The sequence below is a fragment of the Protopterus annectens genome, chromosome 1.part2 (genome assembly GCF_019279795.1).
Source record: "Protopterus annectens isolate FY-2018-M chromosome 1.part2, PAN1.0, whole genome shotgun sequence".
Lineage (NCBI taxonomy): Eukaryota > Metazoa > Chordata > Ceratodontiformes > Protopteridae > Protopterus > Protopterus annectens.
The window spans coordinates 1,207,760,595-1,207,832,683 of NC_056727.1; positions in this window are offsets into that span (position 1 = coordinate 1,207,760,595).

Below are 72,089 nucleotides of genomic sequence, written 5' to 3' on the forward strand. Positions count from 1 at the left end.
TATGCAGAAGCAGAGGTCTCTTCTTGAGTGCTTGTCCATTTTTATATGGTAATACGCATCTTGAAGATCTACAGAGCATATCCAATCATTTTCTTCCAGAAGAGGAAGGCTAGACTGAACCGTGACCATCTGGAATTTCTCTGTTTTTACAAATTTGTTTAGTGTGCTGAGATCCAGAATCATTCTGCAGTCCTCTGTCTTTTTTGGCACTAAAAAGAACCTTGAGTAAAAACCAGATCCTATCTGGTCTGGGGGAAGTGACTCTTTTTTGTAGCAGCTTTCGGATTTCATGTGCTGCTGCTTCCCTTTGACTGGGTGGGACTTCAGGTAAGTCACTGGGTGAGGTGGGACAGAGATGGAAAGGAATGCATTAGCCTCTGGATATTATCCATTGTACCCAAGAATCAGTGGTTATGGTTCTACAGGCAGTGTGGTGCAAGGAAAAACAACTCCCGAATGCTTCTAGAGGTGAGCAGTCGGGCAACGCTTCAGGAGCGCTGGTAGGGTTGCCCAGAGAAAGAATCTGAGTTTTGTGGACCTTCCCTGCCCTGAAAGGGGCATCTTCCATTAGAGTTTCCCCCTCTGCCCTTAGGGGAGAACTCAGCACGTGAGTCACAGAAAGAGCCCTGTGATTTTTTTGTGCCGCATCTTCCCGCTCCTCTGATTTCTGGAGTAGAATCGTTGAAGGGTGGAGTGTCGGACACCAATGGCAGACAGGGTCTTGCCATCTTGTTTGCACCTTGCCAGCGTATCTTTAACCTTAGGGCCAAACAATGAAGCGGCCTCAATAGGGGAGTTTATGAAGGAAGCCTTAAAGGAGTCCACAAAGTCGCAAAGGTGCATCCAGGCATGATGTCTTGTGACTATAATTGCACCTGCTGCTCTAGCTGCTCCTTCCATTGCATGTGAAATGAGTCACATGGAAGAATTGGATATAGATTCTAGGGTCGCTATCTGAGAAGCTACATTGTCGTGCACCTCATCAGAAACAGCTCCTGACAAGGTTTCAAAGAGTTGGTTGATAAGGTCCCTCTGGAGCCTTTTAAAGTGTGCCAGGTAGTTCAAGGACCTTACAGAGAAGGTCGATGAAGCAAACACAGGCTTCCTGAGTCTGTCTATTGCCCAGGGCTCCTTGTTGGGGGGATGGACAGTCTGGCTCTCTTCTGCCAAGTCTTTTTTGGTTGCAGCCGCCACCACCATGGCATCTACTGGAAGACCTTTTGACCAATAGGGATGTTCAGCAGGGGGAGATAAAATCTTGTCAGGCCTTGAGGTATAGCTTCCAAGTTGTCAGGAGGACAAGCTCATCAGCCAGTGGGGTAACCCAGGAGGTAGGGGGCTGGGCACAAAAGGCCTGTAGGAAAACAGATTCCTCTGAGGTAGGGTTGGAGGACTTCCAGTTGCCCCTCTGTCTTAGGATCTTGAGGATGTCACTAAAGGACATCTTATCAGAGGGTGACCATGGGGACCCTTCCCCATCATCAAAGCCCGTATCGTCAGTCAAAGACTCCTCAGTGGAGTCCATGTGCTTCCTCTTGTACAAAGCCTTGCAGTGGACTTCCTCAGTGGGGAGCTCTGGAGAAGATTGCAAAGAGGGGATCTCCTTAGGGGGAGAAACATGAGGCCTTTGTGCCCAGGGTCCAGTGGTTGTGGCTTGCGATAGTTGCAGTACAGAGGGGGGTGGGGACTCTGACAGGGAGGTTTTGCCAGCAGAGGCAAGTGCCCTCTCCATGGCCTGGATGGCCAGACCACCCAATGAGGAATGGGAGCCCAGAACCGAGCACAACATCCTCAGAACTGGGGTCACACCTCACTCCGACAAGCCAACCCCCAGACCAGGAGTCTCAAGAGGACTGAGGAGCATGAGGGGTGGAGGATTTCTGGAGGGTGCCATAGAAAAAATTGGCGTGGAACCAAGAATGCCTACCCCCCCATGGCACAGCCACTAGCCTGAGAAGAGCCCAAGGATGACTCCAGCTCCAAAGTGAGGTCCACTGTTGGTATCGAAGGAAGGAAAGCTACTGTCGGAGGAAGGGACTTCGATGCTTCTCTTGAAGTCAAAGGAGAGCCTCTGCACCAAGGAGAATGGTGTTGAAGTTATCTGCACCAACAAAGGCAGCACCATAGGTGTTGAGGGTGTCTGCACCATGAAGGGTGGTGTGGCAAATGTGTGCACCGATGAATATGGTGCCATCGAGGAAGGTGTCTGCACCGGTAACTATGGTGCCAAAAAGGACTGCACCGAACAGCATGTCAGTGCCGAAGGTGTCTGCAGCATAGAGGGCAGTATCCCAGAGGTTGGCAGCATCTGCAAGGATGGAGCCAAAGGAGTCTGCACCAACGGTGCCAAAGGAGACTGTACCTGTAGAGACAGTGCCAATAAAGGCTGCGACGAAACCGTTGGAGCCATAAGTGTCTGCACCGGGAACTCTGGTGCCGGTGGCAATAAAGCAGACATAGCTGGTGTAAGAATCAACTGGGGTGGTGCTGAGGCTGGGGCTGAAAGGAACACAGATGGCAGTGCTAGGCTTGAAATTTTTATCTTTTTGTGAGTCAACTCCTTGCGATCTCCAGAGGGAGATGAAGTGATCGACCTCGAGGAGGAAGAACACTTTTTACGGGGTTTAGCAGGAGGGGGTGAGCCCTCTGACCCAGCGATAGACTCACAGAAAGGAGTTTTAAGGAGGCTTTTTAGAATTATTTTTTTCTTCCTTTCATTTTGAGTCCTGGTCGAAAAATTTCTACAAATCCCACACAGGGGGTCCACTGAAAGGTGGGAAACATTCAAGCAATAGACACATAAATCATGGCCATCAGAAAGTGGTAACTTATGGCCGCATTCCAAACATTGTTTGAAAACAACACTACTTTTCTTATCCGACATAATGATATGAAAGGAGAAGAACGACACTACCAAGAAGTCAAGAAAGCTACCCAGAAGGGTAAGAAAGAGAGAGAAAAAGGATTACCAATGATGGTAATGGAGAGTTACCTCAAAGGTAAGAAAAATGTAAGAAAAGGGGAAAAAACTATAAGGAGAGAGTCTTAAAGTTGTGATAGGGTAGGAGGATAGAGATAGTAACTGACTGAAAACTTTTTAAACACTAACAATAAAAAACAGAAAAACTTCAAAAAATTGTTCACTTAGCTGAGAGAGAGTGGCTTGACATGGCTGTACAGCAATGTGGCAAATGAGATGTGAGGTAACAGGGAGCAGAGCATTCTGGGTAGGATCTTGGCTCGAGAGTTTTTGGCTGACGCAAGCTTTTTATGAGGCCGGCTCAGTTCCGAGGACAGAACCAATAACCCATCAGTAAGGAATGAAGATTAACAACATCCGATTGGATTTTACTCCAGGATTTTTTCTAGTATCCAAGAAAGAAGGCAGCTGGAGACCAGTGTTACACCTTTCATTTCTAAACTTATTTCTAAAATTTCCAAAGTTCAAAATGCTTACCTTCCAGACTCTGTTTCTCTTCATTTCTTCCCACTGATTTTTACTGACACTAGATCTCAAGGATGCTTATTTGCACAGACTTCTTCGGGCCTGCCTTAAAGAGCAAGTAAAATGGTCCAACTTACCTCTTCAATTGAGTTAACTCCACACTGAGCTGCAGTCTACTTGGTCCCATTTATTAAAATTCTACTTGGATTAATTGAAACTGTAATAATTTACGAAAAAAAATCAAACATTAAAATTGCTTACAATCCCATTTAATAGATGCTAGTCACTTGGAGCAATGTCCTCATGTCACATTTTGATGATGTCATTCTGGGAGGAGGAGTTCCTTATTAGAGAGTACAAGTGCAACAGACAAGGAAAACAGGTAGAGTCTTATAAACAATGAAAAATAAAAGGCAGCTGTTGCAAGACAAAAGTGACGCTTGGTAGATGGTAAATCCTTTATAAGCAGAAAACTCCAAATCCAGAAAAAATACAGACAATGTTCATCCAAGATACAGCAGTGCAAGCAAACACAGCAGTATTAAGTGCTTTTGTCTGGTAGATGACTTCCTCAGAATACAAAAACACTGCAATTAGCACCTGTTTAAATACATTGCTTACCCAATCACAAATAACTGACATAATTCCCCCCATTAACAAGGCTGCATATACTTAATACAAGCCAAATATAAAACAATAATACATGTAAAAAGTTGCAACAGACAAAGAAGTGTATGGAATGCTTGTATGGTAGAAGCACTCATTCTCTTCCGGTGAAGTCTTTTTACCATGTTATCGCTGTGTATGACAACCTCAGACTTGAAATAATTGGAAATTATTCATGCCTCCCCACAGCACAAAGTAAGAAAATGCAGGAAAAACAATATGTGAGTCCATTTTTCTAACAAATGTTGAATGTATTCTCATACAAATTAGCTCTGTAAGTTTATCCTTATCAGAGGCCTTATCATTGTTTCTCAGTCTCCCATTATGAATGAGAATGATTGTCAAATAGCATTTTAAAGATGTTTGCTGGTAAAAGAAAGAGCACTGCCATCTTTCTGAAATATAAGATTGTGATATACAAAATGCTACCATTTTGCTGTATAAAAGAAGGATTTCTAGTTGTTTTTCATGCTACAACTCCAGCAACTAGTGCAGCAGATGCCTTCTTTACATATTGCCAAACTTGCTTACTGACAAGAACTACAAGAAACAGCTGTATTTTTTTGTGAAGCTGTTCAAAAACTGAAGAGAATATGCTCAGCATGATGGAGTTGGATGTGCATCCAGTTCTCCATCGGTATGTCATCTGTCATCAGGTCTGGTGGATTCAAACATGAGGCAAAGCAAATACACCTCAAGCTATGTAAGTTATTTCTGAAAATGTTTTTTAAGTCAATAACAAAAATATTAGCGGCATTACTTTGCTCCAGTTACATACAGCAGTCACATCAACACACAGAAAGACTGAAGCAGAAGTCATTTGTGAGACTATTTCGGACCTTTAGACGATCTTTCAGAATTTTGTATCATGATTATATGTTCATTTTACAAAATGCCTGGCTCCTGCCTTTTGCAGAATGTAGTGAGTCCATATTTAGCCCTATTTGGATGATTGCCTCATCTTAGTAGACTCAGTTCAAGATACCCAAACATCCCTAGCCATCACCATAAATATTTTTCAAAATCTATGCTTCAAATTCAGCCAGGAAAAATCTACCTTAACTCCTTCCCACTCATTGACATTTCTGGGATGTCTGTTAGGCATTTCTGTAATGATGGCCTATCTCCCAATATAAAACATTTCCTTTTACCATTTACAGTTTCAGTCTATACATCTCACAGTGTTATTTCCTGAGCCACAAAACAGGAAAGAAAGAATTTGACATGCTTTGGTTGTCCATAGACAACTCATATACTACCTGGACAGGACTAAATATTTCACAGCTTCTAACCATCTCTTTTAATATTTTTCATGGAAACAAAAAGGGACAACTTGTGTCAAAGCAAACCATTTCTAAATGATTGTCTCGCTCTGTTTCTGTTACTCTTACCCTGGAAAGACATTCCTCAGAAAATCAATGCTCAGTCTACTAGTGTTATGGCTCCTTCTGGTGCTTTTTGGATAAAGGAGAATGCTACAGCTAACCTAGAGGCAGCATATTGGTTATCTCTCCATACTTTTACTAAATACTACAAAAATGAATTGTTTTCCAGGGCCAGAGCAGAATTTGCTATGTATATTCTCCATGGGCTCTTGAATTCTGGTCCTTCTTTCTCCACCCTTTTTGACTAAGCTTTGGCAATTGCCCAAGCTAGGTTTTTGTTACTGCAGCTGTGATCGAATAATGAACTTAGTAGAGGTGTGTTATCAAGCGTATCTATCAGTAAATGTTCAAACAGATCACTGTTACAGTACGAACAGTCTCCCAACAACCTTTTCTGATTTAGCCTATTTTGTTTTCTGATGGATATTTTTTCCTCACCTTGGCTGGGGTGGGATTCCCTTTTCCTCTGTTTGCTTTAACATAGGTTTCAGATTTGGTCCTTTTAGTACAGACTTTTTTTTTTTGTTACAGACTCCTTTGGTTAGAGACAAGGAAACTCTGAATGTTGGCAGTTGCCCATCTCTTATTATACCAGCATGTCCTTGTCCTTCTTCAGATGCATGGTATACATGGAAGGAGCTCAAAAGCTTTAGTATACAGGTGTGAATCCAAGCTTGACAGGATTTATCCTATATAGCTTTTTGCTACTGCAACAGTGATCTATTTAAATATGTAATATCATGGAAAGTTCACTTGTGCATCTTTACTATATCCAGATATGATAATTATTGCTACAAGTAAAACTAAAATCTGAAATTTCATGGAACCAGTTAACATGACCAATGGTTTCCTGCACAGAATCAAGGAAAACCCAACTAAAACGTTATCAAGTATAAGAAAGAAATGGTTTGCATCTGTTTATGTCCTCAGTCTGTAATGGCATGCTATAGCTGTACTAATTCACAATGTAAGTCACATCAGATAAAACAAGCTAAGTCTCAGGTTACAAAATTTACCATCAGGTACAGCAACAACCAATCAAAAAACATTAAATGGGAGTAAGCTGGAAGAATTCTAAATTATTCCAAAACTATTCAAAAAATACTAGAACTTTCAGAGTTACAACCAGTCAAAAATGACCAAGTGGGAATTAACTGAAAAATGCCAAATGATTCCGGAAAGATTCTTAAAACACCAGAACAGAAATATAGAGTACAATTTAAACTTTGACCAATTTTTATCTACCAGTCATAAAAGTATATTTTGTAGGCCAGATAATGCTGAAGTCCATGTCTAGTCACTTGATAGAAATCATAGTACCACTTTACACCTCACTGACCCAAACCAATATTAAATATAATGTTGCATTCTGTAGGTTTCAAACAAGTCATCTGAAGCAACTTGAAAAGGTACTTCACTGATCCAAACCAATATTAAATATAATAAGAAGTTATGTACTCGCCATAACGTTCCATCTGAGTAGATAAACTTCATTTGTCAGCAACCTATGGGTTATCGGATCCATATCGGATCCGAGCCGGCAGCTTCCAACAGCTAAGATCCGAGCTCCAAGCTCCTCCCCTTACCCATAATCCCCTGCTATCCCTTCCTGACTTCAGATTGAGTTTGCTTATCCATAAACCATACGATACCAAGAACCACCTCCATACTCTAACCTAGAGACAATCCGCCATGAAAGCAGGAGTCCTTTGAACATCCATATAGGTTAGGGGGACGGAGGGAGGGACGGTTGCTGACAAATTAAGTTTATCTGCTCAGATGGAACATTATGGTGAGTACATAACTTCTTAATCTGAAGTAGTTAACTTCATTTGTCCATCAACCTATGGGACAGAGTCCCCAGCTACCTGATTCTTGGGAGGGCCTCATGGAAGGATGTTCCAGAGCACTGCAGAGCCAAAGGATGCTCTCCCTCTGGAAACAATATCCAACTTGTAATGGTGTATGAGATGAAGCCCAAGTGGCTGCTGAACAAATGTCATCCAATGACACCCTAGATCGAAAAGCAGCAGAGGTAGAAATTGACCGGGTAGAATGGGCATGGACTCCTTGAGGTGCAGGCCTGCCAGAACACTCATATGCCAAAAGAATACATTGGGAAATCCATCTGGACAATGTGACTTTTGATACAGGTTTTCCCAAAGAGGATTTAGCAAAGGATACAAAAAGCTGGTCTGATTTCCTGTGATCAGCTGTCCTGTGCAAATAGAATCTTAGTTGCCTATGTACGTCTAGAGAGTGCAACTTGTATTCACCTTTGTTCTGATCATTTGGAAAGAAGACTGGTAAATTAATAGATTGGTTGATATTAGACTCCGAAGCAATTTTGGGCAGAAAAGAGGGGTTGGTCCTGAGTGAGACTCTATCTTTGTGAAAAATCAAATACGGTGGCTTGGCGCAAAGGGCTTGAAGCTCCAAGACCCTTCTGACCGAAGTTATGGCAACAAGAAAAACTGTCTTCCAAGATAAGTATTTCAGATCCACTGAAGTTACAGGCTCAAAGGGAGGAGCTGTTAGAGACTGAAGTACAAGAGTTAAACCCCAAGGAGGGACTGCATCTTTAACCGGAGGTCTTAATAGGAAAGTGCCTTTTAGGAAGGTCTTACATAATTTGGATGAAGTCAAAGGGCCGAGATCACTGCCAACATGATAATGAGATATTGCAGCCAACTGGACTTTGACCGTAGAAGAGCTAGCACCTTGGTCGAATAATCCTGACAGAAAATCTAGTACTGCTGGCAACGGAGTTGTAAAGTGATCTAAGTTCTGAGGCTCTGCCCAAATAGAAAACTGCTTCCATTTGCTATTATAAATTCTTCTAGTAGATGGCTTGTGAGCGGCTACTAGAATAGCCTTGACAGGGGACGAGATACCGGGAGTCCTAGCTATCACTGGAACTGGATCAACCAAGCTGTGAGCTTGAGGTTGTCCAGATTCGGGGTTGACAGGCCTGATGGGTGAGAGATCAGATCTGGGATGGGATCTAGAATCCATGGGGGATTCACTAGATGAGACCATAGATATGGGAACCAAGCTTGACGAGGCCAGAATGGGGCAATGAGGATTATTCTGCTCCCCAACCGTCTGGCTTTCTGTAAAAAACTTTAGCATCAGGGGCAGAGGAGGGTAAGCATAAAGTAGACCAGGTGGCCAAACATGCACCAGAGCATCTCTGGGGGATTCCTCGGGTGGGGAAATTAGAGTGAAGTAGTTGCTGCACTTTGTGTTCGCAGGAGTGGCGAAAAGATCGCAACAAGGTTGACCCCATTTGGAGAAGATTTGCTTCGCTACTCTGGGGTTCAGAGACCACTCATACGGTGAGAGGATGGTTTGACTCAGTCTGTCTGCCAAGATGTTGGACCATCCTGGAATGTGCATCGCTATGAGAAAGCGGTTGGTGGACATCGCCCATTCCCACACTCTCATGGCCTCCTGACAAAGTGGATAGGACCTGGTTCCCCCTTGTTTGCTGATATACCAGATGACCAACATGTTGTCTGTCTGGATTGCAATTGTCCCCAAGGGAAGAAGGCTCTGAAGTGCTTGCAATGCCAAAAGCACCTCTCTCATCTCTAGGACATTGATATGCAATGAGGTCTCCGAATGGTTCCACGTGCCTTGGACGGTCCTGCCCATGCAGTGCCCCCCCCCACCCGAGGTGAGAGGCGTCCGTGGTCACCGTGGCTAGAAGAGGGGACACAGAGAAGGGGCGCCCCTTCTGGAGGTCTGGGGACTAGAGCCACCATAAGAGGGCTTTCCTGCACACCCTGCTGAGAGGAACGGGGAAGCTCAGGGGATGTCGCAGGAAGGACCACTGGACTTGCAAAGTCCATTGAAGAACTCTCATGTTTAAGCGCGCCATGGGTAGTAGGTTGATGGTTGCCGCCATTGAGCCTAGAACCCTCAGGACCAATTCCGCAGTGGGAGCTGGGGATTGTAGAAGGGCCAGTACATGGAGTTTCAGAGTTCGTAGCCAGTCCGGAGTCAAGAAGGCTAGAAGCTGGCTTGTGTTCAATCTGGCTCCGATGAAATCTAGGATTTGAGTTGGAAGAAGGGAAGATTTCCCGATGCTGATCATGATCCCTAGCCGGGGAGCTAGATGGAGAAAGTAATCCCTGGCAGTGCATAGTAGATGCCTGGTGGGGGGGCGGTCAGGAGCCAGTCATCCAGGTAGGGAAAGACCTGAATTCCCTGGAGTCTCAGGTGGGCCGCTACAACAGTTAACACTTTGGTGAACACCCTGGGGGCTGTGGTGAGACCAAAGGGAGGGACCCTGAATTGGTAATGGCTGGCTCCCAGCCAGAAGTGGAGAAACCTCCTGGATCGTCTGTCCATCAAAATGTGGTAGTACGCATCCTTGAGGTCTATGGAGCACATCCAGTCATTCTTCTGCAGAAGGGGAAGAATGGATTGAAGGGTGGCCATCCGGAACTTTTCTTTGGCTACTGACAGGTTTAGGAAGGACAGGTTGAGGATTGGTCTTAGGTCCCCCGTCTTTTTTGGCACCAATAAGAACCTGGAGTAAAAGCCTGATCCGGACTGGTCTGGGGGGACGTGCTGGACTGCTCTTTTTTCTAGCAGCCGGAGTATTTCCTCGGCTGCTGCCTCCCTTTGATTGGGTGGGACATCGGGGAGGCTTCGGGAACTGAAAGGGGGATTGAGAAAGGGGATCTTGTAGCCTCTGTATATGATCTGAAGCACACAGCGATCTGTTGTAATGGACTCCCAAGCTGCCAGGTGCCTCGAGAAATGCCACCCGACTGGCTCCAGAGTGGAGCAGTCGGGGTAACCCTTCAGGGTTGCTGCGTGGGCCGATCAGAGAAAGGTTCTCTGGACCAAAGTTCTTCAGGCCCCCTCTGCCTCTAGGGTGGAATCCACCCTGTCCTCCTCTGCCTCTGAAGGACGAGGGGTCCGGAGCAGAACAGGACTGTTGAGACTTCCGGAACCACATCTTCTGCTGCCCCTTTTGGTTCCTGTTGAAGGACCTCTGGGAAGCAGAGAAGTGGACTCCGATGGCAGACATCTTCTCGTCTTTCTCACTCTGGACCAGTGTGTCGCGTACGGTCTTGCCAAAAAGGGCAGAACCATCAAACAGGGCATTTGCGAATGATGCCTTAAAGGGTTCCGCAAAATCACAATGATGGAGCCATGCCTGTCGCCGTAGGATGACGCCCGCTCCGCTAGCTCTAGAGGCTGCTTCCGTGGCATGGGTTAGTAACTGCATAGGTGTATTGGAGATAGACTTGAGAGTGGCCATTCGAGTAGAGTACACTTTCTTGTCCTCCGCCAACATGGACTCTGGGGGTGACCCAGTGTATTCTTTGATAAGATCCCGCTGGAGCCGTATCATGTGTGCCATATAATTCAGTGACCTCACAGAAAAAGTGGCTGAAGCGAACACCCGCTTCCCCAGACGGTCCATCGTCCGAGACTCCTTGTTTGGAGGATGGACCGAGGAACTCTCCTGGGCCAGTTCCCTTTTGGTGGCAGCCGCCACCAACATGGCATCTACCGGGGCCCCCTTGCTCCAACATGACTTGTCTGAAGGGGGGCTGAGAATTTTGTCTGGCCTCTTTGGAATGGGCTCCACAGTGTCCGGTTCCTTCCATGCCCTGGTAGTAATCAGGTCTACCAAGGGATCAGCGGGAGGGGATACCCAAGAGGTAGACGAGCCTGCTTCAAATGCCTCCAGGAACACAGACTCGTCAGAGGAAGGTTTTGGGGCAGACCACCCCCCTCTGATCTGAAGCATCTCCATGATGTCTCCGAAGGAGACATTTTTGGGGGGTAACCTTGGGGAACCTTCCCCTTCCTCCAAGTCTGTGTCCTCTGTCAAGGACTCAGGGGAGTCCAAGTGCTTCCTCTTGCACTTGCGTTTGTGAGAGACCTCCTCGGGGGGACTGTCCGAAGAGGCCTCACCAACCATATCCTGTTCCAGCAAGGGAACTATCTGGGACGTCTGAGCAGGCTGTCCCTGAGGCCGGGTGATGAAAGGCGGACCCATCTGAGAGGGAGTGCAGGGTGGAGCCGTAGCTGAAGCCGGGGGCCTGGAATCCCTCAACAAAACCCTCTCCATGACATCGAATGCCAAAGGAGAGCTGCTCTCCCTAGGATCCGAGAGCAGACCCTCCCTCGGATCCGACGTGCAGATCGGAGCTGGCGCAGTCGGATCCGAAGGGCCAGTATGCTCTGACCGAGACAGAGCCAAAGCCATACTGACACCTCCGGATCTGAAGCTCAGCTCTCAGCTCCGAGAGCTCAGATTCGAAGAAAAGGGACCCGACAGACTCGAAGGTGCCATCGGCGCCGAAGTACCCGATACTATCGGTGCCAACAGTCCCCCGGCTCCGAACCCCGGTAGTGGGTCGGAGAAGGAGCAGTCGAGGTGAAAAAGGGGGTCGAGCTCCCCCCGGAGGGGGGGAGGCAGGAGCACTCCCATCTGCAGCTGGGCCTGGAGGAACCTATGCATCATCTGGTCCAAGTCTGCATCTGACAAACTCTGGGTAGACCTTGATGAGGCCACCGAGGTGGGCCGGGAGTGCCGCCTCGATGACCTCGAAGGCGACCGGGTCTCCTCCTCCTCCGGCAAAAAGTGAGGTGAACGGAGCCGGGAAGTAGAAGACTTGGAGGCCCTGGGAGGAGAAACTCGTTTGGCTGGTGGGGCCGATGGAGAAGCTTCGGCCTGCCGCTTGTGGTGCTTTTCCTGGCATTTCTCCTTTCTAGCTTCCCTCTCCTCCTGGCCCAAGGTGGGAGGTTGAGTCCCGGCCAGGGGAAGGGGAATAGCAGGTGGTGCTGCCGCAGCCATGGCAGGTGCCACGGAGGGACCAGAGGAAGAAGCCGGATCCGGGGGCAGAAGTCCCACCAGAATCATCTTTGACCTCCAGTCCTTGAGGGCCCTGGGGTTGAACGCTGCTCAAATAGTGCAGCCGGAGGAAAGATGTTCAACCCCAAGGCATAAAATGCACCGAGTGTGGCCATCCGCTGGGGACAGCTTATGGCCACACTCGGTACACTTTGAAAAGAATGTTTTGGGTGCCTCTGCCATACCTACAAAAAAACACAACACACCCACTAGGCCCTAAAACCACACACCCTAACACACACACGAAGGGGAGGGAATAACACTGAAAAAGAGAACTAAACACCAGGTAGAGAAAAGGTTAACGCTACTGGGGGACTATGCTAAATCACACACACACAAAAATCAGTTTAAAACTAAGAAAAAGGAGATTTTTTTCTCACAAATTCGATAACCACCACACCTGGAAGCTCAATCAAGCTGCTGAGAGAACCACGGCAAACTAGATCTGAGGTCAGGAAGGGATAGCAGGGGATTATGGGTAAGGGAGAGTAGCTTGGAGCTCGGATCTTAGCTGTTGGAAGCTGCCAGCTTGGATCCAATATGGATCCAATAACCCATAGGTTGATGGACAAATTAAGTTAACTACTTCAGATTGCTGCATTCTGTAGGCTTCAAACAAGTAACTTGAAAAGGTAGAGTTCCTTACTAGAAATTGTATGGTCAAAAATATATATATTAACATAAAGCTTTGGAACTGTCATTATATTCTGCTTTTTACAGGTTACTTAGAGAAGATCTCTGCCTGGTCCACAATGCCATAAGGCAATGTCTGATCCAGTTATATGCCTGCAATACAGCACTGGAGGAAGCTACTACCAGACTGGGGAACCTAATACTAAGGCTACATATCAGTAATAGGAAAAGCTTCACAGACATACCATGTACATTAAAACACATAATGTGAAAAAATCAGTAACTTCCTTCAAAAATAAATTTTAAAGATCAAGTGCAAAGGTGTTTTTCTAATGTTTCTTTTTGTAGTAATTATGCTTCTGTCATGTAAAGTGGTCTTTCTGATTCTAAAATATGCAGTTTTTACTTCAGTTTCATCACTGGAACTATATTTAAGGTTTATAAACTTGTCTCTATTTCCTGAATACTTAGCAGCTGCTAGATACTTCTTGATTTTAAGTCTTGAGATCTTGCAAGCTGATGATGTAATTGGAGGCAAACAGCTTATAATGGATAGGTATGTTTTCTATAGTCTGCAGCAGGGTTTGGTATGCAAAGTGGCACTGACCTCAGCACAATCCATCAGTCATTCAGTTAATAAATCAGTAACTAACTAAATGCACTTAAATTCAAATAAAAAGTAATAAAAGAGAAATGGAATATGATAAGTGCAGAATAGTGTGCGTGTGTGTTGTACCTTTAAGAAGCATTTCAAGGACAACACGTGCATATAAATAGCAAGCACATGCTAGCTTCAGTGCCATTTTGCGAGTGGAGCCAGAGAGTGAGCATGTATGAGTGTGATAACTAGTTTGTTTATAAGTTTATCTAAGCTAAAGTTATTTAAGTCTCAATCCTGATGTGTATGTACATAATAAAGCTGCTTGAACAGAACCCACAGATGTTTGTCTGTTTTATCCTGACCAGAAGAGTGACAATAAGATTCCTACTAAAGTGTATAATGCTTGGCATACAGTGTAATAACAGATATATTAATGTAATAAGTTTTCTATCATGGGATGGTCTCTCTTAGAGAGGAAAACTGGAAATATTTGACTCATCACAATGATAGCCTACAGTAAATTATGCTTGTGTATGTTATGTATCAACTGGGTAAGTGCGCTAAACTCCTTAGAAAGGCAGAAGCTCCACCTGTGTTTGGGATTAGGAACTGCAGAGTACCTGCTGATAATCCAGACTGATTCTAGTACCAAGTTACATATACAGGTGGAGCTGTACTGAAGGCTTTTAGGGTGGGGGGAAAGCCTAGGCTTGAGAGGATGTCTCTCAGTGTTCAAAAATATATTTAATTCTGTGATGGACTAGTGGCTGTGCAAGCCTGTGCCTCATCTTGGACAGGCAGAATGCAGTTATGATAGACATGCTACCCTAAAGGTGGTGTTCCTGTGCTAGACAGCTTCATGGCCACATAGTTCTACCCTGTGTGTCGGACCTGGCTCCCTGACAGCAATACCATGTATGGCATAGAGGAGAAGATACTGTGCTGGAGAACACTGACTGGACTCAGCTGCCCCATAAAATACATGGCTAAGTTTTGGGTATGCTGAGAACAGATACTAACATTCAGTGGCATATAAATTTATAGAATCTTACAGGCAGTAAGATTCCATTCAATTCAATAGTTTAAGGTAATGAATTACACAGTTTGCTTCCCTTATGACATCATCAGAACATGCCAACAGATGACACAAAATCAGAAAGTAACTGGACAGAAACTCAGCATGCACTGCATAAAGACACACATTTTTCAAATGTAATAAATATAATTCTACTGATGTAACTGTGATGTCCCTGCTTTGAGCCAGTAATCAAGGTGTCTGAATCCTCACCACTGACACCTGTGAGGGACATTGACTTGGAACAAAAATGGATACACGCAGTATTTCCAGATGCAGCTCTCTGCACCAAGCACAATTTCCCATAAAAGCACACAGGGAACACATTCCCATCCTGGGGCTGGCTTTCTTCTCTCTCTCACCAGTTCCAAATAAGACTTCACACTGACCACAGCTGTACAGTTGAGTCCTCAGCCAAGTGCTCAAAGCCAAGTCCTCCACCACCCTTTCTGTAAAACTAGTGTTCTGTGTCCATGCTCCAAGTAGCTAACACACACACTCTTTGAGATTTGATTTACACACACACACACACACACACACACACACACACACACACACACACACACACCTGGGAAAGGCTGGCACAGATTTACAAGTTATGCCCCCTCTGCCCAGACTATAAGGTAGATACCTCCAAAGCGAGCTACTCTAAGGCTGTTATAAGGGTACCTAATTATACTGAGTAAAATTAATACTAGTACAAATGGTATTGTTTCACCAATGCAGCAAGGCTTTCAGAAGTGGCGACAGTGTCACCATATAAATATAAGTACTCTCAAAGGTTAAAATATTCTCTAAAAGCCAGCCACAATGAAAAGTTTAAATATATTTGATAATGAATTATAAAAGAACATGAAACTACTAAATATCTATATACAATAAACACCAGAGTTTAATCACTGGAAATATTAAAAATAACATAGATTCGTACAGATACAGGAAAATAGTACTTAACTAACTTCACTATATTTTCCTGACTAATATAAAGAATTACTATTCCCTGGTTACTTACTAAAGCAAGACAGTATGAAGTGGGTGAGTGGTCTTGTCAGTTCTAATAATAGACTGCCCTGAGACTTCTGTCTCATCTAGTATTAAAACATCATTTCAGTGCTGGATTATAGAATGACATCACATACATCTGGTCACACACTACCCCCTTTACTAGGAATTGGACCAGAATATTGCACATATGTGTTACCACACACACACACGCACACACACACACACACACACACACACGCACACGCACACACACCTTTGCTAAGATGTGTTATAGCTTCTGGAAGTTATAAAACTATTTCAGAAACTCCCACCCTTCCAATTTAGCAGTTAGTTCCCCCCTAAGGGCAATACAGTAGGATTCCTAGTCCTGGTTTTCACAGACATTTTGTCTCTGGCTGCATTCAGAACTGTAAAATACAATCTTTATGGCCTAAACTAGGTAATTTAATTTCAGATTATTTTTTTTTTCAAAGTTAGCTGTACTGAGATTATCCTCTTCTCTTCCAGTATCCTTTGTTACAATATATCCATTTCAAAAGTTACAATACAGTCTGACCTAAAGATGTATTTCTTTGCTGTCCAGCAGGACATACTGTTGGTACACTTTTTTTAACACAAGCAACTTTACAAATACATTTTCAACACAAGCATCTGTACAAATTGGTTTGATATACAAATGACATATAATTCTTTACAAAACTCCAGCTAGCTATGCTGGCATATGTTACACATCCCCTGCCTTACTTGTCCTGGCATAGCTAACAATACCTCACAATTTCACAGTAACCAATGCAAAATCTAAATATTTTAGAATCAGAAAGCTTACTTTATATGATTAAAGCATAACTGCAACAAAAAGAAGTGGTAAGTAAACTGCCAGATAAGCTTAATTTTTTTATGATGAATGGATGCTGATTATTTATGATGAATGGATGCTGATTATTTATTTTATAAAGTGTTACACATCTCAGAAATGTATTTTGTTTGATATGTGATGTAAATGTTTTCCTTTGCCTTTATGTAACTGGTTGAATCTGAAAATAGCCACTTGAATTCAGCACACCGAGCTACCTCCTAAATAACACACAGGATTATAATGTAAATAATACTAGAATGCATCAGAAGCAAAACAAAGATTATGTAAGTATAATACACAGACAATGCAATATGGAAAAAAATGTGCTATGCTTTTTTCATGAACAATGTTGTTTTACATCAAACCTAAAATTCTGCTACATTTTTTTATTTAAAGCAACATGCAAATAGAAAGCCTCAAGGGTGTCAGAAATAACTGCATTTATTTAATATTTCTGCTCCAGAAAGCATTAAACATTTCAAAGAAATATATGAAGAACAAAGACAGACAGCTGGGGCCCACTGTTCCGAAAATCTCCTGGAGGGAAACAGTGTGCTTATGCTTTGTGTGACAATTTCACACTTACACTGTTTTCAATAATTTGACTATTACACAGGAATGCAACAATGCCAATCATATACCTAACACATGCTGAGGGAAAAAGAAGGGTATGGACAAGAATTCATGAACTGTTCTATATTCAGTGTATTAATACCAGAAGTGCTAAGTTTGTGTGAGACGTTTAAGTGGTGCAAAGATAGCCTATTAAAAAAAAAACTACCACAATGTTAAAGTTAGTCAGGGACCTTAAAGCCAGTTAGCCATCCATGTTGCTTAAAATAAAACAGGTGCTAAACAGAAGAAAAGACACATTAGAAAGTCACTCTTCCATGCAGCAGGTAAGACAGAGGTAGAAAGCAGTGGTGGGAACATCAATGAACAAGATGAAGGAAAGGAGAAGGTAAAGACGATGGATGTGAAAGCTAAGAATGTCCTCAGTATACGAGCAATCTACTGCACATGTACAGAAAATGCAATGCATGACCTCCCTATTTCGAGAGCTTCATCCACTAGAAAAGAAAAGCTATCTCATGCAGGGAGGACTGCATTGCCCCATAAACCAGTTCCAGGATGATAGTATATCATAACTACACTCCAGGGACTGGGATACCCATGGATAATAGCACTGTTGCTGTGAAGCCTAACAACATACTGGCACTCTGTTTGAAATACTGCTTTTCTTTCCTGAGTAGATAACATCTCTGCTGTCTACACTAGCTGTTAGTCACTAAAAACTGTTTGTGGGTATACTGTCCTCTAGTTCATTATAAGAGTAGTGTGCTTTGTTCATTGGAAGCATATGATTATGATTGTAAAATGCTGGAAACACATGGCATGTGGCAGGTATTGGTCAGTAGAATATGCTGATGTATACCTCAATCCGCCTGCTGTACAGGCTGGACAAGGAAAGGTCTGGAGGCCAAACTCACAGTTATAAGTGTGGGGGTCAGACTCAGAGTTATAGTATAAACAGTAGTGTAGTGTGCAAGAACAATGAGGAATAGCAGGCTAGAACACCACAAGACTGGCTTATGTAGAAAATGAGGAAACACTGTTTCTTGATAACATCTTTGGATAATTAGAACAATCTTTTTGTGGAATTCATGAAGGTGAACTTGGAGGGGAAATTCAATCACTTTTGGGATAAAAAACGAATGATTTTCATAATAAAAGAGGGTGAGCTGTAGGTCAATACTACTTTACAGAGAGAATAGGGTATGTGTAGGTACAGTAAATGCCCACTTATCTGCCATCATCTTCTGTTTGTCTTGTGGAAGCAATGTTTGTCCATTGTAAGCTATACCCAACAGCACATTTCTGATCACAAAGGTATGACTTACAGTATATAAATGTTTACAGCAGGGAAATATTGGTTGACCAGACAAGAAATGCATGGCCAAAATATTCACCCTCCCCAATCTAGATGCAAAAATCTATGGTTTCCATATATTGCTGTGTTGTGTTATTTGATTACATTCATAGCATGATCATTCAAAATAAAAGCACATTTTATTAACTAAAATTATATTATAAGATTACTTTGTGTTCTTTGTGTTAATTCCTTATTGACAGACATGGTTTCTGCCTTTAGTAAAAAACAAAAAAAAAAAATACCCTAGGCCCATTTTGATTTTTTTTTTGCTCCAATAAAATATATACATTAAATGCAGAATCTATGTTTTTATGGAAGACCTGTTCCTTCTGTACCATGACTTTAACAGAATAAATATGGTTACAGTTAGTCTTATGTACTTCTTTTTGTGATTTGCTTTGGAACCAGAATGACTGTGTGGATATATTACAGTTAATGCAGAAATAAGAATTAAAACACAATTAAATACTGTTTGTATGATCTCTCCTTACAGATAAAACTAGAAAAATTAGTTAGGGAGATATTCGTGTGTCAATGGAAGGCAATGTTTGATCCATGATGTCTGCCCACTGCTGGCCATATGCAAATGTCACTCTCCTACTCACCATTTAGTCCTATTTCAGGCATCTTTAAATGTAGCTATAAAACTACAATCCACCCTTACTTCCAGCAATACCTTTGCTTGCCTCACCACGTTAAGTGAAGTAACATTTCTTGCTGCTGATTTTGTATACTGTCTGTTCTGCTGACAATTATGTCTCTGCCTTCCTGACCTATACTTCTTCTTAAAATCTTTCTTCCCAGATCCCTACCCCCCCACCCTGAGTTGCAGATTGTCAGTGTCATATTTTCCTCTTCCATTCTGTCCATTCAATATGTACATTTGTAGTGTATAGAATCTTTTGTTATAATGCACATCCATCAGCCGTTACCAGTAACCCTCTGCTGTACACATTAAACAAGTTTGTTGCCTCTCACAATTTGTCGCAAGAATTGAAGACATTACTCCAGATGACCCATTAAAAGTATCCTACATAAGTGACGGATGAAATCTATAGAGTCCACACGTCTGTTTGCTGTATCATTGCCATAATATAATGCACAACATATCTCACCCTGGGTTTGATTATAACACATCTTCCTTCACTTTTTCCCCAGGAGGGTTACTCCTAATACATACTTATTCCCTTAATTTTTTCCATCAAAGTGTACAACCTTTCACTTCTTATGGTTGCAGAGCATCACTAATTCATGCAGAGGGATGGCCATCTCCAGTGAAAATGCTGTCTTATTCTCTGGCCCTAGAGTACCACGAAACACAAATATGCTCAACATGACAGGTCCCAAGACTGAACCTTACAGCACTTCCACTAGTCTCTTCTCCCCTGACAATTACCTCCATCTTCAACCCCATGCTTATCAGTTAACTAATTTCTTCTGTAATGTGTGTCTCGCCATCTACAACTTTTACTTTTATCATCAGACTTGAGTAAGAAAGTATCAAAATCCCTACTAAAGTCTGAATACACTATACCTGGTACACCTGGCAGACTCTACCTAACAATTCTCGTAATGGCCCAGTCATAGAAATGAATCAGGTTAGTTTGTGAAAACCAGTGCTGCTGCTCATCTTCTAGAATATTTGTATTCAGAAACTTCACCAGCCAGTAGGGACTGTTTATAGATGAAAATGACTTGCCCTGCTCTTGTGACCAAGCTAAGTAGTCATTACATGTGTTTCATCACACTGATTGCCAAGCACTACATATCTTATTAAGAATCTTATCATGTTCCATCTTACATTTTTTTACCTTCCACTTGAATATAACTGCATTTACTTATTGGGTTACTGTCTGACTGAGTGACTGACTATGCTGCATTCTGGCTACTTAATAATAAAATCTGCTGCAGACTACAGAAAGCATGCTATCTCACTACAGAATTATTTCTAGCCCCTTTAATACATCATCAGAGGGTGGGGCTGGATGATGTAATCAGGAAGCAATTGAACAGTTGCTCAGCATACAGTAAACAGAAACATCAGTTTATTAACCATAATAAATATAGATCCACTGAAGTAACTACAGTAAAATTTACACATTTTAGAATAAGAACGCCGACTTTCCAAGATAACGGCATAATTATCACAAAATGAAATTGTAAAAAATAAGTTTACACTTGATCTTTAAGAAAAACATGGTTTAATGAACTTGAGTTTACAGATTTATGTATGTTATAGTGGTGTATTTTTTTGAGAATATAACTGCTATTGAAATGATGTACCTTTCAGCAATAATTTGCAGCTGGTATAAATTCATCATGAAGCTGATGCCCAAGTGACCACACAGTACTAACGCCCTGCTGTGGTTTAATGCAATTCAATGTCATCTTTCAGAAAAGATATCATAGTTTTTGGTGGCATGATATTTGTCCTTTATTTGTATTTATTTTTAAGTTTAACCAGAAAGTTCATTTTTTTTGGATTATCTTTAGACAACAATAAATAATCCCGATACAATTATAATTGCAACATGCTTATTTTAACATATATTTTCTAAATATATATTTTGAGTTTACTTGCTAGGTTCTCCATTTTCCTGTTGTACCCCAAAAACAAACTGATAAGAAAACTGGCATTCCCTCAAGTCTCCCATAGATGTCTGTATGTGGGGGGGGGGTATTTGTGTATGAATACCGTGATTTCTCTTTTCTACTACTTCCTCTATTTATGCTGTATGCATATTAATTTATCATTACCTTCCTTCTTTTCTACTGCCCTGTCCTGTATATCTACTATGAATGTCTTTCTTTTTTCCTTTCCTTTTTCACCTTCTAAATGTTTTTATTAACCTTTGTTTCTCCATAGGTTATGAATTTTAGAATATTACCATGTAGAATTTTTATACTGAACCAGACACTGTACTCTATTATTTACTGTTTTTGTATTATAGATTGCCTTCTCTTCATGTGGAGCTTTTCTCCCCGGGCCTCTACTGAAAATGGAAATATATCCAGTTGGACTAGCCCGGTTAACAAATGTAAAATAAAAATAAAATAAAATAAATGATAGACTACTATTCCATCCAGAAGTAGCTCTCTGCCATATGGAAACCGGCTGCCATGACAGGCTCTTCTGTGATCCTACATCAGATAAAGGGGGAATCAGAAAATGAATCAATGGGTGGATGAACACTGCAAGTCAACAATGCAAACAAATGTACAATAGAAGAAAAACATTTATAAAGATAGAAAACGTTTTTTTTTTAATGCTGAGCTTTGTGAATTTAGATGTCTTTGTTGCCTCTTTCATATGTGTCTGAAGGCATTAAAGAGAAGTATAGCAAGCAATTCAGGGTTTCGGTGTTTAGGTTAACTTAATTATATAAATGTGTGCTAATGAAAGAAGAAGTCAATATTTCCACTGTCAATGATGTCTGCAAGCAAGGATCCTATTGAGAGTGCTTCTTTATTTTATGGTTAAATTGCTTTTTGGGGTGGTTTGTTTTTGGTAATCAATAAATGAGTGTACATTTTTCTTCTGTTTTTATAACCACATATTCTATAGCTACTTCATTTGTGAGAGAATAGATTTCTTCATGACCAGCTTATTCTACATTTAGAGGTCTGTTTTGAGGGTCACAGATAATTTATTGACGATGCTTCTCAGCTTTCTTTTCTTCAACATAAATTCATGCATGAAAATCCGAGATTCTAAGTTCCCAGTAACTTCTTAGGCAGGTCACATTAAGTCCAGCTTCATATATGTATGTATATATATATATATATATATATATATATATATATATATATATATATTTATACATGTCTGTATTATTTGCCTATGTCACTTACAACAACACTATAAATGGATCCATGTAATTTTTGCCTCTAGGTTCAAACGGGTACACTAAATCTATTTTAGCAAAAATGTTAAAGTGACAGAACAAAACAACAGCAATAGCTGATTGACATAATTCATGCACCTTAATGTTATTCAGAGTTCAGCAGGTTGCTTAATGATATAACATCAGAACTGCTGTCTGCCAGGATAAATGTCTTGCCTTTTATTCATCTATTAATTTATTTATTGTTCTTTGCTCACTACCTGGTTGTAAAGCCAACTGTCTGAGTGGCTAGTTAAACTTCTTTATGATATTTTTAGTGCATCTTCTGTTGTTTTAATGTCAAGTGCCTGTTTTACAAACTGTCTCATACAATCACATTCCTTTTGTGTAAAATACAAAATGGCTGTCCAGCCAGACTTTCCTAGGAAATTATATTGCTGTGTTTGGTGACAGTTGCTTAGAATATCAGAGTGTACAAAATGTATATTAATTAACGCAAGGGGTCCTATAATTGCGTCATTGCCTTGTCATTAATATCCCTTTACTAAAACTTTAAAATACTGTACACACAGTTGAATTCCATAACACCCATCAGGTTTATGTATCTAGTTTGTGGGTTTCTACTATGAAACCTCTAACATCAAGATGCTGAGGAATCAAAACAGCGAAAACAAATGCACTAAACATCAAAAGGGGGTAGCTTTCAATTGTATGTGTTTTTGGCAGTGGGCAATTCCCCCATTACCCCTCAAATGTATATATACCAACTCCAGAAGTGTGTAAACACAAAGTAGGGGAAAATCTTCCACAACAAAGAACTGCTGTCAGTATACAGTTAGAAATCGCACCAACAGTGAGTTTCTATGGAAAACAACAATCAACATTCTATTCTGAGGCACACTCAGACATATGATGCTTGAGCAACTAGATGTAATCCCCCTGTTGATATATCGTGCCTCAGTTGACTGGTCAGGGGTTTGGTTAAAGGTTTAGAGTGGAGAAACATTTAAATGACTGCTGGCTGATTTAAGTGTTTCCTGATATTTCACATATGCAAACATGCTCAGTCGATGAAGATGAGTTCAGCCATCTAAAAAAAAAAACAAACAAAAAATGAACTTGAGTCACCAGGGAAGGTAGCAACAATTTTTATAACACAAGCTGTACAAAGCTTTTGCAAATACCTCATCAAGTTATAAAGAATAGATGCCAAATGCCTATTTAAATATAACATCTAATGAACATGTGACTAAAAACAACTCATTCATTGACTTGATTATAATGATGATATAATTAAAAAGCAATAATATAACATAATTTATATTAACTGCATTTGTTTACATTTTATTACAGGTTTCAAACTGATGGTAGCAGTGAAAGAAAATGAAAGAAATTCCTTGGTAAGCATTGTTGTCAATTTCTTAACCATACCTAACAGCTCTTGTGATTTGTTCCCATCCAGTTACCTTGCATTGGCTGTCAATCAGAATATTGGGTTTCGGTTACTTTCCATATCAGTATATCAAGGGAACCACCTACATTAGCTAACAGTTGAAAACTCTTTCCTGAGAGCCCTCTCATGTGTATAAGTGGATTTGGCATAATGGTTAAAGCTGTTACCTCAGAAATGCAAAGTGCAGAGTTTGATTCTGACATTCGGTTATTGGCAATGCTTGAAATAGTCTACAGACTAACAGCCCATTATGAATCTATGTATACACCATTCACCATTCCAGCGGTAAACACTGCAGTGTCATAGCCTAATATGAACCCATGTATACACCATTCTGGTGGTAAACACTGTACTGTCATTACCAATCAGCAGTGTGTATCCAGCTCTATCATTTCCACTTCCACCCCGTCAAGCATTGGTGAACTACACTTGAAAATCAAGTATATAAAATCAACTTAATACCTAGAGGGAAAAAGACAGTGGCTGATTATACTAAAATGTTTTTCTTTTTTATATCAACAATGCAGACAATTAGACAGACTTGTTCTGCATGTGAAGAAGTGCAACATTAAAAATTATAAGGGTTATAGAGCACCATTTTGAAAGACTTAAACTTGCAACCTGAATGTTTAGAACAGTACTTCATACACACTCTTATGTTTGCCTAATGTTAGATTTTTTTACAAGTAATGTATTTTATTGAAAGCATGTTAATGCTAATCATAATTTATATTTGAATAAAGCAGTTGCTCAGGTCAGTACTGAGAATTGTTGTGCTTAAAGGGATATTTCACTTTTTATAGAAATGTTTTTTTTTTAGTTCCGCTATTATGCTAACTGATCATTACAGTGATTTATATTATTTCTATATTTACAAATTTAGAACAAACACACATAGATGTGTACACATATACTGCATGCCTCTTCTTGGATTTACATGTAATTAACTTATATAGATATTATCTACATGGATACTGCATTTTTTCTGCTTTTACTCTCTGCAGGCCATCAAACCAACTCAGGCAATTAGTCCATTCATTCCTTCTTCACTACAGATGAAACCTGACTGAGAGGGCCTTCATTAAGGTAGCCATCACGGGGTTTTGTTTGTAGTTTACCCTGTTTTCAAGCATTATAAAGCATGACAATAATCTAGGAAACAGTATTGGTATAAACAGTACCTTACTTTTTGTAATATTTGAAAGCAATTATGATACAAGGTTATAGTTTTACACATAAGCAAAATTTAGGTGCCATGATTCTGGACCATTTGAAGGTATCTTCTGTGAATTTTAAGACTAAAGGGTTAAGTTTTAAGTTGTACTTTTTCATAAGTTTGATTTTTCCCTTTTCCCCTAATTTTGAAGCTGTCATTGGACTGGGGCATCCCAATTAAGAATGTACTTAACTAACTCATTTGGTCAGCAACAGGCTCTGTAGGAATAATCCAAACACCAAAATATCAAAATATTTTTACTGGTTTAATGAAGCACTTTTCGTCACCTACAATAAGGTAACTTCCTCAGAATACATTCACCAAAAAACGAGGCCATTAAATAGTGAAACAACAAATCACCTGATCTACCTGCAAGGTGTATTGATTCACGAGAAGTAGTACTCATTAATAAAACAGTGCTCGTTAATAAAATTCTTAAAAATGCATTTTAAACTGCTATTTGTACAAATTAAAAAACATTATTATTCTATATAAAAATTGGGAGATTATTAAACAAGATAAAACATTATTAGAGAAATTAAGTAATGTTCCTAAAATTATTTTCAGGAGAGGAACGAATTTGAAAAGTTTGCTAGAATCCCATAGACATAAGATTGTCCACTGACTCACTGGTATGTCTACCTGTGGGTGTTGTAGTATGTGTAAATTCATCAACACAAGTAGAACATTTATGGTTAATGGAAGAAAGTATCAAATAAAATATAACTTGAACTGTAATTCAAAAATGATTGTTTATATTGCTATGTGTTGCTCATGTAAAGCATTTTACATAGGTAAAACGGAGCGAAGGCTCCGAGATAGAATCTATGAGCACACTTATGCAATAGGAACAAGTAAAATTGAGAATGCTCTTGCTAGACATACTATGACACATGCAGGACATAAATTCAATTTTAAAGCAATAGATCAAATTCAATATAATATTCGGGGTGGCCCTTTATACCTACTGTTGGAAGAATGTGAACTGGCATGGCAAATAAGGCTGAATACCTTTGATGAGCCTGGATTAAATGAACATTGTAACATATTATGTCTTCTCAAATTAAGAAGTTTGGAAATATAGGAACTATAATAATTTGAACGTTATTTATATCTAGTATTTATATTTAGTTTATTCAACATTCATATATTTGTTACAGCATAGACCTTCTTATAGTATGGATATTATAATAACTTTCAATGTCTAATTGTCTATCTAAATTGTACTATTTATATGGTTAATAGACTTTGATGAGACATGATTGTGACTAGTAGCGGTGTAATGTGTTTTTAATTTGTACAAATAGCAGTTTAAAATGCATTTTTAAGAATTTTATCAACGAGCACTTTTTTATTAATGAGTACTACTTCCCATGAATCAATACACCTTGCAGGTAGATCAGGTGACTTGTTGTTTCACTATTTAATGGCCTCATTTTTTGGTGAATGTATTCTGAGGAAGTTACCTTATTGTAGGTGACGAAAAGCGCTTCATTAAACCAGTAAAAATATTTTGATATTTTGGTGTTTGGATTATTCCCACAGAGCCTGTTGCTGAGTTCTGTTTGAGTCTTCATAAAAGTTTGTCGTTTTTTTTAACTCATTTGGTCACTCATGCTATTAAAGTGATTTTTTTGGCCACTGTAGCAGCAACAACAAGCTTACATCATGAAGAAGCATCCAGGACATCTTTCTACTGTAATTTACATTCACTTCCCTAGTAGTCCAGTCTTCAGACCATATAGAACTTGTTGCCTTTATTAGTCATGAACATGAAATCAGGCAGGGTAATGGCTGACAAATAATATTCATATTTCCTCTTTCCCATGTTCTTCTGAAATTGTCCCAATTGCTTATATTTCTAATATGTTATGGCTGACTGTTGAGAGGGGTACAGTTTCTGCTTCTGTCAATCCGGTACTGCCAAATCATACCTAACTCCTCTAGTAACCCCATGAGCAGCAGTAACTATCCACTAGGCAAGCATAGAATGGAAGTAGATTGTCGGCCCTTTCTTCCGTATCACAAACATGCAGTTTGGCTTTGTCAAAGGCAGATCATGCCTTTTAAACTTGGTTGACTTTTTCGAGACAGTCACCAAGGCCATTGATGAGGGAAAGGCAGTCCATACAGCCTACCTTGACCTGGCAAAGGCCTTCGACACAATACCCCACTCAGGTATCATCGAAAAACTCATCAGCTTGAATGTAAACCCATACATCACAAGATGGGTTGCAAACTGGCTAAGTGACAGAACCCACAGGGTCAGAGTTGCTGGAGCCATGTCAGACTCAAAGCCTGTCACAAGTGGTGTCCCACAGGGCTCAGTCCTGGGTCCACTCTTGTTCGGCATCTACTTTTCTGAAGTACAAGCAAACACAGGAGGGTTATGGCTGACAAAGTTTGCAGATGACTGCAAACTGGGCCATAGTTGAAAACACATCTAACACAGATATCCTTCAGAAGGGCCTCACAGAAACGGATAACTGGTGCCAGAGCCATGGCCTAAAGTTAAATGCCAAGAAATGCATAGTCATACCCTTCGGGAAAAACAAGGTTACCCCTAGCTACCATATAGGTGGCAATCCACTGAGCACAGAAGAAGTCATCAGGGATCTGGGGACCCAGGTTGACAGTAGCCTTCGCTTGACACTCATGTTGCTAAAGTAGTTAGGAAAAACTTCTACATTGCCCACCTGATCATGAAGGATTCACATCTAGATCAAGGAGGTCATCGTTCCCCTGTACTCATCACTCATTAGACCTATGATTGAGTACAGTGCCCCATTCGGAATGTATCTGACCCGACACCTGCAGCAGCTGGAAAGGCCCCAAAAGTTCCTCACCAAAAGGATAAAGGGTCTCAAAATATGTCTTATGCTGCCCGACTGAAAGAACTCCAGCTCTATTCAGTCTCATACCGCTTGCTCAGAGGTGACCTGTGCCTGACATATAAGGCCATGTCAAACCCTGATTTGATGAATATGCTTCACCTCAAAAAATCTAGATCCCTCAGAACCACAAGGGCGGGAGACTTAAACCTTGACACGGTTATTAATAGAATGTGCTGGAGGGACAGATTCATCACCCAGAGACTCCCTATGCTGTGGAACAAAATCCCGGTACATGTGAGGCAGAGCACCTCGCTGGCCTTGTTCAAGAGGAATCTTGACCAATGGATGGGGGATCGCAGATATACCCCAGGGATTACTTCAGTGTCACTGCTTGACAGAGGCACAGCAAAATAATAGGCATAGTTTTATTCAAACTAAAGGGGTGGCTAAAGCCAAATAACTATGGCCTAGGCTTATAAATGCCCTTGGGCAGATAGCCTAGTATGAACCTATGAACCTATATACTTAAACCAGACTAGTACGGTACCTGCTTGCTTTCTGTTCACCACTGGGGTGAAATGTGTTGAGGTCATTAATGTTTTCACATTCAGAAAAAGGGAAACAACTGGTCGAGGATGAGACTAAAAGTGAAAAAATAATACTAAAGCCATCCCCATCTTATGTCCCTATTAAAAAGGAAACTAAATACAATGTAATGTGGCTACATGCCTACTTTACTATGCAACAGCTGGATGCTTTTCATTTTAAAATACTGCTTATGGAAACAGTATCACTGACACTAGATATATCATGGAATTTAGCTACCACCTAATTCACATTTTTTATAAGTTATCATAATGTCCCCCTCTTAATCTCAAATTGGGATTGACTAATACAAAAACATTTGAATTTCCTAAAACCCTCACATATTCCTAAATGCCTACAGAAGGCATTCTCTTTCTGCCTTGAATTTGATTGTTTTGTATCTTCATAGTCTTGCCTATGTAAAAGATGTCACATTAGTCACAGATGGCAAAATATATTACCTATTAGACTGACAATTAAAAGGTTTTACTGAGCTTATGACTCAGTTATTGTTCACTCCTTTGACATTGGGACCTGTGTGAATGAGTCTACAATGATAACAGCAGCATTTGTTAAGATTCCCCTGGGTTTTATGTGTCTAGGCAAAACTTGGAGTCATAATTTTCTAATAACATTTTTATATCATTAGATACTGTAAAGGAACTCAGGATGAGAGACAGCTGCTTTAAACTGTTCATTGTGTCCTTTCAAAATGTTCTAATTTGCTCTTATTTTCCTTCTTTCCCATGTATTTTTGTATTCTTCTAAAACTATCCAGACTCCACACCACTTATATTTTTTATATTTTATGGCAAACCGTTGCAGATGTTTACAGTCTCTGCTTCTGACAATAACTTCTGTTAAATCAGACTAGTGTCTGCAGGCCTTTTATTTTGATTATTGGGAAAGGGTATAAAAATGGCCATTTGTGGAATAAATAGTTTTCATTTCGGAATTGGAAGAGTGAAAAAAAAAAGCAAAGTTTTTCTGTTGCTGTTGTTGTGTGAAACCACAAGTAGTCTGTCTGCCTGTCCTCTGTTTTTGCTTCATTTTGCTGGGCAGTAGATATTCCTAGGTGGATGGTTTGATGGTTCAGTCATAAAATACAGCGGCAAGGTTGGTGTACAACCATGTGTACTCTGAGTCTCCAGTAGTAGTCAAATTCATTGGTAACTGCAAGTAAACTCTATTCTGGTCCTAAGAAATGTTTCTTTAGGAAATGGAGAAACACACTGAGGTCTTAGCTTTGAAATGTATTTTACCTAATACTGACCTGATCTTAAATGGAAACAGGGGTCGCCACTGCAAATCACCTAACGGGAACAGCCGAAAGAAGATGATGATGATGACTGGCCTGATCTTAATTTATTTTATTTTATTTAAATTTGTTGACCGGGAGTGTCCGACTGGACGTAGGTCCATTTTCAGTGGAGGCCCGGGGAGAAAAGCTCCACAGTAAAATAAACAGACAGTAGTTACATTGGATTACATAGCGATTAACAATTTAACATAGCAATTACTTACAACATATTTACAGATGAAGAACATAGTACATCAGTAGACAATTAGAATCTTTATCTGTGAAGTACATAACAGACATTAACAAATGTTGCAATGAGAAGTTCCTGCTGTATAATAAGTACTAGGCTTATGAGCATCTGAGCTTGCTATAATCAAGGTAGTTAGTGGAGTGGAAAGAAAGGTAGTGGTTGGATGGGGTGGATGATATTAGAGTGGGAGTTGCAAGGGCATAGCCAGCATGTTTTTAGGTGCGCTTTTAGTAAAGTTTTGAAGTGGGTGCATGATGGTACGGAGGTAATTGTGGGTGGGAGTGAGATCCATAATTTGGCTATGGCGCAAGAGAATAGTGCTTCACCAGCAGAGTTATTGGCTTTAGTGATCTGTAAGTGATTTTTGTTGCTGGATCTTAGTGGTCTGGTGGTGCGATAGGGTTGGAGTAGATTCTGGAGGGATGGGACATTTAGTGGATGGTTTACTAGTTTGTGGGCGAGTGAGAGTTGATACCACTGAAGGAGGTGAGGGAGTTCAAGCCAGCCCAGTTCAGCAAGTGGGAGACAGTGGTGACTACGATAGGATGCCCCTGTGGCGAATTTGGCGATTTTGTTGTAGCAGGTCTCTAGCTTGTTTAGATCACATTGCCTTAGGTTGGTATATATTGGAGAGGCATAAAGTAGGGTGGAGATAAGGTGGGAATTTGCTATTGAAATCTTTGCTGCTTTGGTGAGAAATTGCTTATTTCTCTATAACGCTCCTAGTTTTTTGTGGACTTTTTTTATGGCCATGGATATATGAATGTCAAATTTTAGTTTATTGTCTATTTCCACTCCTAGCAATTTGGTGTGTTCAGTTGGGTATATAGTGGTGTTGTCTTTTACTGTGATGTTAAAGTGAGAGTTGTTTTGAGTATGTTTGGTGGGTTGGAAGATGAGTAGTTTAGTTTTGTTTGGGTTGAGTATTAATTGGGCATCGGATAACCATGTTTCAACAGAAGAAAAGGCTTCCTGTGTGATTTTTTGCAGTTTTGGTAGGGACTGGGCTGAGCAAATGATGGTCGAGTCATCTGCGTATTGTATGAGTGTGCCATGTTTGGTGGCAGAGGCTAGATTATTGTTGTAAACAGAGAAGAGTATGGGTCCAAGGATGGATCCTTGGGGAACCCCTATGGAGACAGGTAGTTGGGGAGATATGTAATTCTGCCATACAACGGATTGTTGGCGGTCAGACAGGTAACTCTGAAACCAGTTGGTGACTGATTGTGAGAAGGATAGGTTATTGAGGATAGAGATAAGTTGTTTGTGTGTGACCATGTCAAATGCTTTAGATAGGTCTAGGAAAGTAGCAGAGGAGAGATAGCCATTGTTTTTATGCTGAAGGATAGTGTTAGTAAAGGAGAGTAAGGCAGTGGTGGTGCTATAGTTTGGTCGGAAACCATGCTGAGTACTGGAAAGGAGGTTGTTAGTAAGGAGGTAGTCTGAGACCAGACAGTGTATGCATCTCTCTAGTATTTTGAAGAGTGGAGAGAGAATAGCTATGGGGCGGTAATTGGTTAGTTCTGCGGAGGGTCCGCCTTTGTGGAGGGGAATTATATGTGATACTTTCCACAGTGTGGGAACGTAACTTTCTGACAGAGATCGGTTAATCAAGATGGATACTGGGTAGGCCAGAGCATCAGCTGTGATTTGTAGGTATTCACTTGGGAGGTTGTCTGCTGCTAATTTGGTGGGTTTAAGTTTAGTTAAGACTTTTTTTTATGTTGGAGGTAGGTACAGGAGAAAAAGAGAAGGCAGTGGGGAGATTAGTGCTGTGGTAGCGTTGTCGCCTCACAGTAAGACGCTGTCTGGTTCGATTCTCAGCTAGAGCGTCTTCTGCGTGGAGACATGCATAAATGGGCGTACCTTCGTTGAAGGTTGTGTGTCAGGCCTGGCAAGCCGGTACGTAAAAATGAACTGCCGATCATTAGTGGACCGGAGTTCCGCTGTGGCGACCCCTAACCGGGAAAGAGCTGAAAGACACAAGTGGGGAGATTACTAGTTGAAGGTGTGGGTTGGAGGGGAGGGGGGTTGTGTTGTTTAGCTAGTGATAGTATGGTTTGGGTGAAGTGTGTGTTGAATGAGGTAGCAATATTTTCTGAGGAGTGAGGGATGTTAGGAGAAGGGGTACTGACTTTACCTGGGTGGAGGATGGAGTTTATGGAGGACCAGAATTGTTTGGGGCTGTGTTGTGAGGAGTCTAGGGCAGACTGGTAGTATTGGAATTTGTCCTGTTTTATTAGCTTTTTGACTCTATTCCGTAGTTCTAGGAATTTCTGTCTAGCTGAGGGGGTTTTGGTTTTGCGCCAGTGCTCCCAGGCTTTATCCCTGTTTTTCATTTCTGACTTAGTGGTTTTCTGTAGCCATGGGGAGGGTTGTGCTTTGGTTCTGGAAAATCTTATGGGGGCATGGTAATTAAGGATGTTCAGGAAGGTAGTATTAAAAAATTCAGCTGCGTCATCTAGACTGAGGTACGTTAGAGGATGACAGTTACATTCTTTGAGGGATGAGATGAATGTGAGTGGGTTAAAGTTTAGTTTTTTATGTATCTGATGGTAGATGACAGGTTTAGCTTGGTATAGGTATTTTTTGAGTAGGAATGTTGGGAAGTGATCACTGAGGCTATCTAATAAGCAGCCTGTTATATATGACTGGGGGCACTTACTGACTAGTATCCAATCCAGGGTAGTGTGCTTGCTGGAGTTTTTATTTATCCTGGTTGGTGACTGGACTAGTTGGGTGAAGCCATGAAGATGTACATGATGGGTTGGATTGTTTCCAGAACAGGATTGCCAGTAAATATTGAAATCACCTAAGATGATAGTTTCTTGGGAAAGATGGTGGGTAGACCAGCTGAGGAGGTTTTCTAGTGGAGGGATGTTTTGGCCAGGTAGGAAGTAGCATCCAATTATGTTGATGTTTTTGTTTTGGTTAATTTTGAGGTTGGTATATATTATTTCTTCATTGCCTATTTGTGGAGCTGATGATTTTAAGATCTGGATGTTTAGATGCTGTTAAAATATTATAGCTACACTACCTCCTTTTTTGTTTAGCCGGTCTACTCTTAGTATGCTGTAACCTGTAGGGAGTATTTTCTCACTGATAATGTGAGGTTTTAGCCAGGTTTCTGTCAGGATGACTATATCTGGGGAGTACAAGTCTATGGTGGCATGGAGTTCATGGACTTGGTTGGATATACTTCTAATATTTAGGCTTAGTAGAAGGAAGTCACTTGGCTTTCTATTGGCTGTAATATGGGAGAAGTTGTGGTTTCTAGTCTGATTATGAGGATTGGGGTTGGAGATGGTAGGGCCAGGGTTGGGGTGGATGTCTCCACTTAGGGCTAGTTTTGATATGCATGAGATTATTAGTTTTCTCAGTTTTTGAATGTGTTTGTTTATAAGGGAAACTTTATGATTGTGCTCTGTGGGTAATAGCTATGGTGGGAGGGTTACTATGTTAAGTTGTAGGGATGCTTTATGTTTGAGTAATATAGTTGGTAGAATATGTGGGGGGTGCATAGGGATGGTTCTTGAGCTGGTGGGAGGGGAGCTGAGTGTGGGTGAGATATGAGTGGTGGTGTGAGTAGTAGTACAGTGGTAGTGGTTGAGGGGGGAATGATGGAGCTTTGGTAGGATGTAAGATATGCAAGGAGAGTGCATGCAGTGAGCATAGGAAAGGTATGCTTGTACATGTTAGTTGAGGAGGTGTGATAGTAGTGGGAAGATGGAGGCGGTAGTGTTGGGTTAGCGCTGTGGTTGGCTATTGGAAAGATGGGAGGGGTTTGAGTGCAATAAAGGTGGGACCACTGGGGGCGGGAGGGAATAGGGGGCAGGGTGGGGAGCGACTTGGGTAGAGACCCTGTTAGTTGCTCGTATGAGGGGGCTGGAAACAATCACAAAGCAAAGACAAGTATGTGTTAAGAAACAATCACAATTGACCAAGGACTGCTCTGAAACTGTAAGTCATTTCTTAATTTCTCAGGTGGAAAAACAGGATAACCTTGTATCAGTAGGCTACTGTGGTCATAGTTTAAATTAACAAACACACAGTATTGATCAGCTATGGATACTATTTGCTAACAGAAGGGAATAAGAGAAAGTGGAAGGTGTGTGTGTGTGTGTGTGTGTGTGTGTGTGTGTGTGTGTGTGTGTGTGTGGTGGGGGGCTGCTTACAAGCCAAAGCAGAGTGCTCTCCAGGGGAAAATGAATATTGGCTCAAACAGGTAGACACATACTCAAAGTTAAATGTATCTGTTTGCAGACAGTTCAGACCCAGACTGCGCTTTTCTTACAAGAATGTTAAAGGTGGTACCGCAGTTGAATACTTAAGAGTGGTGTTAATACAATAAAAATCCATATTAACAATGACACAGCCATAAACATCATACAAAGAGAAAGAGTTCTGCCAGAATTCAAGTACTTTCTGGAGACAGAAATAAAACCAGTACAACTTAAGACTCCATTCAATGAATATAGAAATCTTAAAAAAGGGTAATTTTTTTCTGTTATGTCCTAGGCAGTCTTCTCATCATCCTGGGGCAATTCATTATATACGAAAAACAAAAACAGAGTCCAATGCAGCCAACCATGTTCAATAAAAATCCAACAGCAAGTCAAAAACACGAATAGCAAAAATGTTCATGAACTTTAATAAAAATCAAATAAGAGCAAAGCTTTCGGGTTTCCCCTTCCTCAGTGCTTACATAAATAATTATTTTCTTAAGATCATTTAAATAGTTTAAACAAACAAATCATATGACACAGCCAACCAATACATTTAAAATACATATTAAACAATTAATAATAAGTTTCAAATAATAATTATTGTTAGTAGAACATTAGTTGTTTCTTATGCAAAACAGGTTTCAGACTCACGGCATTATTCAACCCAGGAGATGCATCTGCATTTAATCTTAAAATCCATGAAAACTCTATATTTTGAAAATTTGTGAGGTATCTAGAAAATACGACTGAATGTTTGAAGTTTAAAATGGAATATTCATCAGAAAGAATTACATACTTAGACATACAACTGGAAAAGAATAGGGATGGCTTAAAGGCTAGTGTTTTTAAGAAATCTGTACATGCTAATAGAAACACACATAGACATAGCATGCATGCTCCACATACTTTCAAAGGCATAATTAAAAGTCAGTTTAGCAGGGTTAGTAGATTTAATACGGATGAACAAATAAACAAGAGGCAGATGGATGAGATAGCTCTAGAGTTTGAAATACAGTACAAGAAAGATATGGTTCTTCAGGTTATGGATGAAGTTATAAATGGGAGGATGGATGAGATGGCCCCACATTTTAGTTCAAAATCTGAAGTTGTGCAACAATTAACCTCTAATCTGATACCTAATAACAAGTTGAGATATATTACAACATTTAATAATAGAACACGTGATGTTGAGCAAATTATACGAAAAAACTGAAAAAACCTGAAAGCTTTGCTCTTATTTGACTTTTATTAAAGTTAGTGAACTTTTCTGCTGTTCATATTTTTTTACTTGCAATTCATTATATGTCAAGACCTTCTGCAGCAGGAAGAACATGAATCTGCATTATGGGCCTGAGTGGACAGCATTTGCATCATGGGAATGTTTTGTGTGCTGTACAGTTCCAGTGGTGGCAGTATTAGTTCTGTTTCCTCCTGCTGCCAGAGATCTTTAAGGTCAGATCTTGTTATTCATCTCTCCCTTTGAGTTATACTGCTCAAACCTAGTTTAACATCTCTTTTTTCTATAATATTTGGATAATTACATAAACACGATGTTAAACATGCATTTCATGTTTTGTATATCCTCATTCATGCAAACAGTGTGCACTACCCCATATTACTGGTCTTGACTATTTGATATACATTGTTTTCCTCAATAGCCTCACAAACTTTCCAGCTTATTTCTTGTATTCCCTATCCTACGTCTCCTTTGAAATATTCACATCTCCCACTATGATCATTTCTTGTGTTTCCAGCTTCTGTCAAGTTCTTATAATCTGAATCCCATGAAATCTTTAGTTTTATATATTCTTAATCTTAGCAACCTATTATCAGTCACCATTTCCGTAACTGTGCAGTCCATGGCTGTTTTCTACTACACCATGCATCCATGATTTTTGTGCTGTTTTATGCATCCTGCAAACCTGTCACTGTTCCCTCTTTTGTTGTTAAACACCTTTTTATATCCAGGTATTTCTGTTCCATAGACATCATCTGAAAGCAGGGTTGCCAGATGTCCCTATTTGGACGGGACTGTCCCGAGATCAGCAGCCTGATCCCGAGTTCCGCCCTGCCAGTTTAAATCCCAGCCAGCCTCCGCTTTGTTTTTTTTTTTTTTTTTTTTTGATTGGCCCGTATACCTGCCATATGGGCCAATCAGCTTCTTGTGTTCTGCATTAAACAGAAGTAGCTCCATGTTTAACGATTTTTGATTGGCCTGTATGCCGGTATACGGGCCAATCTAGTGCAGAGCTACTGTTCTTTAATGTGGAACTCTAGCTTTTTTTTTTTTTTTGGTCTTCATTTGCCGTGAAAGACCTTTTTTTTTTTGTCCCTACCTGGCTGGTTGGAAATCTGGCAACCCTGACTGTAAGAAACATTTCAATCACCACTGACAAATCTGTTTTTAACTGTATACAAACTCCTTTCAGCCTAAGGGATTTAATAATCTATCCCCCGATGAGGGTCTATTTATTACGCAGATTCAAGTCACCTTTTAACAAACACTTTTAGCATTATAAAACAATAAAAACTTCCATCAGAAGACATGAGAATGCAGACTAACAAACACTTTCATTCATTTACTATTTTAAAACACCAACTTCATCAGAAACTTCATTTAAATTTATACTCTGTGAATGTGTACAACTGCAACAGTCATAAATACTTTTATCATTATGTTAGAATATATTCCTTTAGCTGCTTTGCTTTTTTTCTAATGCAAATGAATCATCTGCGGCTAGTTTGCTGAAGGAAAAAATGGAGTTATCATGTATATTAACATGCTTGGCATGATGACACACTTAAGCAAAGTCATTAAATGTAGAATTCAGCTTGAGTAACATAATTCATCTGTGAAACATTAGTTGCACTTTATTAAGAGTGACAGCTTATACTTTTCTCAATGCAGTAATGCAATCCAAAGGAATTATCCTTCAATACAAATCCTGTCATGGTCTGATACTTATGATTAACCTTCATTTCCTCTACAGGTTCACTCCCTGTGACATCATCCCTGAACAGCATGCTTTGGCATAGCCTTGTTTTCTACTGCTCTTGTGTGTTACAGTCTGTACTACAGGCACACAATAACACTGTTAATGTAGCATTTGTAACACATTATGCTTAACTGATGGTGCAAATAGTGCTTATCTATCTTGTGCTCATCACAGATAAGCCCAAGAATAAAGATAGAATCTTTAGAACCTTAGTGATGACTTCACAGCACTAAGGCATGATGTCCACTGTGACACAGGTAACCTGGGTCACTGAAGCAGACAACTGGGGAAGGCAGAACTGAATTGTCAATCACCAGTTCTTATACCTCAGGGGGAAGGAAGAAGAAAGCATTGCTTTATAAACACCACTGTCAAAGAGCAGTGCTTAACCACAGTTGCTCTAAAATGTGGCCTGAGCACATATAAAATAAGATCATTAGTAATCCATAGAAGCAGATACCTAGTTTGAGTGCTGCAAACAGTACATATTAATAAGGTCTATATGAACAAGGGAGAAAGGATGTATGGAGAAGTCCACAACACCTGCAGATAGAAGTCAGCTGATATTTGTTTTTTGCATCCCACTATATCTCTACAGTATATGCATTGCCAGTAGCACTGATTTCCAGACCTCCCATGGAGGGATGTGGATTCTATGCCAAGTACAGTGGAAGGGTGAATGAATGTGTCAGTGGGTAATGCAGGGTATAAAAGCTGCCAGCCCAGCTAGCTAGAATTTTGTAAATAATTCTGTGTCATTGTAAATATTAATAAGATCCATAGGCTCGTCTACAAATGTAAGTAACCTATGTGTTATGTGCTGAGCTTCAAAAATGTAACCACAGTGTACCCTGCTCGAAAAGAGCAGAAATGTATATGGACTATATGCCTGTGCAAATGTATGTTTTCATAGTAGAAGTTGGAACATACAGAGTTAGTTTGCAAACTCTGAGAAAATAAGTAAAGAGTTATATGATTGTGTTTATCACAGCTAGAAGAAAGAATGTCTGCAGCTAGAGCTTCTTTCTATTTTCTTAGGACAGAAATAATTACTGGGTTTAAAATCTAAAGGCGTTAATTGTTTTACGACTTCCAGTTTCAGGCAAGCTTCTAAGAGTTAAGTGTCAGCTTCTAAGAGATAAGTATTTTTCATAGAGACATGTTAAATTCTGTTGGTATCTGTTTAGCATGGCAACTAGATGCATGTGTCAAATAGTGATGTCATCTAGCTAACCCAGCAGTAATGCATATTATTAATTTAAGAACTATCTGAGAGAGAAAAATCAGGGTATTTGTAGCTTGTCTTTGGACCTGAAAACATCCATTCTGCATTTGTATTTGTCTTGCTCTGTAAGCAAGTCATTTAGTGTATATAATTTATTTATTTATTGCATTTGTTTACCGGAAAGGTCCACTGGGCCTAGGTGAGCACATTTTCAGGGAAGGCCCAGGGAGAAAAGCTCCACATGACATTAAACATGTTGAAGATTACAATAAAAGATAGAAAGCTAGTTAAAGTTACATAGATAGCTAGAAGGCAAATACATAAAAATACAGACATATAGTTACAGTTACACAGATAGCGAGAAGGCAGTGCAGTAACAATCTTAGGCATTGATTTAACTACAATATTAGAACATGTTAGAGTACCTACATATTATTATCTCTTAGATATAGATAGAAACACAGTAATAATAAGTTATGTACTCACCATAATGTTCCATGTGAGATGTTCCAACTCGCCTTCATTCTTTAGTGATGGATTCGGAGCTGATCCATCGGCTCCGACATGGCCATTTGCAAAGCTCAAGGTTTACCAGTAGCTCGAGACCAAGCCACTTATCCCATGATGCACTGCTAGAATTACCTCGGATCTTGTTTGCTGTGTGTATTATATCCATGTAAGAGACCTACCCTCCCATAGAGAGGAAGAATTGAGCAATCAGAATGAGACCAGTCTCTAGGTCAACTATCAGCCAGGTGGGGGATGGAGGGAGGGACGTAAGAATGAAGGCAAGATGGAACAACTCACATGGAACATTATGGTGAGTACAAAACTTCTTAATGTGAAGTTGTTCAATCTCACTGTTCATTCTTTACTGATGGGTAGCATTCATAGCACCCTCAATCTCAGGAGGCTCACAGGAGTACATTTTTCAGAACCATAGACTCAAAAGAAGCCCTATCGCTGGAGGCCTTATCAACTTTGTAATGAGTGATAAAAATGAGGTTTAGACCAAGTGGCTGCAGCACAAATGTTATCAAGGGGCAATTTGACTTGGAATGAAGAAGATGTAGAAACTGCTCTGGTAGAATGAGCTTTAATCTTGTGTAGTAAAGGCATATTAGCAGCTGAATAAACAAAGGTGATACAATCAGAAAGCCATTTTGAAAGCGTTGTTTTAGCCACTGGTCTGGCTTCAGGGAAAGACACAAAGAGCTGGTCTGATTTTCTAACATCTTTTGTTCTGTCCAAATAATATCTGAGCTGTCTGTGAATGTCAAGTTTGTGCAGCATATACTCAAGTTTATTGGAATGGTTAGGGAAAAAGACTTGCAACTCAATGACTTGGTTAATATTAGATTCTGAACAAACTTTGGGCAAAAGAGGTTTGTCCTAAGAGATACTCTATCAGCATGACAAAAACAAATAAGGAGGGTTGATAGGTAAGGCTTGAAGTTCTGACACTCTGCAGGCAGAAGTAATAACCACCAAAAATATGGTTTTCCATGATAAAAATTTGAGATCACAAGATGATGCTGGTTCAAATGGGGGAAGTATTATTGGAGATAGCATAAAGTTTAGATTCCAGGGAGAATAAGGAGTTTTCACTGGAGGCCTCACGTGAAAGGTTATTTTGAGAAAGGCCTTGGACAACTTGTGGGACATAATGTTTAGCCCGTCAACTCCCAAGATGAAAGTTAGCTATAGCAGCCAACTGGACCTGAACTGTAGTGGCTGCAGCTCCTTTATTAAAGATCATAGTCAAGAATTCTAATATGGATGTCAAGGGGGCTTGATAAGGATCAATGTTCTGCTTAGAGGCCCATATGGAGAATCTCTTCCACTTACTAAGATATAATCTTCTGGTGGACGGCTTATGGGAAGACAAGAGGATCTGCCTTGTCTCATTAGAAAGGTTATGAAGCCTGGCTATGAGGGGAACTGGAGCAGCCAAGCTGTTAGCTTCAGTGACTGCAAGGAAGGATGGAGGTCCCCCAACAGATGTGTCAGAAGGTCCGGAACTGGGTCCAGAATCCATGGATCTTCCAAGAGATGATGATGAAGAAATGGGAACCAAGTCTGCCAAGGCCAATGAGGGGCTATAAGAAAGACAGTCCTTCCCAGCGACTTTGCTTTCTGTAGAAGTCTGGGTATTAGCGGGATTGGAGGAAATGCATAGAAGAGACCCAGGGTCCAATCATGTACGAGTGTGTCTCTCGGGGGTTCTCATGGAGAAGGAATCAGGGCAAAGTAGCTTTTGCATTTCATGTTGATGTGACTGGCAAAAAGATTGCAGCAAAGCTGGCCCCATTTGCGGAAAATCCTTTCTGCAATCTCTTGTTTGAGGGACCATTCATGTGGCAACAAGATTGCCCTGCTCAGTTTGTCTGCTATCACGTTGGATCTCCCCAGGATGTGCATTGCCAACAGAAATCATTGGGGGGAGACAGCCCACTGCCAAACTCTGAGGGCCTCTTGGCAAAGGGGGTAAGACTCAGTCCCGCCCTCCTTGTTCAAGTACCAGACCACTGACATATTGTCTGCCTGAATTGCAATCGTCCCTAGAGGAAGAGAGTCCTGAAAGTACTGCAATGCCAGAAGTACTGCTCTCATCTCGAGAACATTGATATGCATATGTGACTCTTGATCCGTCCATGTACTTTGGGCAGTCTCCCGTGCTCACAGTGGCTACTGGAGGGGGTAGTACAAAGAGGTGTCCTATGGTTACATGAAGAGACATCAACCACCACTGGAGATCTCTCTTGCAAGAGTTCATCATTAAAATCATGTGATTCACTGTAAGTTCCTGATAAGACCATTGAGTGAACAGCTGCCACTGAAGAATCTGCATATGCATCCTTGCAAGTGGTATGGCCAAGATTGCTGCCACCATCAAACCCAATACTTTTAAAACTTCTGCAGCTGGTGCTCTGTCCTTCGACACCAATGAGCTGACATGCTGGTGAAGAAGAAAGACTCTCTCGATTGGTAGTCGTAGAGTGGTGGTGGAAGTGTCTAACTCTGCCCCTATAAAGATGATATGCTACGATGGTGACAAGGCAGACTTTTCTGAGTTGACTGTAATGCCTAAGTGATTGCAGAGTGTCAGAGTGTATTCCCTTGCCTGAATGAGTTGATGCCTGGTGGTGGAGGTAAGGAGCCAATCATCTAGGTACAGAAGCACCTGGAATCCTAGACGCCTCAGGTGAGCCGTGACCACTGCCATGCATTTGGTGGGCAGGGCACAAAATTGATAATGATTGGCTCCCAGCCAGAAATGCAGATGATCTCTGGACAGCCTGGCCAATTTTATGTAGTAGTACGCATCCTTGAGATATATTGAGCACATCCAATTTCTCTTCCTAAAAAGGGAAGTATAGACTGTAGCTTGACCATCAGGAACTTCTCTTTCTTCACAAATTGGTTGAGTCTGCTGAAGTCCAAAATAGGTCACCAATCCCCCTGTTTTCTTTGGAACCAAAAAGAATCTTGAGTAAGTTCCAGATCCTGCTTGGTCTGCTGGGACTGGCTGGATGACTTTTTTTCTAGCAATCTGTGGACCTCTATAGTTGCTTGTTCCCTGTAACTGGGTGGAACATCCGGGATTCTCCTTGTGGGGGTGGGTGGATGGAGAATGGTATGAAATACCCTCCGGAGATATACTTTGTACCCAGCTGTCGTTTGTTATAACTTATCAGGCATCTGAGTACAATGATAAGCGACTCCCGACTGCCTCCAGAGCAGAACAGTCTGGCCTCCTTTCAGGAGCGCTGATAGGGTTGACCAGAGAAGTGATCTCTGTCACTCTGGTGTTGCGGATCCCCACTGCCGCGAGGGTGGCATCTTCCATTATTACCCCCTCCTCTGCCCCTAGAGGGGGGTTCACCAAATGTGTCCTGAAAGACTCCTTGGGCTTTTCAGAACCACATTTTTCCTCCCCTTTGGGGTAAGGCCGAGTAGGGATGGAAAAACGGACTCCGATGGCAGACAGAGTCTTTCCCTCCTGTTCACACCTGGTCAGAGTTTCCTTCACTTTAGGCCCAAAGAGAGATGAGCCATCAAAAGGGGTGTTGACAAATGAAGACTTAAAGGGCTCCTCGAAGGAACACAAAAGTACAGTTTTGTACCTACCATAAATGTAGATGTCCGAACTGGATAGCATCTGCAGTCATAACAAATGGGGGTTGTCCTGTCGTCAGGCAGCCCTTCGGTCGGCCGGATTCCAAAGTCTGGGTCCGGCTTCGGCTGATGTCGCACTCCACCCGACGTCATCTCTGCTGGTCTTCGGGTATAAAGGCATCAGCCGACGCCATTTTCCTCAGTGTTTCTTGCCCCAGATGCCAATTGCCCTCTTGGAAAGCTAAATTTTGGATAAATGCCAATGTTTCCAAAATAGTAGAAGGCAAACACAAAAATAAACATGTATGTACATATATACAAACAAATACACCATAAGATACTCCCCAGCTAGCTATTAGGAGGGTAAATAACCTAGGAGTACCGCAGAGGGGAAGGAGGGAGGGTAATCCTGACTGCAGATGCTATCCAGTTCGGACATCTACATTTATGGTAGGTACAAAACTGTACTATGTCCTTCATGGATGCATCTGCAGTCATAACAAATGGGTAGAATACCATAGCCAAACTAGGGGAGGAGGAATAATAATTATGGTGTAGTCAGGATCCCTTGCAGTACAGCAGTGGCAAACCCTGCTCGGGATCTAGAATATAGAGGTAAATTATAATGCTTGGCAAATGTATGCACGGAGGTCCAAGTAGCCGCCTCAATAATGTCCTTGGTTGCCACTCCTCTTAAGAAAGCTGTGGTAGTGGCTGTAGCCCTTGTAGAATGAGGTCTTATGTTCTGTGGAATTGGTTTTCCATGGTAGGAGTAACAGAATCTTATGCAATTTCCTATCCATTTGGAGATTGTCTGTTTGGAAATTGCTTTTCCTTCCCTTCCTGTTGCATAGGCTACAAAGAGTTGGTCAGTTTTTCTGTTACCTTTGGTTCTGTCCAGGTAGTAGCGTAACTGTCTGTGTACATCCAAGGTATGCATTATTCTTTCACCTCTGTTTTGTGGATTGGGGAAGAAGGTAGGTAGGTGGATTGCCTGGTTTAAAGACACTCTGGATACCACCTTAGGCATAAATGTAGGATTAGTTCTCATGGACACCCTATCTTGATGGAAGATTAGGAAGGGTTGCACTGCCATTAAGGCCTGTAGTTCCGAAACCCTCCTTGCTGAAGTAATAGCCAGTAGGAAAGCAGTTTTCCATGACAGGTGTTGTAGATCTGCTGTTGCTGTTGGTTCAAACGGAGGGAGTGTCAACTTTTCTAGTACAAAATTCAAGTCCCATGCTGGTAATGGTGGTTTCCTGGGAGGTTTTACATTCTTGATCCCTCTGAGAAACTGCCTGAGTAGAGGATGTGAAAAGACAGGAGGATCAAAGCTGTATTCTGCTGAAATAGCTGATGCATGTATCTTGATGGAGGAATAGGACAGGCCTGTATGTAGAAGCTCTGCCAAGTACTCCAGAATGTTAGCAATATCTATGTTCGACACATCTTTTCCTCTTTCAGTACTCCAAATGACGAACCTTTTCCATTTTCCTGCATAGTTCCTTCTTGTTGAAGGTCTGCGGGCTTCAAGGATAATGTCTTTAACCCTTTGTGAAAGGTCTGGGTTAGTTACTGCTATGTGATGTTCCAGGCAGTCAGTTGCAAGGTTTTTAGGTTTGGATGTATGATGTTGTAGTTGTTCTGAGTTAACATCAGAGGCATCAGGGGTATTGACCACATTTTCTCCCGAGACATGCTCCTCAGCAATGGGTACCAGTGTTGTCTTGGCCAGTTCGGAGCTATCAGAATTATCCTTGGACGTTCCTCTTTGATTTTCAGTAGTACCTTGTGCATCAAGGGAAGAGGTGGGAATGCATATGCTGTCAGGCCTTTCCAGCTGAAGGATAGAGAGTCCACCTTCCATGCAAGTGGGTGGAATGTCCTTGTGCAGAATTTTTTGAGCTGGTGATTTTGTGAGGAAGCGAATAGATCTATTTGTGGCATTCCCCATTTCTTTGTGATGGCCTTGAAGATGTCTGGGTGTAGCATCCATTCGTGAGCATCCGAGGTGGTTCTGCTTAAAATGTCTGCTAGGGTGTTCTCTTTTCCCGGTACAAATATTGCCTGTAACTGGATGTTGTAGCTGAGAGCCAGATTCCAAAGGTCCAAAGCCATTCTGCATAGGGGGTAAGAATGAGTGCCTCCCTGTTTGTTGATGTACCACATGACTGTGGTGTTGTCTGTCCTTATCATCAAATGGCCTTCTTTGAGGAATGGTCTGAATTTTAGGATTGCCAGTTTTACTGCCAGCATTTCTTTTTGGTTTATGTGCAGGTGTAGCTGGTCCTGAGTCCACAGTCCTTGTACGCATTTGTCCAGCATGTGTGCCCCCCATCCTAGGTCTGAGGCATCCGTTGTGATGGTTTGGGTTGTTCGAAAGTTGTGGAAGGGTGAGCCTGGGTTTGACTGGCATGCCCGAGCCCACCATAGGAACTCCTGTTTTAAGCATGGGATTAGTGGTATTTCTGTTTCTAAGCTGTGCCTGTGTTGAGACCATAAATTCTTTAGGTACCACTGTAACTTTCTCATATGCAGTCTGGCATGTGGGACCAAGATTATGCATGATGCCATGAAGCCCAAGGCCTGCAGAACTTTTCTTGCTGTTAGTTTGTTCTGCTTTGTTAATGCCAAGAAGTAAAGAGGGAGTTATTTTTGTTTTTCTGCAGTTAGGAATGCCATCTGTTTTACTGTGTCCAATTCAGCCCAAGAAAGTTCTTGTCTGGGATGGTATCAGTCTTGACTTTTGAAAATTGACTGTGTATCCCAGGGCTTGTAGCAAGTAAATGACCCTTTGTAAATCTGTTGTCAGCTTGCTTTTGTTGTCCGCTTGTAACAGGCAGTCGTCCAGGTATGGATAAATTTGGATTCCCTGTACTCTGCAGTGAGCGATTACTGATGCCAGGCATTTTGTGAATACTCTGGGCAGTAGATAAGCCAAAGGGCAATGCTGAGAATTGATAATGCTCTGATCCTGCAAGAAATCTGAGGTATCTTCTGCAATTTGGTCGAATGGGGACGTGCAGGTAGGCCTCCTTGAGATCTAGAGTTACCAGCCAACACTCCTTGCCCAGCATGGGAAGAAGTTGCTGTAGGGTCAGCATTTTGAATTTTGGGACAATGATGTATGTGTTTAAGATGGACAGGTCGAGAATAGGTCTCCAGTTTTTCTTTTCTTGGTACTAGGAAGAGTCTGGAGTAGAATCCTTTGCCCTGTTCTGTTATTGGTACCCTTTCCACAGCTCTCATCTTTATTAATTCTGCTGTCTGGTGCAGGGCTTCTATTTTTTGATTTGGGGGCAGGTTTGGCATTCCTCTTTTTACTGGTAAAGTGTGGAAGTGGAACCGGTAGCCTTGGTCTATGGTTTGCAAAATCCACTTGTCTTTTGTAATATAGTGCCAATTTTTCGAGAATAAGGCTAACTTTCCGCCTAATGGTGCTGCTATTTGCTCCCTGGTAGGCGGAGTCAGGGCCAAGTCACTGTGATTGTCCTGTTGCAGTGGCAGTGGTTGCGTCCGTGCCTCGGTTACTGCCTTGCCACTGCCGTCCTCTGTAGGCACCTCCTCTGGATTGATTTCTGCCCCTAGAGCGTCTGTTCCTGCCCCTTTGGGATCTTGTGGAGTCAGGAAAGGACCAATTTTTGGCAGGCCAGTTCCTGCTAAACCTTGGGGGCTGAACCTGTAGGAAATCTTTAACTGGTTGTACAGATTTTGCCTTCTCTTCCATTTTCTTCATTACCTGCTGGGCAGGTTCCCCAAATAGACTGGCCTTATCCATAGGAGCATCCAATAGCTTAGCTTTAACATGATCCGGCAAGACCTGTTCTTTCAACCATGCATGCCTTCTTATCACTGTGCCAGTCATGGCTGATCTAAATGAAGCCTCCAGTGCATCATAGCCACATTTTAAAGAATGGTTACTAACCTGCTGGATGTTATTCACAATTTCTAATACATATTTCTTATCTAAAGATTCATCAGAGGACAGCTTTTTAATTAACTGATCAAGCATAAACTCTTGGTATTGGATCATGTGAAACTGACAGTTTAAAGCTCTAGCTGAGAGAGTAGCAGAGGTGTAGACTTTTTCTCCCATCTCTCTAAGGACCTGGATTCCCTTTCAGAGGGAATAGGGTTTTTTGCTGTGGTCGAGGCTACTGCCTTAGGCCCCTGGGATATAGTTTCGGGGTCTGCAAGTGGGGCCTTGTATAGGTGGTGATGAGTGTCTGGCACCCTGTAAAATCTATCTGGTTTGGCAGGGGCTGGAGGTAAAGAATCAGGTGCAGTGCAGACATCATTAAATGCATCGTCCACAACAGATAGGACAGGAGGTATAGCTAAGGGCCTATGTTGTGGTAAGTGCAGAAAAGTCCTAAGCCTTTTTCTTGAATCTGAGAAATCTTGTCCCTGCCATTGGAATTGTTCTCTCGTGGCATGTAAGGTTTCCCCAAAGGAGAATTCCTCTGGTGGAGAGGCAGCTGGAATGGATTCTTCAGCATCTGAATCTTCATAATTGGAAAAAGGAGCCTCTGGCTGGTCTGTAATGTCTGAGTCATCCGCAGAATCATCAGAGGACACAGGCTCTGGGGGCTCTGCTCTAGGTCTCTTTTCAGGGGGCTGAGAGGCCCTGTCTGGGTGAGATTGGGATCCCCTAATTAAGGATATTAAATCTTCTGCCAGAGTAAGCATTTGTGAACTAGAAGTGGGCCTGAGTGAGGGTGGTTTAACAGGCACTGATTTAGCTGATTTGGCTGCTTTAGCCCTGGCAAAGGCCTTAATAGACATGGCTGCAGGAGGCCTAGCAGCACCACGTGCTGGGGTAGAGATATCCAAGGGGATGGTGTCTGATAGATCAGTAGGAACCACAGTTGTAGGCAAAATTTCTGAGGCTGATTCAGAAAAGGTAGCAGGAGCCTCAGTAGTAGTCATGGATTCGGCTGAAGATTGACCAGTTTTCTCGGTTTCGGCGAAACCGAGACACTTGGCGCTTGCTTAACCGTGGTTTCGGCGAAACCGCGGACCGCGAGTGTCGGTCTTTTCTTTGCGTTTTTAACAATTTGGGTAGTCGGAGGATCCGGCGGCATAATGTACGCAAAATCTGAGCCGAAAAACTGTTCAGCAAACTCCGACCGGCGCCTAAGCGTTGCCGGTTGAAGGAAGCACAGGCCGAACAGGCTGCTACGTCGTGGTCTGGGCCTAAGCAAGGCAGACAGTAAGAGTGGAAATCTTTATGAGGTATTTGTTTCCCACAAGTTAAACAGTTGTTGACTTTTTCTGACATCGGCTGAAGCAAGAAAGGGTCCCCAACGGGGTACTTAGCTTTTTAGAAGTCTTCGAAGTAGTATTCGGTAGTAGTAATCTCTGGATCTGACCGACCGGCACTTGCGAACAGCTTCTGCTTCGGGCGCCACGAGGCAAGAAAGACTGGGGAAAATGGCGTCGGCTGATGCCTTTATACCCGAAGACCAGCAGAGATGACGTCGGGTGGAGTGCGACATCAGCCGAAGCCGGACCCAGACTTTGGAATCCGGCCGACCGAAGGGCTGCCTGACGACAGGACAACCCCCATTTGTTATGACTGCAGATGCATCCATGAAGGACATCACATCCAGGAATGTCTTCTTAGCGCAGTTCCTGTACCCGCTGCTCTACTCGTCCCATCGGCTGCATATGATCTGAGACGCATGGACGAGTTCACAATGGAATTTAGGGCAGCAAGCTGGGCAGAAACTTTGTCAGAAGCCCCTGAAGCTACAGTACTCTGAAGAGTATCTCCCAACTCCTTAAGGAGATCTCTTTGCAGTCTGGTGAAATAAGTCAAATAGTCCAGGGATCAGAGTGTAAAAGTCGCTGAACTAAAAAAGAAGTTATGTACCTACCATAACGTTCCATGTTAGTTGTCTTCATCTCACCTTCCTTCTTGCTGGTTGGGATCGGACCCGATCCTCGGCTCCGACTCGGCCATCTTCAGTAGCTCGAGAGCTGTTTACTGGCTCGAGGCTACCCCTTATCCCATAATGCCTAGCGATAGCTACCCAGATCTCGCTTGAAATAGCTAACTCCAGACATAACAAGAGAATAAACCACTCAAAATAATTAGCTGACTATACCTGCCATATTCTCTAAGTCAATAGAGGAAAAACAAGAGAACACACAGCCAGTGAAAGAGGAACTCCTCTCGGTCCACTAGGACAGGGGGACGGAGGGTGGGATGCAAGAAGGAAGGCGAGATGAAGACAACTAACATGGAATGTTATGGTAGGTACATAACTTCTTTACGTTAAGTTGTCTATCTCGCCTTCATTCTTGCTGGTTGGGACAGCGTCCCTAGCACCTAATATCCTGGGTGGCTCAGTGGAACAGACTCTTCAAAACAGTGGAACCAAAGTCAGCTCTGCTCCTGGAGACCATATCCAACTTGTAATGAGAAATAAAGGTATGAGGGTTTGCCCACGTGGCAGCTGCACAGATAGAATCCATGGGCAACCTAGACTGGAAGGCTACAGAGGTGGCCAAGGCCCTAGTAGAATGACCTTTTGGTTTAATAGGTAACTCTTTGTTCCTTAACTGATAAATGAAAGTAATAGGGTGTGACAACCATCTAGACAAGGTTACCTTGGAAACTGGGAGACCTTGTTTGCCCAAGGCGTAAGAAAGGAATAGTTGGTCCGACTTCCTTATTTCCTTAGTTCTGTGCAGGTAAAAACACAATTGTCTATGAATGTCCAGTTGGTGTAGTTTGTACTCTGCCTTGTTGGTATGATTAGGGAAAAACACAGGAAGGTCTATAGATTGGTTTAAATTATTTTCTGAGCAGACTTTAGGAAGAAATGAAGGATTAGTCCTCAGAGCAACCCTGTCCTTATGAAAAACCAAGTAGGGGGGACGAACACATAGCGCCTGAAGTTCGGAGATGTGTCTGGCTGAAGTAATAGCTACCAGAAAGAGTGTCTTCCAAGATAGAAACTTGATAGAGCAGGATGCTGCTGGTTCAAAGGGGGGCAGAATTAAGGAAGTTAGTACTAAATTAAGGTCGCAAGGAGGAGGGGGATCTCTCACTGGAGGCCTAAGAAGAGTTGTCCCTCTCAAAAGAGCTTTACAGAGCTTATGAGACATAATGTTAGAATTCGACAAACCAACATGAAAGTTAGAAATGGCCACTAATTGTACCCTGATCATAGCAGAAGCGGACCCGGAGTGAAACAGTTGTGCTAGGAATTCCAGAATTTTGTGGACTGGGGCTGAAAAGGGATGCACATTCCTAGTCTTTGCCCAACAAGAAAAATGTTTCCATTTGCTAGCATAAGTTTTCCTCATTGTAGACTTGTGAGAAGAGACAATAATCTCACGTACTGCTGGGGAAATGCTGGGAAGCCTGGCTAAGGTTGGAAGTGGAGCAACCAAGCGGTGAGCTGGAGAGTTTGGAGGGATTGATGCAACCCTCCTGATTGATGAATCAGGAGATCTGAAATTGGGTCCAGAGTCCAGGGTTGATTGAGAAGGTAATGGTGCAGGAATGGGAACCATATCTGTCGAGGCCAGAAGGCGGCAATGAGGATCATTTTGCAACCCAATGACTTTGCTTTCTGTAAGAGTTTCGGTATCAGAGGAAATGGAGGAAAAGCATAAAGAAGTCCCTGAGGCCAATCGTGGACTAGAGCGTCTCTGGATATGTGACTTGGAAGCGGAAGAAGGGAGAAGTAGTTGCTGCATTTGCTGTTGAAGGGGGTGGCAAAAAAATCGCAGCAAGGCTGTCCCCATTTGTGGAAAATAAGATCCACAACTTCCTGATTCAGAGACCACTCGTGAGTCATGAGGATAGCTCTTCTGAGCCTGTCCGCTATGACGTTGGATCTCCCAGGGATGTTTGTCGCAATCAGAAAATGTTGGGAGGAAATCGCCCATTGCCAAAGTCTGAGTGCTTCTCGACACAGGGAGTAGGATCTGGTTCTGCCCTGCTTGTTGATGTATCACACCACTGACATGTTGTCCGTTTGAATAGCAATTGTCCCAGAAGGAAGAGAGTCTTGAAGGGCTTGCAACGCCAGGAGCACGGCTCTCATTTCCAGGACATTTATGTGCAGATGGTACTCGTGAGTTTGCCAAGTGGCTTGGACTGTCCTGCCCAGATAATCCCCCCCACCCTATCAGGGAGGCGTCTGTCATCACTGTGGCTACCGGAGGGGGTGAATGAAAGGTCTGCCCTGAGCAATTAGTGGGGAGACAATCCACCAAGAAAGATGTCTTCTGCATGCATCCGTGATCAGAATCATGTGAGTCATGGGTAGCTCTTGGAAAGACCACTGCGTGAATAGAAGCCACTGAAGAATTCTCATATGAAAGCATGCTAGTGGGATTAGAAGAATGGCTGCTGCCATGGAACCCAGAGTTTGAAGGACGTACCTGACTTGGATCCTTTTGCTCTGCATCAGAATCTGTACTTGCTAATGAACTGTGGACACCCTTTCTAGTGGTAGCCTTGCAAACATATCCCTTGTGTCTAAGTCTGCTCCTATGTAAGTGATAGATTGACAGGGCAACAAGACAGATTTTTGAAATGTATTGTAATGCCTAGCTGGGAGCAGATCGTGTAGTCCCGAGCTTGCAGGAGTTGATGCCTGGTGGTAGCAGTGAGGAGCAACTCGTCTAGATATGGAAACACCTGGAATCCTTGACATCTCAGGTGAGCCGTGACCACTGTCATACATTTGGTGAACACCCTGGGGGCTGTGGTGAGACCAAAGGGCAGAGCTCTGAACTGATAATGACTGGCCCCCAGCCGGAAGTGAAGATATCTCCTGGAGCGCCTGTCCATCTTGATATGGTAGTACGCGTCCTGAAGATCTATCGAGCACATCCAATTGTCCTGACCCAGAAAGGGTAGAATGGACTGTAGCGTGACCATCCGAAACTTTGTTCTTTGTACAGATCTGTTTAGTCTGCTGAGATCCAGAATCGGTCTCCAGTCCCCTGTCTTTTTTGGTACTAAAAAGAACCTTGAGTAAGTTCCGGATCCATGCTGGTCTGCCGGGGCTTCCTAGATGGCTCTTTTTTCTAGCAGTTTTGAAACTTCTATTACTGCTTGCTCCTTCACATTGGGTGGAACATCTGGAAGGGTCTTCCTTGACTGTAAGGGGGGATGATGGTAGGGAATTTTGTAACCTCCGGATATAATGGACCGTACCCATTTGTCTTGTGTTAAACTTTGCCAGGCTTTTGGGTAGAGTGAAAGTCTTCCCCCAACTGCCTCCAGAGGTGAGCAGCTGGGCAACCCTTCAGGGATGCTGGAAAGGCTTATCAGAGAAAGATTCTCTGTTGCCCTGGTTCTGTGGACCCCCTCTACCATGAGGGCGGCGTCTATTATTGTTGTTTCCCCCTCTGCCTCTGGAGGAAAAATCACTACGTGCGTCAGGCAAGGCTCCCTGAGATTTATGGAACCACATCTTCCCACTCGTCTGACCTTTGGGGTAAGTTCTAGAGGGAGTGGAAAAACAAACTCCCACAGCAGAGAGAGTCTTGCCTTCTTGCTCACACCTAGTCAAAGTGTCTTTCACCTGTGGTCCAAAAAGAAAGGAACCATCAAAGGGAGTGTTGGTGAAGGATGTTCGAAAGGGTTCCGCAAAGTTACACAGCCGCATCCACGCATGCCTCATAAGGGCCACACCCATACCTGCGGCTCTACTCGCCCCATTGGCTGCATAGGACATGAACTTCATGGAGGAGTTAACAACAGAATTAAGCGTCGCTAGCTGGGAAGCTACTTTGGCTTGTGCTCCCTCAGCTGTTGGATCTTGAAGGGTATCTCCGAGCTCTTTAAGGAGATCCCTTTGAAGTCGGGTAAAATGACATATGTAGTTCAGTGACCTCATAGAGAAGGTCACTGAAGCGAACATTCACTTCCCATATCTGTCCATCATCCTAGACTCCTTGTTAGGGGGATGGACAGACGAAGAGGTCTCCGCTAACTCTTTTTTGGTGGCTGCTGCTACAACCATGGCATCAACAGGAACACCTTTCAAAAGGAATTGCTTATCCTGGGGTGCTGTAATGAATTTACCAGGTCTCCTTAGAGTTGGTTCCACTGTATCCGGAGCTGACCAAGCCTTTCGAGCCACCACTGTCATAAGTGGATCGAAAGGTGGAGAAACCCAGGAGATGGAAGGTCGGAAACCGAAAGCATCCAGAAATACAGACCCATCCTTGGTGGGGGCTAGGGGATTCCAGTTCCCCCTCTGCTTAAGCATTTCTAGGATGTCTGAGAAGGAAACGTCTTCAGAGGGGGATCTCGGGGACCCTTCCGAATCATCTAAGTCTGTATCAGAAGTGACAGACTCGGGGGGAGTCAATGTGCTTCCTCTTACACTTTTTCTTCCAAGGGGTCTCCTCTGAGTGATCAGGAGAGGCCTTGGAAGAGGAGGAAACACCCAATGGGGTGTCCTGGAGCATCAGTTCCCTACGCTTAGGGTCTGGAGGAGGAGCAGAGGTAGGCACAGGCACTACAGGGGACAGAGTCGGCGGGGCTGAAAGTGGAGCTGACTCAGAGTACAGCACACTCCGCATGACATCAAAGGCATCCCTGCCATGATGCAGAGAAAGCTCCGGTTCTGAAGAAATAGGAATCTTTCTCCACACCAAGGGGAACGGCTCCAAGGCCAATGCTGGAGACGAGCTCACCTGTGCCGAAGCTCCAAGAGGGAGAACGGGGTCGGGGTCGGAGAAGGGTCCGATGCCACTTGCCCCCTCGGAGCCGACGAGGGAGCCACAGCACCCAGATCCCTCGATGGAAGGTACCACCGCGGGAATCAAAGCCAATGTCAGAACTGAAGGAGATAGAGTTATCGGAGCCGACGGTTCCACTACTCGAACCCCAACGAACTCCGGCTCTGAACTCATTGGAGTCGGAGGAGGAACATCAAGAAAAGTGGATGGAGCCGATACCTGTTGCAGAGGGCTGGACAACAATTTAGCTAGTGTCTGTGACTTTAGCAACCTACTGACTACTCTCTCCACAACATGATCCGACAGCCTAGAGGATTGAGAGGAGTGAGAGGATCGGTGACTACACTTGCTCTGAAGTAAAAGAGACTGAGGAGCCGAATGCACTGACTCTAAGGAAGGGGACCTCAGCCTGTTGTGACTCTGCAATGGCTCCGAAGCCTCTGATGGAGCAGACGGGGAGGTTGTCTTGTCGGTGCCAGCCGGAACCGACGTAGAAGGTAAATCCTGTGCCAAAGTTTGCTTTGAAATTGCAGCTGATGGCTTAGTGGATTTAGGGGATTTCACTGGCTGTGAGCTCTTGGCCAGTGAATCCTGGGGTTTTAACAGATCCCTAAGAATCAACTTATTCTTAAGCTCCTGCAGGACTCTTGGACTAACAGCATGGCAAACAGAACAAGAGTCCTGCAGGTGCACAGCGCCTAAACAATAGATGCAAGAAGTGTGCTCATCTGTCAGAGACATTTTCTGACAGCATGAGTCACGCTTCTTAAACCCAGAAACCTTAGATTCCTTTGACATACTTTACTGTAGAAGGAAACCAACCAATTTAGACAACAATAAAAAGGAACAATATTCAGATCTACAAGAACAAAAAAACACACCAACTAGAAAGGATATAGATAAAGGTTTTTTTTTATTTTTTTATTTTTTTAAGAAGGTAATAGGAAAGCCTCTAATTTAAATGGCTAGCCTATAAGAGAAAAACAGTAGGAAAGCCTCTAAGTTAAACAGCTAACCAGGAATGAGGGGGGGGGGGTTAAATGAGTTGTACAAAAAAGGAGGGATACTATAGAATAAACAATTATCTATCACAGAAATAAAACTATCGCTAATAATAAAGTACTAGAAGAGTTAAATTCTAGTAAAAATGTACACAAAAAATTCTATACAAGCCTGAGCCAGAAAAAATGACACCTTGCAGCTGAAGCGGCAAACGAGATCTGGATAGCTATCGCTAGGCATTATGGGATAAGGGGTAGCCTTGAGCCAGTAAACAGCTCTCGAGCTATTGAAGCTGGCCGAGTCGGAGCCGAGGATTGGCAGCAAGAATGAAGGCGAGATAGACAACTTAACATCATGCATTTCCCATATCGATCCATGATCCTGGACTCTCTGTTAGGAAGATGGATCAACGAGGAAGTCTCAGACATTTCCTTTTTGGTGGCCGCTGCCACCACCATGGCATCAACAGGGACTCCTTTGGACAAAAGGAATTTATCTACGGGAGCACAAATGAACTTATTAGGCCTCTGAGGGACAGGTTCCATGGAGTCCGGTGACTCCCACACCATCCAAGAGACCAGCTGCATGAGCTCATCGAAGAGAGGAGACACCCAAGAGGTGGAAGGTTGAGACCCGAAAGCCTTCAGGAGAACTGAGTCATCCTCAGTAGGGCTTTTGGACTGCCAATCACCCCTCAGCCTAAGGATCTCGAGTATCTTCGCAAACGAGATATCCTCAGAGGGGGGTCGTGGAGACCCTTCTGACTCATCCAAGTCAGTGTCAGATGTCAAAGTGTCATGTGGGGAGTCCAAGTGTCTCCTCTTGCACAATCTCTTTCTAGGGACCACCTCAGTGGGGGCCTCTGGGGAGGTCTCGGAAGAGCAAGGGGCACCCTGTGGGGCTACCTGAGGCTCACGGTCTTTACGCTTGGCTGGACGATGGAGGCAGAAGTGGACACAGGCGCTTTGGGGAAAAAGAGGCCAGACCTGGTTTTGAGGATGTCTTTGGGGACAAGGCTCTCCTCATGGCTTCGAAGGTAACACGGCTCTGATGAGAAGGAATCGATGGACCTGAAGGAACCGCCTGCCCCTCCCACACTGAGGTTGTGGGCTCTGAGCCAGAGGTAGGAGCTGAACTCATCTGATCCGAGGCTCCCAGAGGAAGAGTCGGCACCGACAAGTCGGTGCGACTATCCTCCCCTGACCCGACAGGAGAGTGTAGGCTCCCAGAGTCCCCAGTCGGTGGCATGGACATCAGAGAAGATGGAACCAATGACACCAGAGCAGGTCTCAGCTCCAAAGGCTTCACAATCTGCAGGTAGGCCCCCTCCAACTCCAAAGGTCTGGTACGGCTCGGAGGAGGAGCAGTCAAATCTGGGGTGGTGGTCTTCAGTTCTGACGCTAGGGTCAGAGCCGACAACAATTTATCAAGGCCTGATGACCGTAAGAACTTCTGCAGGAATCGGTCCATATCCAAATCTGAGAGGCTGACAGAAGACCGAGAGGAGTGCACCAATGGTGCCGATTGAAGGAGTGGAGATGCAGGTCTCTCAGATACCGGTTCCAGGGCTATGGGCCAATTCCAAAACTAAAGGACACTCAGCTCTGAGAGCTGTAAGGCCGATGTCCCGGAATCCTCCACTTTTTTTTTACTTTTTTGATTCTCTAGAAACCTTGGAGTCTCTTGAAGATTTAGAAGACTTGCTGGCCCCATCCTGGTCACTCAAAGCTTCAGCAAAAGGATGCTTCAGCAAGCCTCTATCAACAATCTTCCTTTTCCTCTCCAACAATACCCTCGAGTAAAAGGAGTGGTAAATATTGCAGGACTCCTGCAAATGCACAGCACCTAAGCAATATATGCACTGAACGTGCCCATCAGTCATGGACATCTTTTGCCCGCAGTCTGGAAATTTCTTGAATCCAGACTTCGGGTATTTGTCCTTATCCTCAGACATATTCAAGAAAATTCCTTAGGCTTAACACTACAAACAAGCCACACAAGCCTAAATGAAGCCTAAAAGTCAGAGCCAGTTATGTATCACAAACCACGCCTAGGTTCAAATTAACAAGCCTAGAAAAACAGATGATAACTAGAACAGCAATAGAAAGCACACACACACACACACACACACACACACACACACACACACACACACACACACACACACACACACACACACACACACACACACACACACACACACTCTAAACAATGAAGAAGAAAAAGGGGCCAACACAACTAAATATGTATATCTAAATATCTATATAGTTAAGGAAACAACCAGGCCAAACACGAGGCCACTACAACTAAGCTATTCAAAAAGCACATGAAGAGTAAGGGATGTTATATAAATCTACCAAAACTACTCTAACACTAATCTAATGAATAATAACAAAAATTATTAAATAACTTGCGAAAATTTCATTTTTTTGTTGAAAATTGGCTCGAGCAAACTGGAACCACTGAGATCCGTGCCGTGGCAAATTAGATCTGAGGTAATTCCAGCAGTGCATCATGGGATAAGGGGCTTGGTCTCGAGCTACTGGTAAACCTTGAGCTTTGCAAACGGCCATGTCGGAGCCAATGGATCAGCTCTGAACCCATCAGTAAAGAATGAACGGTGAGATTGAACAACTTCACATGATTAGTTTAGATGTTTTCTGTATTTATGTGAGGCTGTCCTGCAATGTTGTTTTAACATATTTCCTGTGATTCTGAACTCTATTGTCACTGTGATGAGTTAATAAGCATTCTCTTGTGCTTTTATTATTTATTATTAAATATATTTAAACCGTTTTATTGTGGTTGGTTTTGTATAGAAATATTTAAGCTCCTAGAGTACTTGCATATGTATTTGGTGATGCTGTACAAGCCACTCCTAAATAGCTTTCCAGTCTTAGTCACACCATTTGTATAATAGTAACATCGCACAGTAAGATTGGGCACCCTTTTGGAAGGGCCTTATTAGTAGCTGATAAGTATTGGTTGGTGGCAGTGATTTCTACCTTATAGGCTGGGCAGAAGGGGGCATAGCTAGTGAAGCTGTGCCAGCCATCCCCAGGAGTGTCTGTGTGTTTGTATATAAATCAAATCTCAAAGAGTGTGTGTGTGTGTGTGTCAGCTACTTGGGCAGGGACACAAAGCACTGGTTGGACAGAGAGGGAGTTGGAGGTTTTGGCTTGACCACTTGGCTGAGATCTTAACCCTCTAGCTGTGCCAGTGGGGAGTCTTACTGGGGATCTGGAGAGAGAGGGAGAAACCAGCCCCAGACTTACTGTGGTCTCTGTGTGCTCTTAAGGGACATTGTACTTTACTGTGTGTGTGTACCTATCATCCTCCCAATGTACACATCCCTCACTGGTGTTAGTGGTGAGGATTGAGGCTCCTTGATTACTGGGACAGTGCATAGGTGTCACATATTAATTGTTTGGCAGTGGTGGGGTATCCACATCAAGTATTAATTGTTTGATAGTGGTGAGATAGCCACATCACATATTAATTTGTTTGTAGTGGTGTGGATGTTGAATTCTTGTAGCTTGTGTACATTGATCACCGAAGGTGTTTGCACTCTAAATCAGCCATGCAGTGAGGTCATATCACAATTGTTTTATTTATTTTGTTAGCTTAGTTAATCAGGCAGAACAGGCAAGCATGCCAGCAGAGTGAGTATGGTAAGCTGACAAGGAGTCAGTTGGCTGATACATGCCAGGCTACAGGACTGGTGCATGGAAACCTGACTAAAGCAGACATGATTGCAGCTTTAGTCACATCTGCATCAGAAAATAGCAACCAGGAGGATGATCAGACTGGCTGTGGAAATGTACAACTCTCAGAGAATGGACAATTCAACTTTTCCACAGAGGACTTAAAAATCCATCTGGAGTTAAAGAGACTTGAGTTGGAAGATGAGCATTTGGAAAGCAGCAGAGAGACTGAGACATTTGGAAAATGAGGAGAAGGAGAGGCAGACACAACATGAAAAGGAGATGCTGACTTCACCAGAATCATGGAGGTAATGGGGAAGACAGTAATCAAACCCCAGAAGCAACAAAGGTCAGTAAATGTCTTCCACTATTTACAGAGGGGGATAATTTTGATAGTTTCTTTCAAATGTTTGAGAGGGTATGTAAACAGTATAATGTTGACCAAGGGCTCTGGGTATGGTTCTTGACCCCCTTACTCCATGGTAAAGCTGTAACTGTTTTGTCCAAGCTGTCTGATAATGACTGTCTAAATTATAATGTTGTAAAGAATTGCTTGCTAGAATGTTTTACACTACCACCTGAAGCTTACAGGAAAAAGGTTTTGTGAGCACAGATGCAAGGCAGATGAAAGTGTGTGTGAATATGTTGCTGAACTAAGCACTTATTTTCATAGGTGGGTGAGTGGATGTCAGGTCACCACTTTTGAAGGGCTGGCAGACCTTTTGGTGAGGGAACATGCCCTTAGCAATTTGCCTAAGGACATGAGGATCTAGTTAGCTGATAGACAATGCCTTGCTGTAGATGAGTTGAAGAAGAAGGGAGACCTATACCTAGCAAGCAGGGCATCACTGCACAGAAATGGGACACCCAGTGCTGCTCATGGGTCTAAGGGCACCCATGGTGGGCAGCCTAGATTGTCACAACAGAATCTGCCAGTAGCAGGGGAAGCCACTAGTCCAGGATCTAGGGTTAAATGTTTTGAATGCAACCAGTGGGGCAATGTAGCATATAGATGTTCATGGAGGCAAGGTGGGGAACAAAAGGTGAGACAGCCAGTAAGTGGGAATGACAAAATGCCAACAGTAGATTGTCGAGACAACAAGGGTACCAAACTACCACAACAGTTTATATCCTGTCTTAGTGAATGGCAAAGAGACCATTGCTAAAAGAGGCACAGCCTCTGACATAACCATTGTGAAGCCTGCAATGGTTACAGTGGAGCACTACTTGCCTGTGGAGTCCACTCCAGTCATAGCTTTAGGAGGAACCCCATTCCAAATACCTTTGGCTAGGGTTCACCTTGACTGGCAGGGTGGAAAATGAAGCCAGCAATTAGGTTTGTTTGAGACTATCCCTACAGATGTCCTGATAGGGAATGATTTTGATAATGCAGTACCATGTGTTCATGCAGTTACATGCAGTCATGCTTGGAGACCAGCATGTGGGTCTGGTAGCCTAGGGGAGACCCAGAGAGACTGCACACTTGCAGCCAGGACTGGTGAGGTGGTTATTTCAGGGAGGGAGCTACCCTGTAGCAGTGAGACTGAAGGTGAGCCACAGCTGCTTGTTGGTATTGATGTTCCCTTGGACAGACTGACTGCAAGGGCAGAGGTGAGTAGTAGTACCCAGACTGACAGCGAGGTGCCACTGTCAGAGGATACCAGACTTCCTGTGGAAGGGGAGCTGGGAAGGGTTATAAAGAGAGAATTGAGATAGGCTCATCTCTCAGACCCTACATTACTAGGCCTAAGAGAGGTAGCTAGTGAGGCACCTGATTCTCAATGGAAGGGGGAATCTGTATACTGGGACAAAGGATTACTATATAGACAGTGGACCCCTGAGGGAGGACTAGAGGGTGAGACAATACAGCAGTTGGTATTGTCTAGAGTCTACCATTTGGCACTTCTAGCCATAGCCCATGCAGGTCATATGGGCATTAAACATACAAAGAGATGTATTATGCAGAATTTTTATTGGCCTGGGATTTCCAGAGATATAACAGGGTACTGCAGGACCTGTGAGCAGTGCCAAAAGGTAGGCAAGGCAGGGGACAAGGTGAAAGTTCCTTTGATGCCTTTGCCTGTGATTGAGGAGCCATTTCAGAGGGTAGCTATGGATATTGTGGGGCCTCAGAGTACCCCAAGTTCAATAGGGAAAAAGTATATCCTAGCGATAGTTTATTATGCTACCAGATACCCTGAGGCAGTGGCTTTGTCCTCCACTGAGGCAGAAAATGTGGCAAACGTTTTGTTAGACATTTTCAGCAGGGTAGGTTTTTCAAAACAAATACTGACTAACAGAGGTGCCAATTTCATGTCAGACCTGCTGGCTTGTCTGTGGAAGTACTGTGGGGTGAAGCACCTAAAGCCCATCTGCTACCATCCCAAGACTAATGGTCTTTTTGAGAGGTTAAACTCTACACTCAAGACAATGCTACAGGCATTTGCAGACTAGTTTAAAAGGGGGTGGGGAAAATATTTGCTCCCTCTGTTGTTTGCTTAAAGAGATGTGCCCCAGACATCCACAGGTTTTTCACCCTTTGAGTTGTTGCATGGGCATAGGGTGAGGGGACATCTAGATTTAATTTGAGATGAGTGGGAGGGTGAGTGTGAATTCCACCAGGAGTCTGTTGTGGCATATATCCTATACCTCAGGACAAGGCTCAGGGAATTCATGGGCTTGGCCCAGGAGAACCTGGCAGACGACAGGCAGCAGAAAAAGGTCTGGTATGACAGGAATGCTCGCGCTAGAGAGTATGCTGTAGGGCAGGAGGTAATGGTTCTCATTGCTGTCAGACACAACAAGCTGCAGGCAGCTTGGGAGGGACCCTACAAGGTGGTAAGGAAGGTCAGTAATGTTAACTACATGGTAGAACTGCTTGGCAGGAGGCAGGGGCACAAATTGTGCCATGTTAACATGATGAAACCTTACCATGATAGGGAGGCCCTTGTGCACAGTATTTCCAGTGTATTGCAGGAGGAGACTGAGGGAGATCTGGTGACTGATCTCCTCAGTGAGGCTCGTATCCCAGCAGCTATCTTCTACCCAGGTTTGAGAAATCTGAGCAGTGTTACAGGAGTTTGAGGACATGTTCACTGGGAAACCAGGGTGCACCCACCTGGTGCAGCACCAGGGGGATACAGGACCACAAAGGCCTATTAGACAGGCCCCTTATAGAGTGCCTGAGAGAGTTAAACAAACCTTGAGGGAGGAAACACAGGAAATGTTGGAACTAGGGGCAATTCAGGAGTCCAGCAGTCCCTGGGCCTCCCCAGTGGTACTGGTACCAAAGAAGGATGGCAGCACCAGGTTCTGTGTGGATACAGGAAACTAAATAATCACACAGAGTCAGATGCTTACCCCATGCCTAGGACAGATGAAGCCCTAAAGCAGCTGGGTCGGGCTAAGAATCTTACCACCATTGATATTACCAAGGGTTACTGGCAGGTGCCCTTGACTCCCAGTGCTAGAAGGAGGTCATCATCTGTGACTCCTTTTGGCTTGTGTGAGTTCACAGAGATGTCCTTTGGGATGAAAAAATGCCCCAGCAACTTTCCAGAGGCTGGTAGATCATATCCTAGCAGGAGAAGGAGATATTGCCCTTGCTTACCTAGATGATATTGCCATCTACCGCCATTCCTGGCAAGAGCACCTTCAGCATGTCAGGGAAGTGCTGGGCAGACTACAGAGGGCAGGGTTGACCATTAAGCCCAGCAAATGTCAGGTGGGTATGGCAAAGGTTTCCTACCTATGACATAGAGTGGGGCATGGTAAGATCAGGCTAGAACCAGCCAAAGTGGAAGCCATTCAGGCATGGCCTGCACCTGTTACCAAAAAGCAGGTGAGGGCATTTTTAGGGACAGCAGGGTACTACAGAAAGTTTGTCCTCAATTGTAGTACCATAGCTGCTCCCCTCACAGACCTGACAAGGAAAAACAGGCCAGATAAGGTAATGTGGATCCCAGCATGTGATCAGGCATTCCAGAAGCTTAAAGGACTTTGGGAAGACCCCCTGTGTTAGCCAGTCCAGATTACAGCAAATAATTTGCTGTGCAGGTGGATGCTTTGAACCATGGAGTGGGGGCTGTACTTATCCAGATTTCTTCAAAGGAAGAAGACCACCCAGTGGTTTACCTTAGTCATGGGCTCCAACCCAGGGAGGAATGCTACACAGCTGTAGAAAAGGTATGTCTAGCCATAGTGTGGGCACTGCAGAAACTTCAGCCTTATCTGTATTGAAGTCAATTCACTTTAGTTACAGATCACAATCCCCTAACATGGTTACATTGAGCCAGTCAGCAAAATGCCAAGTTGCTAAGGTGGAGCCTAGGGTTCCAAGCATGTGATATGTCAGTGCCGCACCGCAGCGGGGTTAGCAATGTCAATGCAGATGGGCTCTCAAGACAGGGAATGGGGTATGGTATTCCCAAATAAGCTCAATCCTTTCAAGCAATGTTTCTGAAGGTTTTTTTTTTAATCTCTGATGAAGTGCTATTAAAATGTATTGGGACAAAAGCACTTAGAAGTTTTCATTAAACGGTGATTGTACTTTAGTTGTAGTATCGTTTTTCTTTCCTGAGTTCCAGATGTTTGTTGTTCCTTTATCACTGGTGTTTATGCTGATATTGTGAATGGCTTGCAATCTTGGTTGTGAGGCACTTTTCTGGAGTTTTCATACTTACAAGCCAAAAAAAGGAAACTGATGCTTAATTTTAGTGTAATATTTTTGGCTGCATGGGTATCGCTTCTCTTGCCCTGACATCCAAACTTTCACTCTTTTCAACTACACCCACCCAAACACCATCACATCTTAGGATCAGCTCATTCAGAAAGTTCTAGAAATTAATATGTGTATGTTTACAGTTAATGTGGTAAAGATTCACAAGTGTAATGAAGGGTACCACAGCTATGGTTATAGCACATAAAACTCATTGTATGTTTGTTTCAATATAATATGCTGCAAGAGATAGATATTGCTATATATTGTAGCACCCTGTTTAACAGTACCTTTGGCAGATAACTTGATGGATATTCCTTCATTTCCTGTGTAGACACAATAATATTTTCCCATGCCTATGGGCAAGTGGTACATGTTAAGGTAATTGCCCTTTGTGATACATGTATTTCCAGGTATGTTTTAACCACCACTATATGTTGGGTTTTGCCACTCATTGTAAGCGACAGAATGTTTACATCTGTAGCATGTGAAGTGCATTGTTAGTAAGTGATGTTATGCATGCATATGTTGACATCTGCTTCTAGCTATGCTAACTGTAATGGAGCAATATATTTTGAGATTTATTTTTTAAATATTCTTGGTTTCCCTGTGTGATGCCCATGTACTGGCCCAATAATCAAGGAGCCTCAATCCTCACCACTAACACCAGTGAGGGACATGCACATTCGGAGGATGATAGGTACACACACACAGTAAAGTACAATTTCCCTTATGAGCACACAGAGAGCACAGTCAATCTGGGGCTGGTTTCTACCTCTCTTCTCCCGATCCCCAATAAGACTCCCCACTGGCACAGCTATAGGGTTAAAATCTCTGCCAAGAGGTCAAGCCAAAACCTCCAGCACCCTCTCTGTCCAACCATTGCTTCGTGTCCCTGCTCAAGTAGCTCACACACACACACACACACACACACACACACACACACACACACACACACACACACACACACACACACTTTTAGATTTGATTTATATACAAACACACAGACATTCCTGGGGAAGGCTGGCACAGGTTCACTATCTATGCCCCCTTCTGCCCAGACTATAAGGTAGAAATCATTGCCACCAACCACTACTTATCAGCTACTAATAAGGCCCTTTCCAAAGGGTGCCCAGTCTTACTGTGTGACGTTACTATTATCCAAATGGTAAGTGCGACTAAGACTTGAAGGCTATTTAGGAGTGGCTTGTACAGCATCACCAAATACATATGCAAGTACCCTAAGAGTTTAAATATCTCTATACAAAACCAACCACAATTAAAGGGTTTAAATATATTTAATAATAAATAATAAAAGCAAAGAGAATACTCATTAACTCAGTCACAGGAAATATGTTAACACAACATTGCAGGACAGTTGCACATAAACACAGAAAACATCTAAACCAATCTTACTGTATTTCTATTTATATCTATGAGATAATATGCCCTAAATGACTTACTTACAAAGCAAGACAAATACAAGTGCTGAATGGATGTTTTCAGGTCCAGAGACAAGATACAAAATACCCTGACTTTCTCTCTGAGAGAGTTCTTAAATTAATAATAAACATGACTGCTGGGTTAGCTAGATGACATCACTATTTGACACCTGCATCTAGTTCCCAGGCTAAACAGATACCAACAGAATTTAACATCTCTATGAAAAATACTTCTCTCTTAGAAGCTTGCCTGAAACTGGAAGTCGTAAAACAATTAACACTTTTACATTTTATACCTAGTAATTATTTCTGTCCTAAGACAATAGAAAGAAACTCTAGCTGCAGACATTCCATCTTTTAGCTGTGGTAAACAGAATCTTATAACTCTTTACTTATTTTCTCAGAGTCTGCAAGTTAATTCTGTATGTTCCAACTTCCACTATGAAAACATACATTTGCACAGGCATATAGTCCCTATACATTTCTGCTCTTTTCCAGCACAGTGCACTGTGGTTACATTTTTAAAGCTCAGCACATAACATACAGGTTACTTACATTTGTAAACAAGCCTATGGATCATATTAATATTTTCAATGACATAGAATTATTTACAAAATTCTAGCTAGCTGGGCCGGGAGCCTTCACAACCCCCCCCCCCCCCGGTAAGAACTCAAGTTAGGAAGTCATATATATTGCTACATGTCAGATACGTTTTAAATTTTATGTAGGGAAAACTAAGATTTTTCAAAGAAAGGATATACAAACATATGTATGCTGTCAAAAAAAAAAAAAAAAATTCAGACACTTGCCCTTTGGAAGCATATCCAGCAGAATGGAGGACATGTATCTAAGTTTTCTGATTTTCACACCGTGGGAACAGATTTAAGGGGTGGACCATGGAAATATAAGCTTGAAGCGAAATAGCTATTTTGGCAAATCAAATTATTTGCTGTTTGACCTAATCGTCTTAAATATGCTGCCTCTATTTTACCAGTTTTAAAATTGAAATCTATAGGTTATGGTGTGTGATTCATTGTATTTGTGTATTTACTGTATTTGTCATTTTAAATATTTAATTGAGAAGTGGTTGTGCTATTAGGGTGAGTTTGTATTTTCTTACATATTAAAATTCATTTTATATTTGACTTGTAACTATATGGCACTGTTACTTTAAATATTTGAAAAGTTCAATGAAGTTCCGCAGTTCCTGTTTTAAGTTTATAAAAGGAAGTGATGTTTTATCCATTTTTTTTTAATATCTGATGAAGTCCTGTTCATAGGTAGGTACTAGGCTATTGGCCCTAGGGCCTATATAAGCCTAGCCAAAAAGTACCCTGGCTTTTGCCACCCAAGAAAATTATTTTCCTATGCCCCTGTCAAGCAGAGCCACAGAAGTGATCCCTGGGGTGAATTTCCTATCTCCCATATAATCATCAAGATTTTTCTTGAAGAGTGCTAATGAGGAGCTTTGTTTGATATAGATAGGTAGTTTGTTCAAGAGTATGGGAAGTCTCTGAGACAGGAAGCTATCCCTCCAGCATGTTCTGTTTATTGTGGTGACAAGGTTTAGGTCCCTAGAGGGTGTAGCTCAGAGGGATTGGGATTTCTTTACGTGGAACATGTCCAACAGCTCTGGGTTTGACATAGCTTTGTATGTTAGGCACAGATCGCCTCTGACTAGGCGATATGCGACAGAGTAAAGCTGGAGTTTTTTGAGATGGTCTGCGTAGGGCATCTGTTTGAGGCCGGTAATCCTCTTTGTGAGGTATTTCTGTGGCCTTTCCAGTTGTTGTAGATGTCTTGTGAGATACATACCAAAAGGGGCGTTGTACTCTATAATGGGTCTAATGAGTGATGAGTAGAGAGGAACAATGACCTCTTTTTTCCTGGATGAGAAACCTTTTCTGATGGTGTGCCACGTAGAAGGATTTCCTGACTACTGTGGCAATGTGATTATCAAAGGAGAGACTACTGTCCACCTGTGTCCCAAGGTCTTTTATCACACTTTCGATGTTAAGTAGACTACCACCTATGTGGTAGTTCATGGGTACATAGTTTTTACCAAAAAGGATGAAAACACACTTTTTGGCATTGAGCTTGAGGCCATGGCTTTGACACCAGGCATCTGTCTCAGTGAGGCCCTTTTGTAGGATGTCCACATCGTTAGGAGATTTAATTATGGCTCCTAGTTTGCAGTCATCTGCAAACTTTGTTAGCCAAAGACTTTCTGTGTTTGGTATCTACTTCTCTGAAGTACAGGCTAACAGGAGAGGACCTAGGACTGAACCCTGTGGTACTCCACTTGTCACTGGTCTGAAGTTGGATTTAGAGTCTGCTACTTTCACAGTGTGAGTTCGGTCAGTGAGCCAGTTGGCAACCCATCTTGTGACATAGGGATTTATACCTAGTTTAGTGAGTTTGTCTATAATTCCAGAGTAGGGGATGGTGTCGAACGCCTTGGCGAGATCCAGATAGGCTGTACCACCTTACCTTCATCTACAGCTTTGGTGACTGCTTCAAAGAAGTCTATCAGGTTTAGGAGACATGATCTGCCTTTTAAATACCCAAATTGGGTAGGGTCCAGAGTTTGGAGATTACCAATGTCATTGTTGATATGCTCCATAGCCTTGCAGACCAGGCTCATCAGGCTAATGGGGCGGTAGTTCCCGGGGTCCGTGGTGGCTCCCCCTTTGTGGAGTGGGATAACCATTGCTGTGTGCCATTCAGTGGGCACAAAGCCTGAGGTGAGACTATGATTTAACATGGTACTTAGGTGGGGTGCCATTTTGTTCTGTAGTTCATGTAGAACGCAGCCTGGGATGTTGTCAGATCCCATGGATGTTGTGTTCTTGGCTTTGGAGACTGTGTTTTTTACCTGAGATGAGAGAGGGTAAAGTTAGCACTGAACCTATCTGCCACGATGCTGGCAATATCAGTTGGTTCTGTATATTTAGTGCCATTGTGCTGTAACTCAGAGCAGATCTGAGTGTTGCCATTGAGATTCTTGACATAGCTATAGAATGCTTTGTGGTTGTCTTTAGAATCAGTGGCGATTTTGTTTTCGTAACTAGCTTTGGAGGATTTTATGAGGGATCTCAGCTTCTTACTGAGGCTGACCACGGAGTTCCTCCAATCATAGGATTTTACTCTTTTTTGCAACAGTTTCTTTCTTCTGTTGTTGAGTTTGTTTATAACAGGGGACCACCAGATTGGCTTCCTTTTTTTGGAGAATAGCATCTTGGTTCTGTTAGGGATTGCATGATCCATGCACTCGTGTAAGTGCTTATAAAGTGCAATTGTATAGGATTCAGCAGTCGTATTTCTACTGTCCATCAGCATGGGTGTCGTGAAGTTTGCCACTTCTGTTTTAAGAAAAGTGAAGTTGGCTTTGGAGAAATTTTTTACGGTGGTTTCTCTAATGGGGGGTGGGGCTGGGATGTGGATGTCTAGGGTGATTTGCTTGTGGTCAGATCTGACCAATGAGGAATTGAACTCTGGTATGGAACACTGGTTGTCCATGTTGGTAATGACCAGGTCTAGGATATTGCTGCCCCTGGTGGGGGTGTGGATAAGTTGATCCAAGGCATTAGAATTTATGAATTCCATAAAACGTTCAGCACAAGAGTTGGTATATGAGTAGTGTTCCCAGTTAATGGTGGGGTAGTTGAAATCACCCATTATTAGGGTGTTAGGTTGTTCCCTAATATTTTCCAGTGTATCAATAAATGAGGACTGGGAATCCTGGGGCATGGTGGGGGATCTGTAGCAAACTACAATCTGCATTGCGGTCTTGCCCAGAGTTAGTTGCACTTGGATAATCTCAGATGCATTATGCTGAGTAACTAGCCTGGAGGTGTGGATATCCTTAATGAATATTGACATGCCTCTGCCTTTACTGCTTCAGTCCAAGTTAGGTGGCCGAAAGGTGTGGTATGAATTATAGTAATGCAGGGGTGCTCTCTGGAGCCTTGAACCAGGTCTCTGTCACTGCACAGATGTTAATGTTCTCCATTTTAAGGAGTGCCTCGAGTGAGTGCATTTTGAGGTATAGACTTCTAGCATTGAGTAGCATTACCCTCAGATTTTTGCTTGCTTGTACTTGTTATGGTGGTGAATTTGTCATTTGAATCTTGCCTAAAAAAGGCACTATAGGGGTGGCAAGAGCCTTAGCCAGTATCTGGCATCCCAAGGACGACAGGTGCAGGCCATCTCTGGAAAAAACATTTATTGGGACAAAAGCGTTTAGAATTTTTAATTAAATGGTTGTCTGATTTTAGTTGTAGTACCGTTTTTCTTTCCTGAGTTCTGGACGTTTGTTTCTTTATCACTGGTGTTTATGCTGATATTGTGAGTGGCTTGCAGTCCTGGTTGTGAGGCACTTTTCTGTTGTGGTTCGTGACTGTATGATTTGTTTCCTTATATTTATGAAAGCCAGCATGGAAATCCCAGTATGTGCCAGTATCTGCAAAAAGTGAGTGAAACATGGAATAATGGACTACAGTTTTATTTATTTTTATTTTATTTTTACATTTGTTGACCAGGTAGTATACTGGTCTAACAAACTTTTTAGATCCAACTTAGGCCAGACAGGCAAACGGTATTTCAAGTAAACAGCAGACAATATGCAATCAAGTCAAATGGCCAATTAAAGTATTACAGTGCATATAAAATGAAAAGAAACAGTAAAATCAACAAATGTCTGGGATAGCACCGTATAGCTATGGTAAATAAAAGTATTGCACATATAACAAATAGAACAATACTGAAAAGAAACATTGATTGAAGGTATTACACAAAGAAGAAAAGACACTTAAGGGCATATACAAAAATTAGTTGTGATTTTTTTTTTCATTTCTATTTATAAAACTACTAGACTTCTCAGAGTTTTAGCACAGATGACAAGAATATGCATGATAAGTCTATGTTATGATCAGCTATGGTACTGCAAAGAGAGTAAGTAGGTGTAACAAAATATCTCATAACCTAGCCTGACTCTATGTAAAGTCAGAAGAGAAGTAGAGTGATAATGGAGGACACTGCACTGTGCATAAGTCATGGGTAAGGATGTAGATGCTAATACTGCTGACATCACTAAAATGCCAGTGTAATACATTCACAAAGCAGTTTTTTTTTCTTTTGTAAAAAATAAACTGAGTAAAGTAACATTAGTTAAATTTAAAGAGACAGAGCAACAGTATCTCAGTAAAAGTAATTACAACTGTTGTAATGTCCTTCTAGGAATATAAATGCAGTTTTGATGTTTTTCTAAGCAGTTGCACTCAATGCTTATGGGGACACTACTCCATGTTTTGTATGTTTCTCTTAGCAATGACTATACTATTTATTTTGCAGTGTAAGAAATGTCATCTTCCCATGGCGTTGGTAGAATAACAGCACAATATCACAAACAATTTTTAAATAATACAGTAATTTAGTTAACACTATTTTTCATTTTGTAAATTATAAGAATCAGAAAACTAAAGTATCTTGTACTGATGAATGACAGTAATCCTCAATATTTTTTTAGGGACAAAGCAAAATGAGGGATATTATCTATATATGTTAACTTTGTTATACTACAGGCTTTTAAGAAATATCATATTTCACATTAGTAAAACTCTGTCTTGATAATGTTTGGAAAGCTAGTGTAGAAACTACAGCTGTCCCAGTATGCACTGCTGTAATAGTTTAACCACCCACACAAAGACTCTACCATGGCCACGGTTCTCCATTATCTGCAAGTAAGGAACACAAGTAATACAAAGGGAGATAACAAAGGCATTTGCAGAGAATGATGGAGTCGACAGAAGTAGTGTGCTGGTAGTCATTCAGAAGTATCGAAGCAGGTGGGTATTTTCTGGATTTTAGTTGGTGTTCTCTGAGTCATTTTTTTCTGACATTTTCAGTAGATAATGCCAATTTGATTTCAGTGATCTAAGTGACATAGGCCTTGAGACCTTGAGATTTATCTAAAAATCATGAGTATCATGGTAAGATCCTGACACTTTCTTGGTCTGCCTGTATAATTCTGCTCCTAAAAATGTAGAAGGAAACACTGTGATTTACAACCTGCTGTAGGCCACTGCCACCTTGCTGTCATTTTTCTGTGACAGTAATCTTCAGAGGTATCTGCAACTAGATTTTCTCAGTGCCGTAGCCTTGCATTTTTTATGATTTATCAATTTATTACAAATTCCAGGAATTTTGCGTATACTATAATTGCCTGGATTCATGTTCCACTAAAGCAAACCAAAAAAAAACTCTTGCAGCTGCTTAAGTAGAAGTCAAAAACCTCACCCTGCTTAGTACCTATTCGGCTAAGCTTTGCAGTGCAACAGTTACCATGTTTTGGAGGCATACAGGCCTTAGTCATCAGTAAAGACACATTCTGCAACCATGAAATTTGAACTGAAGTCTGAGATCTATAAAATGCTTATGTGCATTGTACAGTCGGTTGGTCAGATCTATATTTATCTGACAATGCCTGTGTCTGTGTCAAATACTGAAAATAATCTTACATGTGTCCTGTTAATGCTATGTCTTAAAGGCTCAGATCTCTACAGGTTGCTGATTATGTGAAAGTACTAATGTTTAAGTAGCATATACTTATGTTAGATTTGGGAGGTGATGTAATGGTTAAGGTGTCTACCTCACAGACACAAGGTACAGGGTTTGATTCTCACTTTGGAAATCATGGCTAGGCTTAAAAAGGCTCCATGGAGTTGTCACTGTACTAACCACCTATGAACCTACAATGCCTTCAGTGAAAAAGTTTCATGTCACTACAGGACTGCTGGATTTTCTATGGCTCAACAATAGTAGTGAACTCTTTGACCAAAATACTGATTGCTGTCAGACTCTATTCTGTAACAACAGTTCCCTGCTGAAGTAGCTTAAGAGACATGAGTACATATCTATGGAGTTGGGAGAGTGTCCACTGTATGCATACTTCCCCAGTGTACACAATAACTGCATTTTTTGTGCTTGCGTTAATGTGGCCAAGAAATTGGTTAAAACATAGCTTAATCTGATATATAGTATATTATATATATTATATATATATTTGTTTGTTTCTTTCGGCTTTTCCCGGTTAGGGGTCGCCACAGCAAAACTCCGGTCCGCTAATGATTGGCAGTAGATTTTGACGTGCTGGCTTGCCGGGCCTAACGCACAACCTTCAACGAAGGAACGCCTATTCACGCATGTCACCACACAGAAGACGCTCTAACTGAGAATCATATAATCTGATATATTTTGAAATAAATGAAAGTGGATTTTGCTACCCTGAATGAACCCATTCTGTCTTTCTCATGTTACATGAACAGCCTAGCAAATAAAAGCAAAATAGACAATGCTAATGGCCTCAGCAGGAGATAAAAATACTGCATTACATTAACTGTCCCCAACAGCTGCTTAGAGCACTGCAAGTGTATAGTGACAGTAGAACAGCAGCACCTTTAGTCCATGAGTACCATTTAAGTTATCATGTCTGAGCACATTTTTTGGACTGATTAAAGCGAGCTTCATATATCTCTGAAACAGGTAATACTGGTTTGACAATCTAGTTCACATTATGTTTACCACATTGGTCTTAATTATCAACCAGAATGTGGTTCAGGTCTTCTTAGATACCTTCTGACAAACAGTTCCACAGTCTTTAAATGTCACCGAATTATTCCTTTACATGTGTGCAATAACGCTAAACCTGATGCTCTGTCATGGTCATATTTCTACAGATGTAAACAAGGGAATAGTTAATTGCCTTTTCTAAATTCAAGCTCCCTATGTGGAATTTTGTTTGCAATCTAAATACTGCTAGTGCATTTGCAAGGACCATCATGGTTGTTTAGAAGTCTCAGTCTTTCTGTCTAAAAAACTTCATGTACATTTCAAGATGGAATATACCACGCTTTAGCAGACCATCCTTGAAGGATGCAGTGGTGACAATCAGCACATTAACAAAGGCAAGAAATG